This window comes from Scyliorhinus torazame, chromosome 1 (assembly GCF_047496885.1).
Source record: "Scyliorhinus torazame isolate Kashiwa2021f chromosome 1, sScyTor2.1, whole genome shotgun sequence".
NCBI classification, from domain to species: domain Eukaryota; kingdom Metazoa; phylum Chordata; class Chondrichthyes; order Carcharhiniformes; family Scyliorhinidae; genus Scyliorhinus; species Scyliorhinus torazame.
Genome location: NC_092707.1, coordinates 285,836,824 through 285,908,912, shown reverse-complemented (window position 1 = coordinate 285,908,912; position 72,089 = coordinate 285,836,824).

Genomic DNA, 72,089 nt, shown 5'->3' with positions numbered 1-72,089 from the left:
CCCGTCCCCATATCCCCCCTCCCCTATATCCCCCTCTCCCGTATCACCTGATCACTGCCTGATGTCTAACCATGCATGCTTCATTGTGTATCGCAGGACCAAACGTCCAGGCACCCATCCCCGCAGATGCAGACCGCCCGCAGGATGCCCCTCGGAGACCACGGGAGACGGAGAGACCCGAACCCTCCAGCATGCGACGCCCGCAGGATGCCCCTCGGAGACCACGGGAGACGGAGAGACCCGAACCCTCCAGCATGCGACGCCCGCAGGATGCCCCTCGGAGACCACGGGAGACGGAGAGACCCGAACCCTCCAGCATGCGACGCCCGCAGGATGCCCCTCGGAGACCACGGGAGACGGAGAGACCCGAACCCTCCAGCATGCGACGCCCGCAGGATGCCCCTCGGAGACCACGGGAGACGGAGAGACGTGGAGCAACAGGGAGACGACACCCCCGTCACGTGCGGGAGCGACCACCCAGCGATGAGGGGGGCAGCCACAGGCCCCCGTCACATCCGAGCCAGGACACCACTACCCAGGACACCACTATCCAGGACACCCCTACCCGGGACACCACTACCCAGGACACCCCTACCCGGGACACCACTACCCGGGACAGCAGTACCCAGGACAGCACTACCCGGGACAGCACTACCCGGGACAGCACTACCCGGGACAGCACTACCCAGGACACCCCTACCCGGGAAGACGAAATACCGGACAGTGACTCAGAGTGGATGGGTGGAGACGACCCCTCACCCCAAAGTGCCATGGACTCAGAGTGGGACGAAGAGCACGACACAACGCCACTGCTGTCACCAACACCCTCCACCATCGCAGAAACACTCACCACGGTTGGGCACTTTAGTGATGAGGCGTCTGGTACACTCACTGGTGCGCACAACACAGCCGTCCCGGTACAGCAGGTGGAGGTAGGAGCAGCAGAGGGACCGGGCGGTCGGAGGGCAGCCCAGGCCAAGCGAACATCTGCCGCCCAGATGGATCCCGGGTTCCTGCAGTTACCACACCCACACATAGATCCGATGCAACCACCGACACGGAGACGAGCGAATAGGGTGACGGGTGGCTTGCGGCGGCTGCGGTCGCAGGTGGAGGAGTCCACCCGCGTCCAGGAGCTGGGAGTGGTCCCGGTCATGCATGCCACCCAGGCTGACACCGCACGGGTGGCGTCCGCGGTGGAGGCAATGGGTGCGACTGTGTCAGACATGGGGAACGGTTTGCGAGGCCTGGGGCCTTCCGTGCAGGCGGCGTCTGTGGCCCAGGAAATGGCTGCCCTCTCACAGGAGGCCATGAGCCAGTGCCAGCGCCAGATGGCAGAGGCGCTCAACGCCATAGCCCAGTCTCAGCAGGCCATGGCCCAGTCTCAGCAGGCCATAGCCCAGTCTCTGCAGGCCATGGCCCAGTCTCTGCAGGCCATGGCCCAGTCTCAGCAGGCCATCGCTGAGGGCATCGGCGCCAGTGGCCATGTGCGAGCTGGCGTCGCACTGTCGCAGACAGGGTTCGACAACCCCCTGGGCTCCATGGCTGCAAACCTGCAGACCCCTGTCGATACCAGCACGGGCCTCCAGGACTGGCAGCGCCAGATGTCGGGGGCGCGTCGGATGGCCAGTCCGTTCGCATCCCCCACCCATGTAGAGGCCTGGGGGCCATCGGGCACCCCGAGGGAGGAGGAGGTGGTGTGGTCCGTCCCGGCTCCCTCTGTAGGGGAGGTCCCGGTACACCGCGACACCTCGGACTCCCCCCCTTCCGTCCCAGGTGCATCGGGTGGGCAACGGGCAGGACAGGCTGGCAGCTCGCCATCCCAGTCGCCCGGGCCGCAGCCTGGCCCATCTAGGCCAGGACGCCCCAGGAAACGGCCGCCAAAGGGATCCAGTGTCAGAGGGCAGGAATCACAGGAGTCCACCTCCAGTTCTGCTGTACCGTCTGGGGAACCACGTAGACGTAGTCAAAGGGCCCGTAAGGCCAAACAATTAGACACTGAGTAAGTTGGCACGGGTGCAGGGCACAGATGAGTTTTAGGCGCTAGGGCACGTGCATGAACTCCTTTGGTTATTAAAGTCAATGTTACACCTACCGAAGCTGCCTTTGTGCTCTGTCCAAAGTGTGCGGGGGTGTCATGTACGTTGAGCGCAAGTGTGTGTGTGAGGGGTGGTCTTACCTCAGCCCCAGGTGAGTCTGCCCCCTTCCCCCTGGGCCGCCATCAACATCCCGCGGGCAGAGGACAGGACCGTGCGCTGCAGTGTCACAGCCGCATGCAGGGATGGTCCGGGTGGATGGTGGTACTGTGGCCATGGGTCAGACATAGTCCAACGATGTAGAGCCAGGAGCTCATCGGAGGCGGGTTGTCATCATTCTCCATGGCCTGCGATAGACACGCGTCCACCCGCAACTGGGTGAGCCCGGCCCGTTGTGCCGCCGGTGGATCGGCAATTGGGAGTGGGGGGGTGGTGTGCATGCGGGTGGGGTGTGTGGGGTTGGGGAGGGGGGTGAGGGTGCTGGGTGGGTGGATGGGTGGGGGGTGTGGGTGGTCGGCTGTTGTCATGGTGTGCGGTCTGTGGCCATACTACCTGATTCCCACGCCCATCTAGTCAGTGAAGCGGGCGTCTATCAGTCTGTCCCGTGCCCGCTGGGCCAGCCGGTAACGGTGGACAGCCACCCGTCTGTGTCTACCCCGTCTGCCCTGACCATTGCCCCCATCCCCCTCATCTGGGGAGGACTGGGCCTCTTCCTGCTGCTCCTCCACTCCGCCCTCCTCTGCCTGCGGCACATCGCCCCTCTGCTGGGCTATGTTGTGCAGGACGCAGCACACCACAATGATGCGGCCGACCCTATCTGACCGATACTGGAGGGCGCCCCCAGAGAGGTCCAGGCACCTGAAACGCATCTTCAGCACGCCAAAGCACCTCTCGATCACTCCCCTTGTCGCTACATGGGCATCATTGTAGCGGTTCTCCGCCTCATTGCGTGGCCTCCGTATAGGCGTCATCAGCCACGATCGCAATGGGTAGCCCCTGTCGCCCAGCAACCAGCCCCTCAGCCGGTGATGGCGTCCCTCGTACATGCCGGGGATGGATGACCGCGACAACACGAATGAGTCGTGTACACTGCCTGGGTGACGGGCGCAGACGTGCAGGATCATCATGCGGTGGTCGCAGACCACCTGTACGTTCATCGAATAGGTCCCCTTCCTATTAGTGAACACGGCCCTGTTATCTGCAGGTGGCCGCACGGCGACGTGCATCCCATCGATCGCGCCCTGGACCATGGGGAACCCGGCAATGGCAGAGAAGCCCACGGCCCGGGCATCTTGGCTGGCCCGGTCCACGGGGAAGCGGATGTAGCGGTGCGCCATGGCATAAAGGGCATCTGTCACTGCCCGGATGCACCGATGCACCGATGTCTGCGATATGCCGGACATGTCCCCACTCGGTGCCTGGAATGACCCCGTTGCATAAAAGTTCAGGGCCACCGTAACCTTGACGGACACGGGGAGAGGGTGTCCCCCGCCAGTGCCACGCGGTGACAGGTGTGCCAGCAGGTGGCAGATGTGTGCCACGGTTTCCCGGCTCATCCGGAGTCTCCTCCTGCATTCCCGGTCCGTGAGGTCCTGGTATGACTGCCGGGGCCGGTACACACGGGGCGCCCTCGGGTGCCTCCGTTGCCGTGGGGCCGCGACGTCCTCCTCCCCCTCCTCGTCCTGTCGGTCATGTGTCCCTCCAGCCTGGGCGGCTGCCGCCTGCCCCTCTGCGGCAGCCTGCGCCGCCTCTCTGGCACGCTCCTCCTCCTCCTCATCCAGGGCAACATAGACATGAGCGGCTGCCACCACGGCGGCCAACATCGCTGGATGGTCTGAAAACATGACGGCCTGGTGGGGGGGAGGGGAACGACGACATGTCATCATTGCCCATATCCCCTCCTCCCCCCAGCCAGGTGGCATGGACCGCATGGGTCCAACTGTTGGAGGCTGGCACCTGGCCAGTTGGACCAACTCATTTGCCCTCCCATCACCCACCCCGGCACGGACCCCCCCCCAACCTCCACCCCGGCACGGCCCCCCTCCCCAACCTCCACCCCGGCACAGACCCCCTCCCCAACCCCCAACCTCCACCCCAGCACGGACCCCCCCCCAACCTCCACCCCAGCACGGACCCCCTCCCCAACCTCCACCCCGGCACGGACCCCCCCCCAACCTCCACCCCGGCACGGACCCCCTCCCCAAACTCCACCCCGGCACGGACCCCCTCCCCAACCTCCACCCCAGCACGGACCCCCTCCCCAACCTCCACCTCGGCACGGACCCCCTCCCCAACCCCCAACCTCCACCCCGGCACGGACCCCCCCCCAACCTCCACCCCAGCACGGACCCCCCCCCAACCTCCACCCCGGCATGGACCCCCTCCCCAACCTCCACCCCGGCACGGACCCCCTCCCCAACCTCCACCCCGGCACGGACCCCCTCCCCAACCCCCAACCTCCACCCCGGCACGGACCCCCTCCCCAACCCCCAACCTCCACCCCAGCACGGACCCCCTCCCCAACCTCCACCCCGGCACGGACCCCCTCCCCAACCTCCACCCCGGCACGGACCCCCTCCCCAACCTCCACCCCGGCACGGACCCCCTCCCCAACCCCCAACCTCCACCCCGGCACGGACCCCCCCCTAACCTCAACCCCAGCACGGACCCCCCCCAACCTCCACCCCGGCACGGACCCCCTCCCCAACCTCCACCCCGGCACGGACCCCCTCCCCAACCTCCACCCCGGCACGGACCCCCTCCCCAACCCCCAACCTCCACCCCGGCACGGACCCCCTCCCCAACCCCCAACCTCCACCCCAGCACGGACCCCCTCCCCAACCTCCACCCCGGCACGGACCCCCCCCCAACCTCCACCCCGGCACGGACCCCCTCCCCAAACTCCACCCCGGCACGCACCCCCTCCCCAACCTCCACCCCGGCACGGACCCCCTCCCCAACCTCCACCCCGGCATGGACTCCCTCCCCAACCCCCAACCTCCACCCCGGCACGGACCCCCCCCCAACCTCCACCCCAGCACGGACCCCCCCCCAACCTCCACCCCGGCACGGACCCCCTCCCCAACCCCCAACCTCCACCCCGGCACGGACCCCCTCCCCAACCCCCAACCTCCACCCCAGCACGGACCCCCCCCAACCTCCACCCCAGCACGGACCCCCTCCCCAACCTCCACCCCGGCACGGACCCCCTCCCCAACCTCCACCCCGGCACGGACCCCCCCCCAACCTCCACCCCGGCACGGACCCCCTCCCCAAACTCCACCCCGGCACGGACCCCCTCCCCAACCTCCACCCCGGCACGGACCCCCTCCCCAACCTCCACCCCGGCACGGACCCCCTCCCCAACCCCCAACCTCCACCCCGGCACGGACCCCCCCCCCAACCTCCACCCCAGCACGGACCCCCCCCCCAACCTCCACCCCGGCACGGACCCCCTCCCCAACCTCCACCCCGGCACGGACCCCCTCCCCAACCTCCACCCCGGCACGGACCCCCTCCCCAACCCCCAACCTCCACCCCGGCACGGACCCCCTCCCCAACCCCCAACCTCCACCCCAGCACGGACCCCCTCCCCAACCTCCACCCCGGCACGGACCCCCCCCAACCTCCACCCCGGCACGGACCCCCTCCCCAAACTCCACCCCGGCACGGACCCCCTCCCCAACCTCCACCCCGGCACGGACCCCCTCCCCAACCTCCACCCCGGCACGGACCCCCTCCCCAACCCCCAACCTCCACCCCAGCACGGACCCCCCCCCCAACCTCCACCCCGGCACGGACCCCCTCCCGGCACTCCCCCGGAGCCCAGCCTACTCTAACCACCCCCCCCCCCCCCCCGCCGCACACACACACAAGCCGAGACACACCTCTCCTCAGGCAATCAGTCTGCGGCCACGCCATTTCCTGCCCAGAGCCAACCCCCCAGGCCGTCACTCACCTCCTCGCTGGTCGGCGTGAGCCTGGAGCACCTGGTCACGCCGATGAAAAGGAGGTTTGATTCACGTCGACGTGAACGGTCATCACGTCGACGGGACTTCGGCCCATCCGGAAGGGAGAATATCGGCAGGCCGAAAATTGGCTGCCTTGCGCAGACCCGTGACATTCTCCGCGGCAGCGGCGCCATTAACGCCCCGCCGACTTTTCTCCCTTCGGAGACTTCGGCGGGGACGGGGGCGGGATTCACGGCGGCCAACGGCCATTCTCCGACCCGGCGGGGGGTCGGAGAATGACGCCCATGATTTCGGCGTCGGGGAGCGGAGAATCCAGCCCACTGTGTTTAAAAGTGAATTGGGATTTGAGATGGTTTTGTTGTTTGAGTGGGAATAAAGATAGCAGTTAAGGGTTATTATGCCACTGTATTGATTAACATTGTTTAAGAGATAATTTTAAACTATTTTATTGTGTGATATTAAATATAGAGATATTTTTTAAAATTTAGAATACCCAATTTTTTTTTCCAATTAAGGGGCAATTTAGCGTGGCCAAATCACCTACCCTGCACATCTTTTTGGGTTGGGAGGGTGAGACACATGCAGATACTGGGAGTATGTGCAAACCCCACATGGACAGTGACCTGGGGCTGGGATCGAACCCGGGACCCTGGCGCCGTGAGGCAGCAGTGCTAACTTCTGCACCACCGTGCCACCCATATTAAATATATTTTAATACTGAGTTAGTAATAAAGTTTGTTTTAATATACCATATCCCTATTTTATGTGCAATCACCTAGAGCGAGGTATCCTTTCCTCACAAAATTACAAAATTAAAATAAAATATTGGGTTATCTGTTAAGTATCCTAGCCAATGTTGGGGTCTGGTCCGGAATCGCAATAATAGCCTTCCCATATGTTTGAGGTAACCTACAAACTGGAACTGCCTAATGATATCCACAAAAATGCATTGAGATAACTTATCGATATAGTTAAATATGCATGGAGATGCCTCTAAAAAGTTTTAAACATGCATTGACATAGCTAATCCTTCGCACATGTTGTTATGATCAGTAGCTTTCTGTGAAGATGTATTTACAATAGACAATAGGATTCTTAAAGACCTGTTTGAAAGAGCCTCCAGACATCATTCAGTGTATGATCAAAACAACTTATAGGATATCTTTGAATATATGTTTCATTATCTATAGATATTCTTAATGATGCATTACGAATCAGTCAGTGAGAGACAAAACGCCCTCAAGGTGAAATATCATCTTGTATGTTCTGTAAGGTTAAAGATCGGTTCTAGCTAGTTTCAGGGATAGTTAGCCTGCAAAGTGAGATTAACCCATTAACAGTGACACACTATTATTTTCTATGTTACGAGGAGCAACATAAAATAGACTGAATTCAGTTCAGTCATGCATTTCATGTAGAATAAACCAATCTTCAGATTTATATTTGGCACTCATCTCAGAGTTCTCATCAATTGGCCCTTCCAGAATACATGTGGTCCATGTGTATGATAACCGTTTTCACTGCACCCAACAATGAGGAATCATATTATTATGATTCCTGAATCATGCCATCTTTTGATTAGATTGTAGCTATTGGCTGTCCCTCAATTCAAGGATGATATCTACTCAGGGTTGTGAGTTTGTGCCATGGGTCTTCATGTCACTGAACAGGCTGATTCTCAACCCACGGATCTATTGGCACCATGGGGCAGGACATCCTACAAGGTAATGGCATCGGGAGTGGAGGATTCACTTCCTTTTCTTTCCTTCCTTGCCACCGCTCTGTGTCATCATTAAGACTTTGGGATTCAAAGTGTGTTACAGCTTGATGGACAAGTTGGCCCCATTATGAACAATTGGTAGTAACCTCCTTCCAGTCATTAATGTCAATGCTGCTGTGTCTCAAGGGGAAACTTAGAGCGTTGTTGAAGTGTTTTCTTTGTCCTTCCATGGAACATTGGCCATTTGAGAGTGAGAAAACAGGACCTGGTAGGGGTCACTTTTTGGTCATCCTGACAAAGTGTCCAGTCCATTGAAGTTAATTTTGTAGGAGTTTTTCCTGAATGCTTGTAGAGATGGCGTCAAGAAGGACACTAGTCCTTCCATTGAATCTGGTGGAGGTAGCGGAGGCATTGCTGATGGAATTTCTCTGTTGCTCTTGTGTGTCGCTGATATAGAGGCAGGTCTCACTGCAGTATTGGAATGCAGTGAGGACAACTGTTCTGTACACTTGGACTTTTATTGACTTGTGGAGGTTTTTGTTGTCAAACACTCGTTGCCATAGTTTGCAGACGGCTGAATTAGTGCAGCCGACCTGGTGTTGGATCTCCATATCAATGGTGGCCTTATGAGAGAGGTTGCTGCCAAAGTATGAGAAGCACTCAACATATTCCAGAGTCTTTCTTTCAGTATATATGGGAGTTGGAATATTTGATTCAAACAATTAAATAATCTAGGAGGTACCAGTGCTTTGATCTAGGATTCCTTCACTTGGTTTTGCATTTGTCCTTCTGGCAGTAGAGGGTGTTATAATCAGGCTGTGCTAAAGACACTTTATTAGCAGGAGCACACCATTTGTATTGACTTTTTCCAGTCCTTTTTTCCCGATGGTTCTGCTCCAGACATCAGAGTCACAGTCAAATCTGACATCAAAGTCCACCTGAACGGTGATCTCTTCGTCTTTTGGAATAGCATTGAGTACTTCATCAAGGTTAGAATAGAACTTTTCCTTAAAACCTTTATTGGAGACAAGAGTCAGGACATGAACGCGGATGAGTGCGGCATATTTACTACAGCTAAGCTGGTAGGTAAAATGACATATGTTTTTCATTTAAACAATTGGCGAGTTCTTGCAGTTCATCCAAGGTTTTATTCTGGATGGCAAAACCAACTCCCTGGACACGAAGTTCGCTGTCAGCCTTTCATTTCCACTGGAAGGTGTATCCCCTGACTGTTCCTTCAACTGCCTCTCCCCAGGACGGTGGGTCTTGCTGAGGGTAGTGATGTCAAATTGGAGTCTTGATAGTTCACTGGTTATAATTGCAGTTCTTCTTTCCGGACAATCACACTTGAGATTTTCCATGAGTGTTCTAACATTGCAAGTTGCAAAATCTAATGGGCGGGATTCGGCTAAATCATAATCGTCGATCGGGTGGAGAACCGGGGTGAAATTCTCCGGGATCGGCGCGATGTCCGCCGACCGGCGCCCAAAACGGCGCAAATCAGTCGGGCATCGCGCCGCCCCAAAGGTGCGGAATCCTCTGCATCTTGGGGGGCCGAGCCCCACCCAACCTTAAGGGGCTAGGCCCGCGCCGGACTAATTTCCGCCCCACCAGCTGGCGGAAAAGGCCTTTGGTGCCCCGCCAGGCTGGCGCGGAAATGACATCTCCGGGCGGCGCATGCGCGGGAGCGTTAGCGGCCGCTCACGGCATCCCCGCGCATGCGCAGTGGAGGGAGTCTTTTCCGCCTCCGCCATGGTGGAGACCGTGGCGAAGGCGGAAGGAAAAGAGTGCCCCCACGGCACAGCCCCGCCCGCAGCCGGTGAGCCCCGATCGTGGGCCAGGCCACTGTGGGGGCACCCCCCGGGGCCAGATCGGCCCGCGCCCCCCCCCAGGACCCCGGAGACCGCCCGCGCCGCCTTGTCCCGCCTGTAAGGTAGGTGGTTTAATCTACGCCGGCGGGACAGGCATTCTAGCAGCGGGACTTCGGCCCATCCGGGCCGGAGAATCGCGGGGTGGGGGCCCGCCAACCGGCGCGGCGCGATTCCCACCCCCGCCAAATATCCGGTGCCGGAGAATTCGGCAACCGGCGGGGGCGGGATTCACGGCAGCCCCCGGCGATTCTCCGACCCGGCGGGGGCGGGATTCACGGCAGCCCCCGGCGATTCTCCGACCCGGCGGGGGGTCGGAGAATCTCGCCCCCGATTCCGATGTTAGAGTCGGGACCGGCGCTGGTCTGACGCCGGTTTGCGATTCAGTGCCCCCTCCAAACCGGCATCATCGTGATGCGCGGCACGCGCAGTCGCAATGCCATTGGTGCCTCATCAGCTGGCCCCCCAATGGCCAAGTTCCCGACGGCGCGGGACATGTGTGGTCTGAGTTGGTGTGCCAGCTGCGGACTGTGTCCAGCGCCACCACACTCGGCCAGGATCCAGGCCACTGGCTGGGGGGGGGGCACCCTCTGCCAGGACTGGTGGGGGATGGCCGGGGGTGGCCTGTGGATGGGCTGTGGGGTCGCGGATGGCGAGTTAGGTTGCGCGCACGGCCGGTGCCATGTTGTACGGCGCGACTGGTGCAGGTCGTCAGCCGTGTACATGGGCGGCCCGGGACCCGGGCATTCTCTTTTTTAAAAAAAATATATTTTATTCAAGATTTTTTGGCCAAACATAACAGTACATAGTTTTTCTTTTACACAACAATAAAGGAATATAAATAACAGTGGCCAGTTTTAAACAAATAAATAAATAATATATAAACAGAAACAAAAACAAAACTGAGTGGCAACTGCCTTGTCAAAAATAGTTACTCTCCAAAGATACAATCCAACAGTCCAATATACATTATCTATAACAAATGTCTATACATATACAATGACATCCCTAATAGCCCGCCCGGACCCTCCCCCCCCCCCCCCCCCCCCCCCGGGTTGCTGCTGTTGTCTTTCTTTCTTTTTCATTCCCTCTATCGTTCTGTGAGGTAGTGGACGAACGGTTGCCACCGCCTGGTGAACCTTTGAGCCGAACCCCTTAATACGAACTTGATCCGTTCTAACTTTATAAACCCTGCCATGTCGTTTATCCAGGTCTCCACACCCGGGGGTTTGGCTTCCTTCCACATAAGCAATATCCTGCGCCGGGCTACTAGGGACGCAAAGGCCAAAACATCAGCCTCTCTCGTCTCCTGCACTCCCGGCTCTTCTGCAACCCCGAATATAGCCAACCCCCAGCTTGGCTCGACCCGGACCCCCACCACCTTCGAAAGCACCTTCGCCACCCCCACCCAGAACCCCTGTAATGCCGGACATGACCAGAACATGTGGGTGTGATTCGCTGGGCTTCTCGAGCATCTCCCACACCTATCCTCTACCCCGAAAAATTTACTGAGCCGTGCTCCAGTCATATGCGCCCTGTGTAGAACCTTGAATTGTATCAGGCTTAGCCTGGCACACGAGGACGACGAGTTTACCCTACGTAGGGCATCAGCCCACAGCCCCTCCTCAATCTCCTCCCCCAGCTCTTCTTCCCATTTCCCTTTCAGCTCATCTACCATGATCTCCCCCTCGTCCCTCATTTCCCTGTATATATCCGACACCCTACCATCCCCCACCCATGTCCCCGAGATCACTCTATCCTGCACCTCCTGCGTCGGGAGCTGCCGGAATTCCCTCACCTGTTGCCTCGCAAAAGCCCTCAGTTGCATGTACCGAAATGCATTCCCTTGGGGCAACCCATATTTTTCCGTCAGCGCTCCCAGACTCGCAAACTTCCCATCTACGAACAGATCTCTCAATTGTACTACCCCAGCTCTTTGCCATGCTCCAAATCCCCCATCCATTCTCCCCGGAACAAACCTATGGTTATTTCTTATCGGGGATCGCACCGAGGATCCCGTCCTTCCCCCATGCCGTCTCCACTGCCCCCAAGTTTTTAATGTTGCCACCACCACCGGGCTTGTAGTGTATTTCTTCGGTGAGAACGGCGACGGTGCCGTCACCATTGCTTGTAAGCTGGTCCCCTTGCAGGACGCCCTCTCCAATCTCTTCCACGCCGCTCCCTCCCCTTCTCCCATCCACTTACACACCATTGAAATATTGGCGGCCCAGTAATAATCATTTAGGCTCGGTAGTGCCAACCCCCCCCATCCCTACTACGCTGCAAGAACCCCCTCCTCACTCTCGGGGTCTTCCCGGCCCACACAAAACTCATAATGCTTTTCTCAATTCTCTTAAAAAAAGCCTTCGTGACCATCACCAGGAGGCACTGAAACATAAAGAGGAATCTCGGGAGAACCACCATTTTAACCGCCTGCACCCTACCCGCCAGTGACAGGGACACCATGTCCCATCTCTTGAAGTCCTCCTCCATCTGTTCCACCAATCGTGTTAAATTAAGCCGGTGCAAGGTTCCCCAATTCTTGGCTATCTGAATCCCCAAGTATCAGAAGTCTCTTGTTACCTTCCTCAGCGGTAAATCCTCTATTTCCCTGCTCTGCTCCCCCGGATGCACCACAAACAACTCACCCCCATGTTCAATTTATACCCCGAAAAATCCCCAAACTCCCCAAGTATCCGCATTATCTCTGGCATCCCCTCCACCGGGTCCGCCACATACAACAACAAATCATCCGCATACAGAGATACCCGGTGTTCTTCTCCTCCCCTAGACACTCCCCTCCACTTCCTGGAACCCCTCAGTGCCATGGCCAGGGGCTCAATCTCCAGTGCAAACAATAACGGAGACAGGGGACACCCCTGCCTCGTCCCTCTGTAAAGCCGGAAATAATCAGACCCCCGTCCATTCGTAACCACACTTGCCATCGGTGCCCTATACAGCAACTGTACCCATCCGATATATCCATCTCCGAAGCCAAATCTCCTCAGCACCTCCCACAGATAATCCCACTCCACTCTATCAAATGCTTTCTCGGCATCCATCGCCACCACTATCTCCGCTTCCCCCTCTGGCGGGGGCATCATCATTACCCCTAGCAACCTCCATATGTTCGTGTTCAGCTGTCTCCCCTTCACAAACCCAGTTTGGTCCTCATGTACCACCCCCGGGACACAGTCCTCTATCCTCGTCGCCATTACCTTGGCCAGAATCTTAGCATCCACATTTAAAAGAGAAATGGGCCTATAGGACCCGCATTGCAGCGGGTGTTTTTCCTTCTTTAGGAGGAGCGATATCTTTGCCTCTGACATAGTCGGGGGCAACTGCCCCCTTTCCCTAGCCTCATTAAAGGTTCTCGTCAGAAGCGGGGCCAGCAAGTCCATATACTTCCTATAAAATTCCACCGGGAATCCGTCTGGTCCCGGGGCCTTCCCCGCCTGCATGCTCCCAATCCCTTTCACTACCTCCTCCATCTCAATCTGTGCTCCCAGTCCCTCCCTCTCCTGCTCCTCCACCTTAGGGAATTCCGCTGATCCAGAAAGCACATCATTCTCTCCTTCCCTTCCGGGGGCTGAGCTTTATATAATCTTTCGTAGAATACCTTGAACACCCCATTCACTCTCTTCGCTCCCCGCTCTATCTCTCCCTCCTCGTCTCTCACCCCCACTATCTCCCTCGCTGCTCCCCTCTTCCTCAGTTGGTGGGCCAGCAACCGGCTCGCCTTCTCCACATATTCATACTGTACACCCTGTGCCTTCCTCCATTGTGCCTCTGCATTACCCGTAGTCAACAAGTCAAATTCTACATGGAGCCTTTGCCTTTCCCTGTATAGTCCCTCCTCCGGTGCCTCCGCATATTGTCTGTCCACCCTCAAAGGTTCTTTCAGCAACTGCTCCCTTTCCCTACCCTCCTGCTTTCCCTTATGTGCCCTAATAGATATCAGCTCTCCTCTAACCACTGCCTTCAACGCCTCCCAGACCACTCCCACCTGAACCTCCCCATTGTCATTAAGTTCCAAGTACCTTTCAATACACCCCCTCACCCTTAAACACACCCCCTCATCTGCCAATAGTCCCATGTCCATTCTCCAGGGCGGGTGCTGTTCTTTTTCCTCCCCTATCTCCAGGTCCACCCAATGTGGAGCGTGGTCCGAGATAGCTATAGCCGTGTACTCCGTCCCTGTCACCTTCAGGATCAGCGCCCTTCCCAAAACAAAAAAGTCTATCCGTGAATATACTTTATGGACATAGGAGAAAAACGAGAACTCCTTACTCCTAGGCCTGCTAAATCTCCAGGGGTCTACTCCTCCCATCTGCTCCATAAAGTCCTTGAGCACCCTAGCTGCAGCCGGCCTCCTCCCGGTCCTGGACCTCGATCTGTCCAGCCCTGGGTCCAGCACCGTATTAAAGTCTCCCCCCATTACCAACTTTCCCGCCTCTAGGTCCGGGATACGTCCCAACATTCGCCTCATAAAATTGGCATCATCCCAGTTCGGGGTATATACGTTCACTAGAACCACCGCCTCCCCTTGCAATCTGCCACTCACCATCACGTATCTACCCCCGCTATCCGCCACTATGGTCTTTGCCTCAAACAGTACCCGTTTCCCCACTAATATAGCCACCCCCCTGTTCTTTGCGTCTAACCCCGAATGAAACACCTGCCCCACCCATCCTTTGCGTAGTCTGACCTGGTCTATCAGTTTCAGGTGCGTCTCCTGCAACATAACCACATCTGCCTTTAATTTCTTTAGGTGTGCGAGTACCCGTGCCCTTTTTATCGGCCCGTTCAGCCCTCTCACGTTCCACGTGATCAGCCGGGTTGGGGGGCTCTTTACCCCCTCCCCCTTGTCGACTAGCCATCCCCTTTTTTAATCCAGCTCCTCACCCGGTCGTATCTCCCCCTGACGGCGCCCTCCCGCTTCAACCACCCCACCCCGTACCAGCTCCCCCTTCTCCCCAGCAGCAGCAACCCAATTAATCCCCCCCCCTCGCTAGATCCTCTTCTAGCGTAATTGCACCCCCCATGTTGCTCCCAGAAGTCAGCAAACTCTGGCTGACCTCGGCTTCCCCCCGTGACCTCGGCCCCCACTGTGCGAGGCCCCCTCCTTCCTGCTTCCCTGTTCCCGCCATGATTACCATAGCGCGGGAACAAAGACCGCATTTCCCACTTGGCCCCACCCCTAATGGCCGGCGCCCACAATTCCTCATCCTTCCCCCCCCCCACCCCCACGACATGGGGAAGAGAGAAAAGTTACAGGGTCGCAAGATTAACAACTTGAGAGATCACCCTTTCCCCCTTTTTCCCCCCCTTCACCCCACGTAATCACACCATCACTTTGTCCCAAACGTTCTTTTTCTGGCCCGCCTATTCCAGCTGCTCCTCCACAATAAATGTCCACGCCTCTTCTGCCGTCTCAAAGTAGTGGTGCTTCCCTTGGTGTGTGACCCACAGTCTTGCCGGTTGCAGCATTCCAAATTTGACCTTCCTTTTGTGAAGCACCGCCTTGGCCCGATTAAAACTCGCCCTCCTTCTCGCCACCTCCTCACTCCAATCTTGATATACGCGGATCACCGCGTTCTCCCACCTACTGTTCCGAGTTTTTTTCGCCCATCTGAGGACCATCTCTCTGTCATTATATCGGAGAAATCTCACCACTATGGCTCGAGGTATTTCTCCAGCCCTCGGTCTTCGCGTCATAACTCGATAAGCTCCCTCCACCTCCAATGGGCCCGTCGGGGCCTCCGATCCCATTAACGAGTGAAGCATCGTGCTCACATATGCCCCGACGTCCGCCCCCTCCGCACCTTCGGGAAGACCAAGAATCCTTAAATTCTTCCTCCTCGCATTATTCTCCAACACCTCCAGCCTTTCCACACACCTTTTGTGTTGTGCCTCATGCATCTCTGTCTTCACCACCAGGCCCTGTATTTCGTCTTCATTTTCAGCAGCCTTTGCCATCACGACCCGAAGCTCCTGCTCTTGGGTCTTTTGTTCCTCCTTTAGCCCTTCAATCGCCTGTAATATTGGGGCCAGCAGCTCCTTCTTCATCTCCTTTTTAAGTTCTTCCACACAGCGCTGCAGGAACTCTTGTTGGTCAGGGCCCCATATTAGACGGCCACCTTCCGACACCATCTTGCTTTGTGCTTGCTTTCCTTGCCGCTGCTCTAGAGGATCCTCCGCAATCCGGCCACTTTCCTCTCCTTTTTCCATCTGTGTCCAGGGGGAATTCCCTTCTGGTTTACCGCACAGTGTTTTTAGCCGTTAAAATTGCCGTTGGGGCTCCTATTAAGAGCCCAAATGTCCGTTCCACCGGGAGCTGCAGAAAAGTGCGACTTAGCTGGTCATCGCCGCACCCGGAGGTCCGACCCGGGCATTCTCAACGCGACCCACGCGGCACCAGTGCTCGCCCCTCACTGGTACCAGAATCGGTGAGGGGTTTGCGCCGATCTCTTTGAAGTGAACCTCCCGTGGACTCTCCATTTGAGCCAGCATTTAGCAGCAGGAACGGAGAATCCTGCCCAATGTTTTCTCCTTGACCACAAAGATGGTGATCTCAAGAGCTGTGGTTCTTCAGCCAGATGAAAGCAGGATGACCTATTTTGAGGCACTTGGTAGAAGCTGCCTGAGACTTTTACTCAGGTGAGGACCTTGGGGTGCTGTCATTGTCCTTACCATTTTAATTGGTTGGTGATCAGATTTTGGTGACGTGTCGAATCACAATGACCAGGATCATCTTGCCGCTGCAGTCTTCTCCGGCCACTGCAGTCCTCTTTTGCCTGTTTTGCCATCAGGGAATTTTTGCGCCGCACCTTATCTGGTGCCTCCCCCACCTCCATTGCCTCCATGGGTGGCCCAGCAGGAATAAATTCGCTCAGGGCATCATCAGAGCGCACACGCCTCTCCACCACATCAAGGTGGTGATCCTCAGAGAAGACTGACTAGATATTGAGCAGTGGAGGTATGTTCCAGGGCAGAGGACATGGGGCCATCATACAGGAATCATTTTTAACTCTGAATAACCGTGTTTAGTTATCCTTCAACCTAAACTTGTTTCCAGTCAAACATCCTTGACATGTGCTCAAGACAGTCAATAGGCTTCCTTAAATATTTTTGATCTTTCCTATCAGAAACCTGAAACATATATTGACACAATAGCTTGCATTTATGTAGCACGTTTGATATAGTAAATGCTCCCTGCTCCCCCACTCTCTAATATGCTGCACCAGGGCATTATCAAAACAATTTGATATCAAACCAAAAAAAGTGACATTAGGATAGGGTGATCAAAAGCTTGGTCAAAGAAAGAGGTTTTAAGGAGCTTCCTAAAGGAGGAGAGAGATGGAGCGGTTGAGGAAATTCCACAGTTCAGGGCCCAGGCAGCTGAAGGCACGGGAGCTAATGATTACATTCATGGAGGCCAGAAATGGAGAAGTGCAGAGATTTATAGGCATATGTGTTTGAGACAGATAATGGGCATTGTTAAATATGTTTGTGTTCGTCAAAAAAAGGCCCTTAAAAATGTTTTGAGACAGACAATGGAAATCCTGAAGTATATGGTGAAACAGCCTTCAACCTGCAATTGTTAAGTGGCCGTAGAGACAGTCTGTGGCCATCCTTGCGTGAGACAGATAATAAATATTGTTAAATATGCTTTGAGGTGCCTGCAAATATCTTAAATTACGCAATGAGACAGCCTAGGGAAATTCTTCTTACGTGCTTGACACAATCAATATACATATTTAAATATACTTTGAGACAACTTCTAGATGTCCTGATATATGGCTCCAAAATTCCTTGGGATATGACCAGTTATGATGAGATTGTAACCACCAGTGTCCTCCAGCGCTGACCCTGGCAGAGTTTAATGTGTAGTGGGAGGCCAAGAGACAAGCAGATTCGACTGTCATTAAATGTACATCTCTGGCACCCACTTGCCCCAATGTGACTGGAATATTTCAGCAAAAACTAGGGTTCTGCTCCCTGGAATTTCAAAGGTTTAGGGGTGATTTGATCAAAATTTTCAAGATATTAAGGGGAAGAGATTGGGTGGATAGAGAGAAACTGTTTCCACTTGTTGAGTGGACAGTTCAGTTGGCTGGGCGGCTGGTTTGTGATGCCGAGTGAGGTCAACAATGTGGGGTCAATTCCCGTATCGGCTGAGGTCATGCATAAAGGCCTTGTCAACCTTGCCCCTTGCCTAAGGTGTGGTGATCCTCAGGTTGAATCACCATCAGTCAGCTCTTCACTTTTAATACACACAATAGACATTCCTCTTTCTTTTAGGAAAATAATTTTATTGGAATGTTTAACATTTAACAGCAAGATTTATACACAAGAGACAGAGCCACTGGCAAAAACACAACAGAAGAAACCAAGCAACAGAAACATCATAAACATATGTACAACAGGTTGTCACTTTTCCTGTGACCCAGGGTCCTGTGCTCGCATTGTCTTATTTACATTTGTATTTACAATCAATACAAGAACCCCTTTTGACAGGAGTGGGGGGTGGGGGTATCTTGTTCCCCCATTGAGTTTTCAAGGGAGGTTAGGATGGTCCGCCCTCTCGGTTTTCCATGTGTGGGAGGGGTCTGTGCCCCCCCCCTCCCCCCGGCGAATGGCCTTCCTTCCCATCTCTCATCTGCTGTACGTGAGTTCCCTTTTGTCCCAGAGCTCCCTTTTGTCCCAGCGGTACTCCCTGCCCCCCGGCCTCCCCATGCCCTCCCTCCCCTTTCCTCCCTATCCGTCCCTCCCTTCCTCGTTGATCCCCATCTCCGCCCACCTCCCCCCCCCCCCCCCCCGCCCCCCACCCTGCCCCATCTATTAGCTCCTCAAAGAGGTTGGTGAACATCTGCCATGTGCCATGGAATCTCTCCTTGGACTCTCTGATCAAGAATTTTATCTTCTCTAGTCTCAGGAATTCGGCCAGGTCTGAGGGTCACAATAGACATTCTTAAATGTAGTTGAGACGACCAAGGACCATCATTAAATAATAGTCTCAGATTCGTCAAAGACTGCATTAACTATATATTCAGTACAACTTATGTTCATCTTAAATACATCATTTGGACTGACTATTGATGTTTTTAATAAATGATTGAGATAGGCCCTCAATAGTCTTGATGATGTGTTTGTGACTTTATTCTTAAATATGTGTCGCCATTGCTTGTAAGCATCCTAAACTTTGCATTGAGACTGACATTGTGGTTCACTACACATAACATGAAGAAGAAATTGAGTGTATTATACAGAGTGATGGTCAGGGTCCCTGATAACATCCCAGCTATAGTGCTAAGGAGCTGTGAATCAGAGCTGTGCCCCACCATAAAGTTGTTCCAATGTAGCCCTGATACTGAAATCGACTTGGCAATGTGCAAAATTGCCCAACTCTGTCCTCTCCATAAACAGGAGCACAAATCTACCTCAGCCAGTCGGAGTCTTACCAGATTCCCACTAATCATCAGCAAAGGACAGCACAGTAGCACAGTGGTTAGCACTGTTTATTCACTGCTCCAGGGTCCCAGGTTTGATTCCCGGCTTGGGTCACTGTCGGTGCGGAGTCTGCACGTTCTCCCCGTGTCTGCGTGGGTTTCCTCCGGTTGCTCCGGTTTCCTCCCACAAGTCCCGAAAGACGTGCTGTGAGATGAATTCGACATTCTGAATTCTCCTCCGTGTACCCGAACAGGCGCCACAATGTGGCGACTAGGGGCATTTCACAGTAACTTCATTGCAGTGTTAATGTAAGCCTACTTGGGACAATAAAGATTATTATTATTAAAAAAGTGATGGATGAAGAAAATTCTTCTTTTGGAGAGCAGTAAACTGTTGAATTCTTTCCCACAGAGGATTGTAGAGGCTGAGATAGACAGATTTTTAGTCATTAAGTGAAAAGGTGGGAAAGTGGAGTTGAGGCCATGATCTTCTTGAATGGTGGAGCAGACTCAATGGGCTGAGTGGCCTACATCTGCTCATACATCTTATGGTCTTACGGAGTCATCAACAGCACCATAAATGTAGGTCAGGATTCTCCGACCCCGCACCGGGTCGGAGAATCCCTGGGGGGGCGCGAGAATCGCACCGCGCCGTCCCGATGGCGGCTCGTCGATTCTCCGGCGGCGATTTTTTGGCGCCTGTGGGATCGCCGCCATGACGGTCGGGGGCCGTTGAAAGCGCCCCCCCCCCCCCCAGCGATTCTCCGGGTCTGGGCGGGCCAAGTGTCCGCCGAGTTTGGCCGAGTCCAACCGGCGTGGGTTACTCAGGTCCCACACGGCAGGAACTGGAAGGTGTGTCGGCGGGGGCCGTCCTGGAAGGGGCGGGGGGGGGGGGGGGCAGGGGATCTGACCCCAGGGGGGGCCTCCACGGTGGCCTGGCCCAGGATCGGGGCCTATCAATCGGCGGGTGGGCTGGTTCCGTGGGGGCCTATGTTCCTCCGCGCCGGGCCCCTGTAGGGCTCCGCCATATTGCCTGGGGGCCGGCGTGGAGACGGGAACACGTGCAAATGCATGAAATCACGCTGGCCATAGCGCGCATGTGCGGAATCACGCCAGCCGTAGCGCGCATGGGAGAACTCGTGCTGGCCGTGCCGCATCGGCTGGAGCTGCGGGGACCAATCCGGCGATGACCTAGCCCCCTAGGAAGGGGAGCATTCCTGATTATCGAGGACCATTGATGCTGGAGTGGTTGGCGCCGCTTTCACGCCGGCGTCAGAACTTGGCCGCGGGATTGGAGAATCCCGGCCGTAATCTCGTCACAAGCCACCTGCTGACAGATAACCTGCTGACCAATAAATGGCTCATCTCCCTTCATAGCCTATTCATCAATAACCTACTCATTAGCATCTTAGCCATGAGTAACTCGACTGGTGGATTCTCAGTTTCGGGTCCAGCAGACAATCGCACTCCCAAACTCCCTGAACCCTAACCCTTGTTCTAACCATGGATGTAAGTATTACCTGCTGGGGCAAAGTTACTTTCCTCAACATTAACCCAACATGCAGTTGATTGAGGCACCAAAGACCCTTAGAAAAATCAACATCAATAGAATCCAGATAAAATCCTAATTCTATGGTGTCATGGCTGGCAAACAGGAAGATGGTTGTGGTGGTAAGAGCTGTGACACTGCAGGAGTTTTTCAGGGCAGTTTCCTGGTCGTACCTTCCATCTGTCATGAGGTCATGAATAAAGTTGTTCACTGATAATCCCACAGCCTTCAAATTCATTCTGATACAGTTCATGCATCATACAGCAGGAAGTGGAGTGAATGCAGGTGTGAGCTGGAAGATGACAGGCATTGGTCCTTCACATACTCCTCACCATGTAATTATGACCGGTTACATACAACCTTAAATAAATGATTTGAGACTGTCTACACAGTGTCTACACAGATTCATAAATATCTGTTTGACATAACATACATTATACCCTTAATGAGTGTTGGGACTGCTTATAGACATTCTTAACAGTGTGCCAGTGAGCCTATTGTTTATATTTTGTCAAATGTTTCATTGGGTCGAAAAGCATTGTTGGCAAAAAATGTTTGTAGTAATAACAGTGCTAGCCTCATTTCATCTTGGTATATTTGCTGTACAGCAGTGTGTTGCATTAACTATACTAAATATGGTAGATCAGTTATCATTGGTAATTCATGTAGTTGATAGAATGTTAATATAGCGGCTGCGAGTATAACATTTCCATGTAAGGAGACGGGTGTATTTCCATCAGTTTGATTGTTTATAGATTAGCTCATTCTTGCCTACTTAATGTTTGATTTGGTCTTTGAAACGATTCATCGAAAGGCTTGCAACAGTTTGTAATTTCAGGTTTCTTTTAATATCTGCTCTTACCGCAAAATCCCAATTAAAGCTCAAGCTTTTCTCCAAGGTCCTATTATAAGATGAGGTTCCAATATTTTACAGCGTGAGTTTCTCTGTTGAGTCCCAAGCCGCTCACAGATGCTAGGCGAAACTCTAAAGCACAGTCTTGCAGTTAAGCTTGCATAATTGTGTCAGAGCTGAAAAATACTGAAATTAGGATTGAAAAATATACCCCAGGGTTTCTGAAATATTTGGGGGAGTTGTCCCAGGCCTGTGGGTAAGGGTTCGGGGATATTGGGGACAGGAAAAATCTGAAAAAGTGTCATAGGAGAGGAATGTTGATGTGTTCTTGTCTCCTCCCACTTTTGCACAGAGGTGGTTTGGTTTGTGCTACCGGCATTGCTGCCTGGTGATGATGAGAAGGCGATTTGAATTGTTAATGATTTAAGTATCAGCCATTTTGCCAAGACAGTAGAATCATGCTTGTGTTGCATGGGACTCCCACAACTTGTCTACTCACAGGAGGTGTGTGGAAAGCGGCAAATCAGAGAGGCAGGAATGTGACATGCAATGTCTGGACACTAAAGGAGGAAAATCACAAGCCTATGGTCATCTTCTGGCAGAGGCTCATCATTGCAGGGCAACGTCCTGGATACTGTTGCCATTGGTAGTACTGGGTGGGGGTGAAGAAATTACTGCTGCTCCCATCAGCCTTATCCTGCACCCTCTTTCCTCCACTGGCTTGTGTTCCATTCACCTCAGCAATGCCTCAACAGCACCTTCCAAACTCAAGATCTCTACCACCAGAAGAACAAGGGCACTAGCTGGAAGGAAACACCACCACCTGGAAATACCCCTCCAAGACATTCACCATCCTGACTTGGAAGTGTATCACATCCTTCACTGTCGCTGGGTCAAAATCCTGGAACTCCCTCCCTAACAGCCCCGTGGGTGTACCCACACCACAAAGACTGCAGCGGTTCAAGAAGACAGCGCACCACCACCTCCTTAAGGGCAATTAGGGATCGGCAATAAATGTTGGCTTAGCCAGCAATGCCCACATCCATGAGCGGATAAATGAGAAGCTTTCTCAGTGCAGGTACAGTGAAGGATGCTGGGTGCCCCTTTTAATAGCGCGTGCTGAATTGACCTCTGACCTCCTCAGCCTGCCCACCATCCCTAATTGACCTCCGACCTCCTCGGCCTGCCCACCATCCCTAATTGTACAGTGATTCCAGAGGCAGGTTCTTAATTGGACACATTACGGAAGATCAAAGCAGAAGGTACAGCAGCTCAACTCTGGGTACCTGGACCAAGGAATAAAACTGCCTCACGTTTAATAATTTCAGCACGTCACTGCAAGGTTAATCAACTAGCATTTGTTCTGTTTATGCGCTGTGTGCTTTTAGAGTGATGCACTGACTATTTGGCTTTCCATAAATAGTTAACACTGTACTTGTCAATTTCTTATGCATGTGTAACTGAGAGCATAGCTGCAGGTGATAAATGCTTGCAGTGTTGCTTTTTAAGATGACTGACAACGTGTAGATAATGCAGTTGTTGGTGTAATTTAGAATTCCTTTCTTTCTCGAGACAATTGATGTTTTTGTTTATGTTTTTCGTCTGTTGTTTCTTTTGTAAATCAAAGGGAGATCAGAGCAACCAGTAAAAACAATGCTTTCAATAATTTACGGAGATGGTCAAAGGGAAATGTAGCAAGTGTGAGAACATGGAATAGAGAAAGTAAAAAAAAAGGGTGAAAAGAAGACAACGGGAAAGTAACACATTTTAATGGGCTGTGTGGACATGGTGGCATAGTGGCAATGTCTTTAAACCAGTAATCCAGAGGCCCAGGCTTTAGGAACGTACGTTGAAATCTCACTACGGCTGCTGGTGGTGTTCACGGTTTAACCCATTTGATCCGGTCAATCAAATGATTAAAAATGTAACTCAGTTAAAAGCACAGCTCAACATAAGACAATAAGACATAGGAGCAAATTTGGCCATTGGCCCATCTGCTCCGACATTCAATCATGGCTGATATTTTTCTCATCCCCATTCTTCTGCCTTCTCCCCATAACCCCTGATCCCTTATTAATCAATGTCTTTTGTAAAATGCACAGAGAAAGACAACATTCATTTCATTCTCACACATGCAGACAAAGAAGTGATGATGCTGCAGCTGTGTATCAGAAAACATGTCTTTTTTATTGTTTGTTGCTCCTCAAGAAATACTCAGACAAAAGGGTGTAACAGTAAGGGAGACCACAGATTATTCTACTGGCAACAATTTTTCTTTAAATTAGAAATATTGGTAAATAAATCCGTCAGCATTGCACAGCCATTAGAGAGTCGAGTCTAATGTGGTTTTCTCTCAAACTGAGGCCGGCAACAGAAACTGCACTTTATACTTTTGATTGTGAGTATAAAAATAAGTTGTTATTAGTTTGAATATGCTACAAGCCTTTCCTTTTTAAAAATAAATTTAGAATACCCAATTCTTTTTTTTCCAAATAAAGGGGCAATTTAGTGTGGCCAATCCATCTACCCTGCATATCTTTTTGGGTGGTGGGGGTGAGACCCACGCAGACTCGGGGAGAATGTGCAAACTCCACATGGACAGTGACCCAGGGCTGGCATTGAACCCAGGTCCACGTTGCCGTGAGGCAGCAGTTCTAACCTACAAGTATTTTCAAGTGGATTTGAATCTTTGATTTATGTTTTAGTAAAATTGCACTTCGTACATGTACATAGATTAGTTTATTGTGCACTTTCACGCTGTAATATTCAAAACATTATTAGTGGGTCATCTAAGATTTAAACCCATGATAAAGTATTATTAAGTAACAACTATAAAAAGTTTTTTTGACTCACCCTGTAAACCTCATGAACCTTAACTCTTCTAAGATTCTCTAGCAGTGAATTTTAAGTTTTGGGACATTTCTTTAGGAGAGACATTTCTGTCACAATGTGCCTGCAAAGTGTATGATTTATTCTGACATACCTTCGCATTCGGCCGGAGAATCCCCGTTTTCGACCAAAACGGGCACGGCGCCACTTTTGCGATGCTCCGCCCCCACCAAACCGTATCAACGGCCTCAGGACATTGCCTGAGGCCCGCTCCCCGATGCTCCGCCCCTGACTGGCCGAGTTCCCGATGGCGTCGGCCGCGTGTGGCCTCATCCATCGGGAACTCGGCGTGGCGGCTCCGGACTCAGTCCAGCGCCACCACAATCAGTGGAGGGCCGATCTGCGGGCCGGGGGGGACTTTATTAGGGGCTGGTGGCACTGTGGGGTGGTGGTGCGAGGCGTGTGAGCCGGCCATAGGTGGGGCACTATTTTGTGGGCTGGGTCCGCGAGCGGCCTCCGTCATGTTGCATGGTGCGGCCGCTGCAGGCCGCCACGTGCGCATGCGCAGCCACGGACCCAGCAATTCTCCGGGCTGTATCGGCAGCTAGAGCCAGATGCTCTACACTGCCGGCATGCTAGCCCCAGCAAAACTGGGAATCAGTGGCTGTTTTATGCCATTTTTCCTGGCGTAAAACACCACCATTCGCACGTTGGCGTGGGACATAGCCCCAGAATCGGAGAATCCAGCCCCTTAGGTCAGTCTAAATCCTCCTGGGAGAGAGGAAGTTAAGACCAAGTCAATAGCTAGCATAGCTGAATTAAGCTCGTATGATGATTTAGACTCTCTTTTCGTTGAGGATTAAAACTGGCAATGGGCGAGATTCTCCGTTCCGCCGCACTAGTTTTCTGGTGCAGTGCGCCCTCGCCGGCAGTGGAATTCTTCGCCCCGCCTGCCGCCCGATGGGATTTCCCATTGTGGGAAGCCCCACTCCGTCGGGAAATCCCCGGGCATGGGTGCGCTGCCGGCGAAACGGAGAATCCTAACAGCGGAGAATCCAGCCCAATAATTTGACTGAATTGATTTACTCTGCTGGGGGATAAAGATAGCAAAAACCTTAACAGGGGTTTTTAAATTCAGTTCATAAAATTTGGAACATAAAGCTAGCCTCAGTAATGGTGACCATGAAACTATCATTGACTGTTGTTAAAACCCATCTCGTGCACTCATGTCCTTTGGGGAAGGAAATCTGCCATCCTTACCCGGTCTGGCCTACATGTGACTCCAGACCCACAGCAATGTGGTTGACTTTTAAGCCACTCAGTTCAAGGGCAATTATGAATAGGCAACAAATGCCCATATCCCATGAAAGCATATGAATATATTTTTAAATATCGAGGAACATATATAACGAATAAGATTGTGTAAATAAAATGAGATGTTTTATATGCAGCATCCAGACATGCTACTATTCCATGGTCATTTCTGAATACACTTAGTCATTGTATATTTTTTCTTCTTTTGCCAAGTAAAACAGCATTGTACATTGGCGTCAATCATTGCTACTGATTTCATTTGGCTGAAAGAATATGGAGATTTTATTCGATGAATCTAAGTCCGTTAATTTTTAAAGATATTTCCTCTCCTGCTGCAGGATGGAAGCCAGGAGTCAAAAGAAACTTCTGAACTTTTAGATTTTACCTGGGCACCAGCATTTTGCACCCACTCTCAGAAACACCCTCACTACCTGTGAATTAGAGTTGCCGTTAGAAGTCCCACTATCTGACAATGTAACAGCAATGCAAAAGCAAAATGCTGGTGATCCTGCGAATCTGAAATAAAAACAGTCAGTGCTGAAAATGCTCAGCAGGTCAGGCAGCATCTGTGGAGGCGAAGAGAGAGTTAACCTTTCGGATCAAGGATGACCCTTCATCCGAACACATCATTGACCTGAAAAGTTAACTCTGTTTCACTCCACCACAACTGCTGCGTTGATCTGCTGAGGGCAGGATTTTCCAGTCCTCCACTTCTAAACCCTGGGATCCCTCCCAGCAACCAACCTCCTCCAACACCACCACAATGAACGAGGCATGCCAGGCAACAATTTGAGGAGCCAAAAGGACGGCAGAATCAGCAAAAGCCTGGAGAGGAAGATCGAGGCGACGACGACACGCGGGGTGACGAGGAATCGGCCATAGCTGAACAGGGTTGGCCGCCAGGACATAGGCCGGGCTACCCCTCGATGACGGAATGGATGGACCTCCTAACACAGGAACTCCAATTGCACAGAGGCACCATCAAATTAGAAATGATGGCGACGGTGAAGGCGGCGGCAGCGGAGGAACTGGTCCACTTTCAAGCGCCGCTGGAAAAGGCGGAGCGGAGACTTGAGACATAAGAGGCGACAATCACGGAGCTGGAGAAGGCTGCGACCGACCAGAGCGGCTAGATCGCCTCACGGTAGACGGAAATGGCAAGGTTGGTGGAGACACTAGGGACGCTGAGGGGGAAGGTTGAGGACCAAGAGAATTGGTCGCGCCATCAAAACCTCTGCATTGTGGGCCTACAAGAGTGTACTGAGGGCAGGAACTCTACGGAATACGTGAGCCAGATGCTGGGCAAGCTTATTGGAGGAGATAGCTTCCCCAAGCCCCCAGAAGTGGCCAGAGCTCACAGGTCACTCCGGCCAAAGCCCAAAGGCGGGGAGCAGCCGCGGACCATCATCGCGGCATTGTACCCGTACCAAGCCTGGGAAAAGATCCTGAATTGGGAAAGGCACACAGTCCTGTAAATGGGAGAGATACTCAATCCGTGTGTATCAGGACATTGGAGCAGACCTCGCCAAGCCCCAGGCGGAATTCACACATCCAAGGCGGACCTATAGAAAAGCCAGGTGCGGATTGGGATGCCCTAACCCTAACCCTAATTTGCTGCACCTCACCAAACTCTGGGTGACTTTCCAGGGTAGATCATAGATCATAGAGTTTACAGTGCAGAAGATGGCTATTCGCCCCATCGAGTCTGCACCTGCCCATGGAAAGAGCACCCTACTTAAGCCCACACCTCCACCCTATCCCCATAACCCAGTAACCCCACCTAACCTTTTTGGACACTAAGAGCAATTTGGCATGGCCAATCCACCTAACATGCAAATATTTTGGACTGTGGGAGGGAACCGGAGAACCCAGAGGAAACCCACGTAGACATAGGGAGAACGTGCAGACTCCACACAGACAGTCACCCAAGCCGGGAATTGAACCTGCGACCCTGGAGCTGTGAAGCAACAGAGCTACTGTGCCGTAGGGAGCACTACTTCACCATACCAGCAGAAGCAGACAAATCTTTGCACAAGCACAGGCTGGGAAAGCGGTGGCAGCAGCAGCAGTGAACTCAAACACTTGCGTCATCTGTTTGAAAAGAAGAGACTAATTGCGTGGGATAGACTCGCTCATCTTCGATGTGACTATGAGTCTCAGGAAGGAGGGAGTGAGAGTGGTAGATGCAGAAAAGGGTGAGGAGGAGGAAAGAGGGGGGAGTGAAACACAATGGATAGGGGAAGGTACAGATCGCTCCCAGGGCGGGAGACCACACTAACAGGTGAGCTAGCACCGGGAAGTACAGGAGAGGGGAGGGGGGTTGCGGCACAACTCCCGATGGGGAGAGAGTGCTGGCAGCAGGGGCAGGAGAAAACTTGATGCGACCGTCAATTCACTGAGAGACACGTTGAGAAGTAAACCGTGGTTTTAATCAGCTTACAACAGAGCCTGCCTGTGACCGGTACAACAATGAATAGTAGTTATCTAGCGACTCCCCGGGGCGCTGGCGGCGAGTGGTGAAGATGTGTCGCGTGTAGCCCTCGTTCATGGGCCATACATATATGCGTTCGAGTAGTGCGAGGGCCTCTGTATAGGACGCGGCGCCGTCGAGCTGGACAGAAATACGATGACTCACCCGTGCGTGGAGAAGACTCAGTTTCTGTTCATCCGTGACGGATGGCGTAGACGACGCGGCGAGGTAGGCCTTGAAGCATCTAAGCCAGTGTGAAAAATTTCTCTCGCCTCCGCGGCCTGTGGATCAAGTTCCAGTCTGTCAGGTTTGAGGGCTGATTCCATAGTAGTATTTTAGCTGATTAAATTGATGCGACCATCAATTCACTGAGAGACACGTTGAGAAGTAAACCGTGGTTTTAATCAGCTTACAACTGAGCCTGCCTGTGACCGGTACAACAATGAATGCGGCCCCGCAGGTCAGCTGCCTTTATACTTCCTGAAAGGGGTGGAGCCATGGGCGAGCCCGTACATGCCCCGACATATCCCCCTGTGGGTGAAGCCGTACAATGGCCCATAGGTGGAGCCCACAGAGTTAAACACATAACGTAACACGATACAGCAGTAACATGATATCACAGTGCACTGGTGAATTAACAGTAGTTCCATTCACCACATTCACCCCCTGTTTGAAAAATGAAGTCTGGCGGGGGTGACGGGTTTACAGATTCAGTCAGTCTGGTGCCTGGATCGTACGTTGCGACCGCCGAAGCACTGGTGTTGCAGCCGTTTCGGGTGGCTGTGGAGCTGGGCCCGGAGCAGGCACAGGCGTGGACTCCTGTAGCAGCTCTTCCGGAGCTTCATTCCTGTGGACCGGTGCGGCGGGTGGGAGGGAGCGTGAGAATCATATCGGGGTAGAGGCGCTGAACATGGGAGGTTGGATAGGGGTAGGGGCGCTGACATGGGAGGTTGGACGGGACCTAGTGTTGGGGATGCAGTAGTGGCCATGATGTCGGAGCCTGTGGGCGCCAGGTCCCGGAGGGAGACGGTATCCTGCCGGCCATCGGGGTGTCTGATATATGCATAGTGTGGGTTGGAGTGCAGGAGCTGGACCCTCTCTACCAGGGGGTCGGTCTTATGGCTCCGAACATGTTTTCGGAGGAGGACTGGACCCGGTGTCATCAGCCAGGGCGGAAGCGAGGCCACTGAGGTAGCTCCCCTCGGGAAAACAGAGAAGCGGTCATGAGGGGTCTGGTTTGTGGCCGTGCAAAGGAGGGACCTAATAGAGTGGAGCACATCGGGGAGGACCTCCTGCCACTGAGAAACCGGGAGATTCCTGGATCGTAAGGTCAGTAGGATGGTCTTCCAGGCCGCCGCGTTCTCCCTCTCCACCTGCCCGTTTCCCCTGGGGTTATAAGTGGTAGTCCTGCTCGAGGCGATGCCCTTACTGAGCAGGTACTGACGCAGTTCGTCGCTCATGAACGACGAGCCCCTGTCGCAGTGGACATAACTGGGGAAACCAAACAGGGTGAAAACACTGCGCAGGGCTTTGATGTCTGTGGGAGTAGTCATATCGGGGCAGGGAATGGCGAACGGAGAACTCGTATATGATGTTCAGGAAGTACCTGTTGCGATTATTGGAGGGGAGGGACCCTTTGAAATCGATACTAAGGCATTCAAAGGGCCGGGAAGCCTTTACCAGGTGGGCCTTATCTGGTCGATAGAAGTGCGGTTTACACTCCGCACAGATTTGGCAGTCTCTGGTTACAGCTTTGACCTCCTCGATGGAGTTGGGCAGGTTGCGGGCCTTGATGTAGTGGGCGAGCCAGGTGACCCCCGGGTGGCAGAGGTCATCGTGGATAGCACATAATCGGTCACCTTGCGCGCTGGCGCATGTGCTTCTAGGGCTTCTAGGGGCTTCTAGGGGCTCGTTGAGCTTCCCAGGACGATATACTATATCGTAGTTATAGGTGGAGAGTTCGATCCTCCACCTCAAGATCTTGTCATTCTTGATCTTGCCCCGCTACGTATTGTCAAACATAAAGGCAACCGATCGTTGGTCATTGATGAGGGTAAACCTTCTACCAGCGAGGTAGTGCCTTCAGTGCCGTACGGCTTCCACGATGGCTTGGGCTTCTTTTTCAACCGAGGAGTGTCGAATTTCAGAGGTGGTGAGGGTGCGGGAAAAGAACGCTACCGGTCTGCCTGCTTGGTTGAGAGCGGCGGCGAGAGCGACCTCTGAAGCATCGCTCTCCACCTGGAAGGGGGCGGACTCGTCCACCGCGCGCATCGCAGCTTTGGTGATGTCCGCCTTGATGCAAAAGACGCTGGACCTCGGACCTAATGAACATCCTGTCCTGCATACTATACCGCCTGCTTCTGGTGGCTATTGGCTTACAATCGGCGGTGAGGTTCGCAAAGGTGGGGGAGGGTCGATTTTTAGGTTCGCGAGGCTGCATATGGTGAGCGGGGGCAGGGACCCCCGAATTTAAGAGTTAGGCTCCTGAGGTTGCACTGAAAATCGAGTCCTAAGAGGAGAGGAGCGCAGAGGTCTGGGAGCACATATAGTTTAAAATTAGTGTACTCAGCGCCCTGGATCGCTCGGGTTGCAGTAGTGCACCCTTGGATTGGCACTGAGTGCGACCCAGAGGCGGGGGAGATAGTTTGTCGCGTCGGGAATATTGGGAGCGAACAACGTCTTACCATGTCCGGGTGAATGAAGCTCTCTGTGCTCCCGGAGTCGAAAAGGCAAGGTGTCTCGTACCCGTTTACCCGGACGGCCATCATGGAGCTCCGGAGGTGCGTCGGTCGCGACTGGTCCAGGGTGACCGCGCTGAGCTGGGGGTAGCCGGCGGTGTGATCGGTGGTGCTGGGGCGGCCCCGCGATGGCTGCTGTCCATGTCGTTCGTACATCTCGGGCGGTGTAGCAGATGGCGGCCAAGATGGCACCCCCGTTGGTCAAGCGTGGCGGGCGGTGAGGACAAAGGTGTCCAAGATGGCGGCCCCCATGGATCGCACGTGGCCGGCTGTGTGGGGGAGGATGGCCAAGATGGCGGCCCCCATGAGTCGCACGTGTTGTGCGGAGGCGGAGGCGGCAGACATGCTGCCACTTTGGGGGTCTACGGGCCTGTGGATCGGGTCTGTGAGTTCGAGTTTTTAGACCTGGCCAGGCAGACCTTGGCGAAGTGTCCTTTTCGCCCGCAGTTACTACAATTCGCGTTGGGGGCCGGACAGTGCTGTCGGGGGTGTTGGGACTGGCCGCAAAAATAGCAGGGCAGCCCCCCATGATGGGCGGGCGGCCGCGCGGCACAAGCCTGGGGTAGTCTCTGGTCGGGGGCCCATGGGGGGGTTGCGAGGTCGGCGGGGAACGCAGTAAGGCTCTGAAACGCGGCCTCCAGAGAGGTAGCTAGTGTTACCATGTCCTCCAGGCCCCTTTTTCGAGCAGGCGCTGTCTTACATAGTTCGATTGGACCCCCGTCATGTAAACATCTCGGATAGCGAGCTCCATATGTTGAGGGGCCGTAACGGCCTGGTAGTTACAGTTGCACGTGAGGGCTTTGAGGTCACGTAGGTAGTCATCTAGCGACTCCCCGGGGCGCTGGCGGCGAGTGGTGAAGATGTGTCGCGTGTAGCCCTCATTCACGGGCCATACATATATGCGTTCGAATAGTGCGAGGGCCTCTGTATAGGACGCGGCGCCGTCGAGCTGGACAGAAATACGATGACTCACCCATGCGTGGAGAAGACTCAGTTTCTGTTCATCCGTGATGGATGGCCTACACGACGCGGCGAGATAGGCCTTGAAGCATCAAAGCCAGTGTGAAAAAATTTCTCTTGCCTCCGCGGCCTGTGGATCGAGTTCCAGTCTGTCAGGTTTGAGGGCTGATTCCATAGTAGTATTTTAAGCTGATTAAATTGATGCGACCATCAATTCACTGAGAGACACGTTGAGAAGTAAACCGTGGTTTTAATCAGCTTACAACTGAGCCTGCCTGTGACCGGTACAACAATGAATGCGGACCCACAGGTCAGCTGCCTTTATACTTCCTGTAAGGGGTGGAGCCATGGGTGAGCCCGTACATGCCCCGACATATCCCCCTGTGGGTGAAGCCGTACAATGGCCCATAGGTGGAGCCCACAGGGTTAAACACATAACGTAACACGATACAGCAGTATCATGATATCATAGTGCACTGGTGAATTAACAGTAGTTCCATTCACCACAAAACTCTAGATGGGGGGAAAGTAGGGGGGAAAACAGGGAGGGAGCCCACAGGGGTGTTGGGGGGGCAGACAGGCCCAAAGGGAAAGTTGAAGGGTGGGGGAAGGTTAGAACACTGGCTGCGACAGGTCACACATAGTGACAATGAAAACAACGGCATCGTAAACAGCCAACTTCCCAAACAAAGGGAAACCCCGGAGTGCATGGGCTCATCCACAGGGGTACACAATGATGGTGGCCATCTTGGCAGGCCTCTGGACAAAATAAAGCTCTGGAGTGCAGGAGCGCATCCACAAGGTAAGTATGGTTGATCCCGAGAGAGGGTGGGGCGGGGGGGGGGGGGGGGGGGGACAGAACCCCCCCATCCACATCTGGAATGTCAGGGGACTTAACGACCCAGTGAAAAGATCTAGAGTCTTCGCCCATCTGAAAAGTCTGAAAGCCAATGTAGCCTTCCTCCAAGAGACACACCTGAGGGAAAATGACCGACTGTGGGTAAAAATGAGCTGGGTGGGACAGACTTACCAATCATGTTACGGAACCAGGGCTAAGGGGATGGCCACACTGCTCATTCACAGCGACGAGGATGGTCACGGACCAAGGGGGGGGGGCGGTACGTCATGGTGAGTTGTGTCTTGGAAGGAGCACTAATGGTCCTTGCAAACGTGTACACTCCCAACTGAGACAATGCGAAATTCATGAAGAAAATCACGGCAGGCATCCACCACATAGACACACACCAACTCAATTTGCGGGGCGGGGTGGGGGGGGGGGGGCGGTGGGTGGGTGGGTTGGAAGTGCGTACAGGACACACGGCAGACAGATCAAACTCCAAGTTAGGGAAAGGATCAAACATGGCAAAGGAATTTAACACTTTCATGGAACAGATAGGGGCAGTGGACCCATGGAGATTCACACACCCAGAGGAGAAGACATTCGCCTTCTTCTCCCAGGTGCACAGGGTATATACCAGGATCAACTTCTTAGTAGGCCAGAGACTACCCCAGGCTTAGTAGGAGGAGCGCAGTACTCTGCAATCGTAATCTCCGACCACGTTCCACACTACGTGGATGTAAGGCTGGTGACAGTTTGCGCGTTGTGGAGGCCGAGCACAGCCCTCCTGGCCGATAAGGAATTCTGCGAACGGATATCACAAGCCATAGATTGGTACGTTATCAACAACCAGAATGGGGAAGTCTCACCCTCCACTAGGAGGGACTGAAAGCAGTGATAAAGGGAGAAATTATTGCATTCAAGGCGCTCAAAGATAGGAAGTGGAGGGCAGCTAGGCAACAGCTGGTCGACTCCATCCTGGAGGTAGACCGGTGATACTCTTCGAGCCCGACTGTGCTACTGGCGGAGAGGAAAAAGCTACAAATGGCCTTTGATCTGTTCACCACAAGGAAAGCAGTGCACCAGTTCCACCAGGCACAGGGGACCTTTTACGAACACGGAGAAAAAGCCAACCGGCTGCTGGCTCACCAGCTGAGAAAGCAGGCAACCACGAGGGAAATAGGTCAGGTTAAAGAAAGAAGCGGCAGGCTAGTCGCTGCACCAGAAAAGATCAACAAAACCTTTGCAACCTTCCACTGAGGGCTGTTCACCTCCGAGCCCCCGGAGGGGGACTCGAAGATGAAGCAGTTCCTCGGCGGGTTGGACATGCCAGTCATGGGAAAAGATAAGAGATGGGGCCTGGAAGCATCATTTGAACGGGAGGAAGCCATGGAGAGTATCAACTTCATGCAGGTGAGGAGAGCGCCTGGGCCACATGGATTCCCGACGGACCTTTGTAAAGGATTTCTGCCAGCATTGGCCCTGCACTTGCGGGAGATGTTCGCAGACTTGCTAGTAAGGGGCACCCTGCCACCAACACTGGCACTCGACTCAATATTGCTGATGCACAAAAAGAACAAAGACCCTACTGAATGTGGGTCCTACAGACCCATCTCACTGCTCAACGTAGGCGCAAAGACCCTGGCGAAGGCCCTGGTGAGGCAGCAGGAGAGCTGCATGCCAGAGGTAGTCACAGAGGACCAGACGGGCTTTGTCAAGGGCGGGCAGCTGACACCGAACATCAGGCGCCTGGTGAACGTGATAATGACCCCACCCGGGGAGAGAACACCAGAAGTAATTATCTCCTTGGACACAGAAGAGGCCTTCAACAGAGTCAAGTGGAAATACCTGGAACAGTTTGGGTTTGGGCAGGAATTAGCTGCTGGGCGAAACTGCTGTACAGCTCTCCCATGGCGAGCGTACGGATAAACACCACCAGCTCCAAATACTTCCATCAGCACCAAGGCATGAGGCAGGGATACCCATTGTCCCCACCGCTGTTTGTTCTGGCAATTGGGCCATTGACGATCACACTCAGAGCAGCGAAGGGGTGGAGAGGTATCCAAAGGGGAGGTAGAGAGCATAGAGTTTCATTCTACGCTCTCTACTCAAATCCTCAGAGCAGAATAGAAGGGATCATGAAACTCCCAAAGGAATTTGGAGCCTTCTCAGCTTACAAACTTAACTTGGGCAAGAGTGAGATCTTCCCTGTAAACCCACAAGGGGGAGGGATAGAGCTGGAGAGACTGCCGTTACACTGGCCCAGACCAAATTCCGCTACCTGGGAATCCAAATAGCCCATTACTGGACATTCATCCACAAATGGAACCTGACAATTCTGGTGGAGGAATTTAAAAAGGACCTGCAGAGGTGGGGCCCACTCCCACTCTTCCCTCTCAGGGAGTATACAGATGATCAAAATGAATGTGCTGCCCAGGTTCCTCTTCCTGTTCAGATCACTCTCGATTGACATCAACAAGGCTTTTTCAACACAATCGACAAACTAAACTTGGTAACTGTGTGGGAGGTAGAGCCCAAGGATCCAAAAGAAGGTCGTACAAAGGAAAAAAACGTGGGAGGCCTGGCCCTCCCGAACCTATAGTTCTACTACTGGGCGGCCACTGCAGAAAGAGTGAGGGGATGGGTTTAGGAACCGGGAGCAGAGTGGGTGAAGATGGCGGACAGTTCCTGTATAGGGGTGTCCCTCCGAGCCCGAATCACAACCGCTCTCCCATCCCCTTTGAGCAAATACTCGAGAAGCCCAGTGGTGGCTGCTATGCTCCGGACGTTGTATCAAATGAGGCAACAAACTTTGGACGAACTGAAATGCCCACCATGGCCCCCATCTGCAGCAACCACAGGTTCACTCCTGTAATAATGGATGCCACCTTCAAAAGGTGGAAACAGGATGAGGGGACTCTGATGGTTGGGGACATGTACAAGGACAGTAGAGAAGCAATCCTGAGGGAACTCACGGAGAGGTTCCATTTGCCAAGAGGAAATGACCTGAGATACATTCAGGTCAAAAACTTCCTCCGCAAGGAAACAACCATATACCCCAGATGCCAGGACACTTGTTAGTAGAAGAAGTACTGGACACAAGCGACCTAGGGACGGGAGCTGTGCAGACTTGTACAGGCGACTGTTAGGGGAGATACGCTCCCCCGGATGAGACAAAGACAAAATGGGAGGAGGAACTAGGCAGAGAGATAAGGGAAGGACTCTGGATCGAAGCACTACACAGGTGAACTTCACCTCCACAAGCGCAGGGCTGAGCCTATTGCAGCTAACGGTGGTGCACAGAGCGCATCTATGCAGAACCCGGATGAGCGGGTTGTTTCCGGAAGTGGAGTACAAATGTCAATGGTGCCAGGGAGGACTGGCCACCCACACCCACCCAGTCCTGTCAGGTACTGGCCGACCCTTTTGAGGGCATGTCCAGGGTTGTAGGAGTGAGGATGGAGCTATGCCCAAAGTGGCAGTCGTCGGGGTATCAGATCAGCCCGAGCTCTTCATGGGGAGGGGGGAAGGGAGGGGTGTGCAACACCCTAGCCTTTGTCTCCCTGACCACCCGCCGGAGAATCCTGCTTGGTGGGCGATCGGCAGCACCATCCAAAGTTGCAGACTGGCTTTCCGACCTGGCGGAATTTCTCAGGCTGGAGAGAATAAAAATTGCCGTCCGGGGGTTGGGAGAAGGCTTCCATGGAACGTGGAAACCATTCGCCAACTTGTCCAAGACCAGCACCAAGTAGAGTAAGGGGGGGGGGGTGGAGGGGAGACACAGATTAGCCATGGGACAAAGAGGGAAAGGAATGAATGGGGGGAGAGGGAGGGGGGCGAAGGCACACGAAGAGAACACGAGGGACAAGGGACAAACCAACAGGGGACTGGCCTGAGGGCAAGTTAAAACCCAAACCAAACTGTAAATAGACACTTGTAAATACATGCTCTGGCCATGTTGGGGACTGTAACAGATGAATGCCGACTAAATGGGGGCCACGGCCACAGTTGGAGGGCAGACATTTGCTATGTGGTTTCTGTTTCTCTTTTGCATTTTCTTTCTTCCTTTTTGGCGCGGTTTTGTAATTTGTAACTTATGAATTTTTGAATATAAAATATGAAAATCCACTAAATACATTTTCAAAAAAGATGGAATGTGTAGGACAAACTTACTTAAAAGTAACAGAAAAAACATACTGACAAAATAGCAGCTATTTTAATAGAATTTGTAACAAATGCCTGCTTCCTGAGTACAAAATAACAAACATATATTTTTGCCAGCTCTAATAATATTACTAAATTTTAACACATGTTTATACTGTCACTTTTAGAGAATTAATGATGGCCCGTGAATCTCAATTAAAATCTTCACCGTATCCACTGTAATAATAATAATGACACAAGCATGGGAACTGAAATAGGTGGTTCATGATATCTCTTTGCCTTGCCATCGAGGTGTTAATGAAATATCTTACCAGTTAAGCCAGGGTATTTGAATAGAAAGGAAATCAAATATGTATCTTTCACAATTGCAAAGGCAATCAATCTTGCACAGTCATTACGACACAAAAGGAATGCTTCCTGTTTGGGGTTATGTCTTGTATTTCCTTTGAAAATAAAACCTGGGGGATAGGAAGAAAATCTTTCCGGTTTCAGCCTTGGTTCAGTGGTAGCATTCTTGCTTTTGAACTATTGGGTCATTGGTTTTAGTGACACTACATTCCTGAGTGTATAATCTAGGCTGGCACTGCAGCCATATACTGAGAGAGTGCACTTTCAGGAGAGATTTTAAATCAAGATCTCATCTGCCCTCTAAATGGATATTTCTACATTCTCACAGAGGATGTGTGCAACACTGGCTAGGCCTGCACTTACTGCCTATTTCCCTTGGGAAGGTGATGGGGAGCTGCCTTCTCGGACCGCTGCAGTCCATCTGATGTAGGTGCACCCTGTTAAGGAGGGTGTCCAGGATTTTGAGCCGACAGTGAAGGAGCGGCGATATGTTTCCAAATAAGAATGGTTTGTGGCTTGATGGGGAACTTGCAGGTGGTGGTGTCCCTATACACCCGCTGTCCTTGTCTTTCTAGCTGGTAGACGTCACAGGTTTGGAAGGTGCTGTCATTGAAGCCTTGATGAGTTGCTGCAGTGCATCTTGTAGATAGTACACACTTCTGCCACAATGCATCAGTGATGGAGGAATTGAATGTTTAAGGTGGTGGATAGGGTGCTACCAAGCAAACTGCTTTGCCTTGGGTGGTGTCAACCTTCTTGAGTCTTGTTGGAGCTGCACTCATCTAAGCAAAGGAAGAGTAGTCCATCACATTTCTGACTTGTGCCTTGGAGACAGGCTGGACAGGCTCTGGGGAGTAAAGAGGTGGGTTACCCTGCACAGAGTTCCCAACCTCTGACCTGCTCTTATAGCCACAGTATTTATATGGCTAGTCCAGTTCAGATTCTGGTCAACGGCAACTCCCAGGATGTTGGTAGTGGGAGATTCAGTGATGGCAATGTCATTTAATGTCATGGATGATGGTTTCATTCTCTCTTGTTGGAGATGGTCATTTACTGACACCTATGTGGCCCAAGTTTGAATATTGTCCAGGTCATGAACTACTTCAGCATCTGAGAAGTCACAATTCACGGAAATATGCAAAGACCAGCAGGAGAGTTGTCCCCAGCATCCTGGCCAATTTCCATCCTTCAACCAACACATGAAAAAAGTTGATCTAGTAATTTATTTCGCTGCTGTATGTGGGACCTTGCAGTGTACAAATTTGCTGCCACTTTTCCTGCATTAATTACATCTCTGACTGCACTTTCAAAGCATTGCATCAATTGTGAAGTATATTGGGAATCACGGTTACAAATAAATTACATTTTTTCTTGATGTGAGACACCAAACTATTGTTATCAAATGGTAGATGATCATTTTGGCATCAGAATCTGAAAATGTTGGAAATGGTCTCACTGTGAGAAGCAGTCATTTCCTTTAGTTTGCCAGAAATGTAACGGGGCGGGTGGTGCAGGATCACAGGACTGACGTAACGGGAGGCCTACTGGTATACTCAGACATTTGAGGATTTTTTTTCTTACAGTGGGTTCATTGTGGGATATTATGATAGCAATCACAGCCACACAACCAACGTAATGGGACATGTCTGATTTAATAGAGAAAACAGCGCGTAGGAATTGTCATAATATGCACCAGTATATCATGGTGCAGACACACATACACACTGATGGACACACAGTGGGACCAATCAACACACACAATACCGCAGCCAATCACCAGTGAGAGCACACGCACTATAAAGACAGGGGACAGGAGAGTTCCCGCTCATTCGAGTAGCAGCCAGCAAGAAGCACAAAGCTCGCAGCCTGCAACACAGACATTCACCATGTGCTGAGTGCATCACCTGGTTAGGACGAGGCAAAGGTCTATAGTTAAAGCTGGTGTCGTATTTACCCACAGTTCAAGAATGTTTAAATAGTTAACCTTGTAATAAAATAAAGTTGCACCACTTCAAGTGTTGGTGACCTGTTTATGATCCAGAACACCCAACACATCATGATACCACGAGTGGTTGCATACTAGCACTTCATATACCTACCTGCAAGTGATCTGCCTTCCGCCAGCATTCCGTCATCCTGCAACATGGACAACATCAGCCCGCCGCCGCTGCTCCGCATCGCCGGCAACTTGGGGCCAACTGGAAGATTTTCAAACACCGCTTACAGCTCTTCCTCGAAGCCACGGACAGGGAGGGCGCCTCGGACACCAGAAAGATTGCTCTGCTCCTCTCCACGGCCGGGAACCATGCCATCCACATCTTCAACTCTCTCACCTTTGCAGATGACGAAGACAAGACAAAGTTTAAGACGGTTCTCCTCAAATTTGACACTCACTTCAGTGTGGAGGTGAATGAAAGTTTTGAACGCTACGTGTTCCAGCAGCGTTTGCAGGGTAAGGACGAGCCTTTCCAATCCTTTTTAATGCACCTCCGCATCCTTGCACAATCTTGCAGCTACGGACCCACCTCCGACTCCATGATACGCGACCAGATCGCTTTCGGTGTTCAGTCGGACCCCCTACATCAGCAGCTCCTCAAAGTTAAGCAACTCACCCTAGCGACCGCCATCGAGACCTGTGTCCTGCATGAAAATGCCACCAGTCGGTACTCCCATATACAAGCGGCTGAAACGGCATGGCAAGGTCCCCACGAGGCGGAACGGGTCCAAGTAATTGAACACCTCCAGGGCCTCAGTCTGGATGAAGGCGGCCATTTTGCGCGCTTTTCATGGACTCCCGCGCTTGTACGCACCAAACGAGGGGACGGCGATGTGGAGGAACGTAATGCGCAGGAGCGCACCACGCAGGACCGCACTGCGCATGCGCGGTGGTGCAGCGAATGTGCTGACATCACGATGTGCGGCAACTGTGGCTCCGTCCATTTAAAGCGGCAATGCCCCGCAAAATCTCGACAATGCCTACGATGTGGCAGACTTGGCTACTATGCTGCCTGCTGTCGAGCAGCTCAACCTTCCAATTCACATCGCTTCAGCCAGCCTGGCAGGAATGTTCGGGCAATTCAACCCACGGTCACCGAGTCCGATGTTGACCTCCCACTCAGCAGTGACACTAAGGACCTGAAGTCGCCTTTTCGAGTAGGTGTCGTAACGAAAAACAGGCTGTCCCCGAATCAAAGATACCAGCCGCTGTCGGTGTACAGCATTGATCCAGACGATGAGTGGTGTGCCACCCTGACGGTCAACCGATCCCAAATACGATTCCGCCTGGACACTGGTGCCTCCGCCAATCTCATGGCTTGGTCTGCTTTCCAAAGCCTTTGGGTTAAACCAACCATTCTCCCATCGGCCTGCCAGCTAGTGGACTACAATGGCAACATAATTCCTGCTACCGGCTCTTGCCAACTCTAAGTGACGCACAACTCACGAAAAGCCATCCTTCCTTTCGAGATCGTGGGCTCCTCGAAGGACTCTCTGCTTGGCGCACAGGCGTGCAAACACCTAAACCTCGTTCAAAGAGTACACTCTCTCTCTCCCAATGACAACGTCCGCATCCATCTTCCGGATGGTGGCTGGTCTGCAACTGGTGTGATTCTTCATCCTGGTTCATCTACCGGATGGTTCCATTCTGCGCCGTAATCGACGTGCCCTTCATCTTGTTCCGCACTCACTACGTGATCCTCCGCCAGTGCCACGTCCTCCAGTTGTCCCTGACCTGGACTATGCAGAGATTCCGGTTACTCTGCAGTCCAGCCCGCTCCTCAGCCGGTGGCTCCACCCTTGAGGCGGTCAACCAGAATTTGTCGCCCACCTCAGAGACTTAATTTGTGAACTTTGCACTCATGGACTCTCTGGTTCTGTTCTTCTGTTTAATCGTTCAAGTGGTTTGTATATAGTGTTCATCTCGTTATTGGTGGACACACTGCTTTTCTGCACCAGGCACTTTCCCATGTAACTAGCTTAGTTTTATGTACATAGTCCTGTAAATAATTCGCACACACGGAGTCAGGAACATTCACCACACACTATTTATTGTCACGCAGGCACACTTTTTGATATAAAAGGGGGGATGTCATAATATACACCAGTATATCATGGTGCAGACACACACTGATGGAGACACAGTGGGACCAATCAACACACACAACACCGCAGCCAATCACCAGTGAGAGCACACGCACTATAAAAAACAGGGGACATCAGAGTTCCCGTTCATTCGAGTAGCAGCCAGCAAGGAGCACAAAGCTCGCAGCCTGCAACACAGACATTCACCATGTGCTGAGTGCATCTCCTGGTTAGGACGAGGCAAAGGTCTATAGTTAAAGCTGGTGTCGTATTTACCCACAGTTCAAGAATGTTTAAATAGTTAACCTTGTAATAAAATAGAGTTGCACCACTTCAAGTGTTGGTGACCTGTTTGTGATCCAGAACACCCAACACATCAGGAGTGACATGTTTACCAAGGCACTGCAATATTGTAATGCACCAAGTCCAGATAGAATGCGTTCAGTCAGGCAGGTGAAGGATGGATAGGAAGCCAGCAGCAGGGGGTGCTGTGGCAAACATTTTGCAAAGCTCATGGAACTGGTAGGACAAGAAGATGCCAATAAAGTGGCTTCAAACACTAAAAGAAGATCAGAAATCAGAAGATCATAGTCCTAGGAATTTAATAGGCCTGTTATCCTGTCATCTACAGTGAGAAAGATATTGGGGTCTATTGTGAAGTGAGCAAAGCAAGGGGTGGGATTCTCCGACCCCCCGCTGGGTGGGAGAATTGTCTGGGGTCGGTGTGAATCCCGCCCCCGCCGTCCTCCTAATTCTCCCACCCCCCAAAAACTGGCCCGGCGTGAGTCGCGCCGCCCGCCTCGGAGAATGGCGGGGACCGGCGCGACTCAATGGGCGCCGGGGCTGCCCAAAATCTACGGACCGCGATGGGCCGAAGTCCCGCTCATCTGTTGTCGGTCCCCCCAGTGTAAATTGGAGCAGGTCCCTTACCGGCGGGACCTGGCGGCACGGGCGGGCTCCTGGGTTCTTGGTGGGGTGTGAGGGGGATCTGGCCCTGGGAGGTGCCCCCACGGTGGCCTGGCCCGCGATCAGGGCCCACTGGTGCGCGGGCGGGCCTGTGCTGTGGGGGCACTCTATTGTTCCGGACCGGAGGCTGTGGTCCTCTGCCATTCCTGGTGCGGAAGCGAATCCCTCGGCGCATGCGCGGGGATGATGCCAGCATGCGCTGGCACTCCCATGCATGCACCGACTTGCGCCGGCCGGCGTAGGCCCTTTGGCACTGGTTGGCGTGGCACCAAGCCCCTGTCCCGCCACACTCCAGGGTGGGCCTAGCCCCTGAAGGTGCGGAGGATTCCGCACCTTTGGGGCGGCCCGACGCTGGAATGGTTTACGCCACTCCGTCCCGACGGGACCCCCTGCCGGGTAGGGGTGAATCCCGCCCAAGATCTCCATTGAGGGGAAAGCCAGTAGACCTATGCCAAGTTTAGAGACTGCAGTTAGATCTATTGGAACTCTTTGAGGCAGGTTGATGAGTGTGAATGTGGAGGTATGCGGCGGCACAGTAGCATAGTGGTTTGCACTGTTGCTTCACAGTGCCAGGGTCCTTCATTCGATTCCCAGCTTGGGTCACTGTCTGTGCGGAGTCTGCACGTTCTCCCCGTGTCTGCATGGTTTCCTCCGGGTGGTCTGGTTTCATCCCACAAGTCCTGAAAGATGTGCTTGTTAGATGAATTGGACATTCTGAATTCTCTCTCTGTGTACCTGAACAGGTGCTGGAGTCTGGCGACCAGGGGATTTTCACAGTAACTTCATTGCAATGTTAATGTAAGCCTACTTGTGACAATAATAGAGATTATTATTATTAAGTATGGAAAAGATCTTTTACATTTCCAGAGGATCAACTGATGCATGGAGAACATTATATCCCGACATTCTCTTTTAGAAAAGACAGTTGCGCTCCACTGTGAAGCAGGTTATGAATGATAAATTTAAGAATTTGTGGCTAAATTTGACATGGCACAAAGTTTAAGCCCCTGGAACTTAATACTGCAAAAAGGTGTTAACGGTGGATTGGTAAATATTGCGGTAGCATTTCATCTGGTGCCACAATGTTTCAATAAACCTTTTTTGAAAACAATACTTATGCCATGTTTTGACCATTCAATTTAGTGTTTTTCTGGTGATCTATCAGGAACTTACTTTGTCTGATTCCAACTATTGTACATTTTTGTATCGTTCAGTCCTGTCATCTTACCCCCCAATTCTGAGTATTTTTTTAAAAAATTGCGACGTTGATTTTAATTTAAAATGGTTGTGCTGTTGTGTGCTTTTTTAAACTTATTCAGTGCTCTCTATATTGTGGACTGCTTTTAGACATAGCACAGAAACTGGGTAAGATTAATGAGCCACTATGAAATTCTAATATTATCCAAGCGTATTTCTGACTATAAATATCTATTCATTTCATTTTTCCAAGTATCGTTGAAATTTAAATAGGTTTTCTGATGCCTGCTGCACTGAAACCTCTGATTAGATAGATATTTTACATGGTATCATACAGAATTTACAGCTTTGTAATAGCAATTTGTTCAACTGGTCCACGCTAGTGTTTATCCTCCCACATTACTTCATCTCAGCCCATCAACATATCCTTCTATTCCTTTCTCCCTCATCATCTACCGCCTCCACCCCGCCCCCCCCCCCCCCCCCGCCCCCCCCAGAATATATCTGTGCTATTCATCTCAACCATTCCCTGAATAAAGAAGTCTCTCCTAACTTGGCTATTCCAATACTCCTTTCTGACCTTTCACCCTTCATAAACACGTGCTCACCAAAAACTCTGTTGCCCGTGTTCGTACTGTGCTCTTACTCATTACATTACCCTGGGTCTCTGGATTATTAGTTGAATGGCATTGTCACTGGTACCAGCAATCCTGAGACCCAGGATAATGATCTGGGGGCCTGAGTTCACGTCGCCCCCATGGCAGGTGGTGCAATCCAAATTTAATAAGTATCCGGAATTCAAATGATGACCATTGTCAATTGTCCTGAAAACCCATCTGGTTCACTAATATCCTTTAGTGAAGGAAATCTTGTCGTCCTTACCTGGACTGGCCTACATGCAATTCCAGATCCAGGTCCACTGCAATGTTCCTCACTCTTGCTAGTGCAGACACGATAGGCCAAAAGGCCTCCTTCTTTGCTGTAATAATTGTGTGCAAATCTCATTACCACAACGACCTCCCACTTTGCTCGCTGACCTCCGCTGGCTCCAGCTCAAGCAATGCTTCGACAGATTGGTGAAGCGGTCATTGTGCTGCTTTGATCAGAGAAGGTTAGGGAGAGGTTTACTGGGATGTTTAAAAACATGAAGGATTTTGATAGAGTAAATCAGACGAAAGTGTCTCCAGTGGCAGAGGCAACCTATTTAAGACAAAAGTACCTGTGACAAGGTGAATAAAAATGTTCTTATGCAACAAATGCTCAGGATTGGGAACGCATTGCCTGCTAAATTGGTAGATATAGATTCAATGATAGCCTTCTGAAAATGATTTGGATAAACATGCAAAATTATAAAAGAGATTTCAGGGATATAGGGAAAGGGCAGAGTGGAACTAACTGGATTGCTCTTTGAAAGAGCTAGCACAAACCTGATAGACCGAATGGCCTCTTTCAGTGCTGCACTGCTCTGTGGTTCAATGTCTGAAGTCTACAGAGTTAGTTCACTAAATCTTGGCCTTGTGCGCACTCCTTATCGGGTGAACAGAAACTCCAGGTTGGTTCTTCAGTAGTTTGCTGAAGACAGTTGAGTGTGAAGCCAGGTTTGTGCTGCATGAATGTCAAGAATTCAGTTGATCACAAACAATGTTCTGAAATCTGACACATTGCAGCCTTCTGCACGGATTAACTAATCCAATTTCTATTAACACAGGCGTTTATCTTGTTACAGTGTAGAACCCTGAGACAATGCTGTAATTAAGGGTCAGAAGAAGACTTATGGTTTTACAGATAAACAAAATGGTGTCTATGGTGCCTAACTGTGTAACCAGGGACCTGTTCCTATTACATTTAATATGATTTCCGTACTGGTTCCTTTCATTGATTTTGTACGAGGCCGGGGTTGTGGCATTTTAAAAATAGAAACTGCTTCTTTATTAACTTGTCTTTTTACCCTTGAGGCCCTGTAGGGAAAGCAAAAAATACACCTCTACCTAGTACTGTCACACTTCATGACAACAACAACTTGTATTTATATAGGGCAGGATTCTGTGATCCTGAGGCTAAGTGTTGACGCCGTCGGAAATGCCGTCGCATTTCTCGACGGCGTCAACACGGCCTCAGGATCAGCAATTCTGGCCCCTACAGGGGGCCAGCACGGCACTGGAGCGGTTCATGCCGCTCCAGCTGCTGATCCTGTCGTGAACTGGGCGCCGCGGGATCCGCGCGTGCGCAGTGTCACCGGCACCAATGCGCGCCTGCGCAGTGGCTCCCTTCAACGCGCCGGCCCCAACGCAATATGGCGCAGGACTACAGGGGCTGGCGCAGAAGAAAAGAGGCGCCCAGCCAGAGAGGCCAGCCCGCCGATTGGTGGGTCCCGATCGTGGGCCAGACCACATCGGAGGATCCCCCCGGGGTCGGACCCCTCTTCCCCCCCACAGGCCACCCCCCGACCCTTCCACACCAAGTTCCCGCTGGTTGAGAGCAGGTAGTGGATGGCGCCAGCGGGACTCGGGTTTCTTATGACGGTTGCTTGGCCCATCTTGGGCCGAGAATCGGCGGGGGGGTGGGGGGGGGGTGGGGGGGGGGGGAGGGCGCGTAGAGTGGCCCCCGATGGCACCGTGCCAACCACATCGGCGCCAATGGCGCTGATTCTCTGCTCTGCGAAGAATCACATGCCGCCGTCGGGGCGGCGTGGCGCGATTCGCACCGGTCGCGGGGATTCCTCAGCCCTGCCCTGGGCTGAGAGAATCCCGTCCATAACATCCTCAAGGTAGTCAAATGTCCCAAGGTGCTTCACAGGAGAATTTATCAAACACAACGTCACACCGAGCCTCATGAACAGATAAAGGAGCATTTTGAAGATCAAAGGAGCATCTTGCAAAAGGCAAGAGAGGTAGAGAAGCAGAGAGGATTAGGGAGGGAATTCCAGAGCTTAGGGCCCAGGCAGCTGAAGGCACGGCTGCCAATGGCGGGATGCTCATGGTGCCAGAATTAGAGGAGTGCACAGGGCTGTAGGGTTGGAGGAAGCACAAATTGATTTCCTGTCTGGCAGAGGCAACAGGAAACCACGGCAATTTAAACCGTTGCATCTCATTTAAACTTCACTGGTTTAATTGGCAGTCACCAATTGGCTTGGCCACTTTGAAAGTGGTGGGTAGAGATTTTCAGGAAAGTCTTGTTGGAGGGATAGGGGCATCGGCCACGGGGCTGTCCAGGACAAGGGAAGTGTGTGGCTTTGTGAGCCCTCCTGCTCCATCTAACCATACAAAGGAATGTGTTTAAATCTCAGAAAGGACCTCTTCTGGCTTCTGAGCTGCTCATGCCTCGCGAGGGAGCCGCCATGGGGAGCATACAAGGTTAATACTCAAGAACACAAGAAATAGGAACAGGAGAAGGCCACCAGGCCCTCCAAGCCTGCCCCGCCATTCAATATGATCATGGCTGATCAATGTCGCCTCATCTCCTTTTCTGTGCCATTTCCCCATAGCCCTCTATTCCTCGATTTATCAAAAGAGTGGGGCTTCTAGAATTTGTCAGGAATTGACAGATTAGATACAAACATTTTCCCTTGGTGGAATGTCCAGCACCAGGAACATAACTCTTCAACCAGTGCTAGGTCATTCAGGAGAGAAATTAGGAAACATTTCTTTGCATGAAAGGTGAAGCTCTCTCCCATAAAATCTTTAGATTTTGGCTCAATTAATAATTTTATAACTGGGATCAACAGATTTGTGCCAGACAGGAACATTAAAGGGATTTGGAGCCATGGCAGCTAAACGGAGGTGTTGGACAGATCAGTCTTGACCACACTGAATGATGGAGCAGGCTCAAGGGGCTAAATGATTTCCTCCGGCTTTTCTGCTGTCTGGTCAGATCCTGGTCCAAACTGCTTTGGGGGTCCTACTGATGGAACAGGACTTCAATTTACTCTTGTTGTACAGGCGATTGGGAGCCACTGTCACCACCAAATACCCTCCTGAACTCCTTGGCTCTAAAACTGACTTTTATGTAGTGCCGTGAAGCAGACGTTAGTGTGTCCGAATGAACATTGTGTGAATTGTAATTTTAACACTTTGCAGCTTTCTCAATGTCCAGGACAGATTAAATGCCCATGGAACCCAGAAATAGATCCACATTACATCGAACTGAAAATTACTGTTTTAAAATGCAGAACATAATCTTCACTGTTTAGCATGTTTGAAGGTTAATACTTGGAATGACATTGTCCTATGATGTTAATTAGAATGCATAGAAATGATCAACCTTCAGTAATGTAATCTGTTGTTAGACGTTACACAACATTTAACATTAATGTACTGTATGCACCTAATACAATCTTATCTAAATATATTCAATCCTTTAGATCCCAGTAATTAAAAAAAGTCAGCAGTCTTCGGATATTAGAGAGCCTAGTGAATTCTCTTGGTTCCTACCTGTCATTTGGAGAAATTCCAATTATCCAGACGTAAAATTTATTGGAGTCTGAGAAACTGAGGAGCTTGTATGAGATTGTGGTCTGAAAATTACAAGGAGTTCATAGGCTCCCCAAAGCCCTGTTTGCTCTCGACCTGCAAATTAGCGTTTATTGCAAATTTGCAGCAAGTTTGTATCACGGAGAACAATCCACAGGATAAACCATGCAGAGTTATTCATCCTGATGAGGGCTTGGCTTAAACAAAGAACAAAGAAAAGTACAGCACAGGAACAGGCCCTTCGGCCCTCCAAGCCGACAGGGACCATGCTGCCCGTCTAAAATCTTCTACACTTCCTGGGTCCGTATCCCTCTATTCCCATCCTATTCATGTATTTGTCAAGATGCCCCTTAAATGTCACTATTGTCCCTGCTTCCACCAGCTTCTTCCGGCAGCGAGTTCCGGGCACCCACTCCCCTCTGTGTAAAAGACTTGCCTTGTACATCTACTCTAAACCTTGCCCCCCGCACCTTAAAGCTATGCCACCTAGTAATTGACCCCGCTAACCTGGGAAAAAGTCTCTTACTATCCACCCTGTCTATGCCCCTCATAATTTTGTAGACCTCTATCAGGTCACCCCTCAACCTCCGTCATTCCAGTGAGAACAAACCGAGTTTATTCAACCGCTCCTCATAGCTAATGCCCTCCATACCAGGCAGCATCCTGGTAAATCTCTTCTGCACCCTCTCTAAAGCCGCCACATCCTTCTGGTAGTGTGGCGACCAGAATTGAACACTATACTCCAAGTGTGACCTAACTAAGGTTCTATACAGCTGCAACATGACTTGCCAATTTTTATACTCAGTGCCCCGGCCAATGAAGGCAAGCATGCCGTATGTCTTCTTGACTACCTTCTCCACCTGTGTTGCCCCTTTCAGCGACCTGTGGACCTGTACACCTCGGTCTCTCTGACAGTCAATACTCTTGAGGGTCCTACCATTCACTGTATATTCTCTACCTGCATTAGACCTTCCAAAATACATTACCTCACATTTGTCCGGATTAAACTCCTCTGCCAACTCTCCGCCCAAGTCTCCAAACGAACTAAATCCTGCTGTATCCTCTGACAGTCCTAATCGCTATCCGCAATTCCACCAACCTTTGTGTCGTCTGCAAACTTGCTAATCAGACCAGTTACATTTTACTCCAAATCATTTATATATACTATGAACAGCAAAGGTCCCAGCACTGATCCCTGCGGAACACCACTAGTCACAGCCCTCCAATCAAAAGCACCCATTGCTACTCTCTGCATTCTATGACCTAGCCAGTTCTGTATCCATCTTGCCAGCTCACCCCTGATCCCGTGTGACTTCACCTTTTGTACCAGTCTGCCTTGAGGGACCTTGTCAAAGGCCTTACTGAAGTCCATATAGACAACGTCTATTGCCCTACCTGCATCAATCATCTTTGTGACCTCCTCGAAAAACTCTATCAAATTAGTGAGACACGACCTCCCCTTCACAAAACCATGCTGCCTTTCGCTAATACTTCCATTTGCTTCCAAATGGGAGTAGATCCTGTCTCGAAGAATTCTCTCCAGTAATTTCCCTACCATTGACGTAAGGCTCACCATCATGTAGTTCCCTGGAATATCCTTGCTACCCTTCTTAACAAAGGAACAACATTGGCTATTCTCCAGTCCTCCGGGACATCACCTGAAGACAGTGAGGATCCAAAGATTTCTGTCAAGGCCTCAGCAATTTCCTCTCTAGCCTCCTTCAGTATTCTGTGGTAGATCCCATCAGGCCCTGGAGACTTATCCACCTTAATATTTTTCAAGACGCCCAACACATCATCTTTTTGGATCTCAATGTGACCCAGGCTATCTACACACCCTTCTCCAAACTCAACATCCACCAATTCCTTCTCTTTGGTGACTACTGATGCAAAGTATTCATTTAGTACCTCGCCCATTTCCTCTGGCTCCACACATAGACTCCCACACCTGTCCTTCAGTGGGCCAACCCTGTCCCTGGCTACCTTCTTACTTTTTATGTACGTGCAAAAAGCCTTGGGATGTTCCTTAACCCTGTTTGCCAATAACTTTTCGTGACCCCTTTTAGCCCTCCTGACTCCTTGCTTAAGTTCCTTCCTACTTTCCATATAATTCCACACAGGCTTCGGCTGTTCCCAGCTTTCTAGCCCTGACAAATGCCTCCTTTTTCTTTTTGACGAGGCCTACAATATCTCTTGTTATCCAAGGTTCCCGAAATTTGCCGTATTTATCCTTTTTCCACACCGGAACATGCCGGTCCTGAATTCCTTTCAACTGACATTTAAAAGCCTCCCACATGTCAGATGTTGATTTACCCTCAAACATCCACCCCCAATCAAGGTTCTTCAGTTCCTGCCTAATATTGTTATAATTAGCCTTCCCCCAATTTGGCACATTCACCCTAGGACCACTCTTATCTTTGTCCACCAGCACTTTGAAACGGACTGAATTGTGGTCACTGTTCCTGAAATGCTCCCCAACTGAAACTTCTACCACCAGACCGGGCTCATTCCCCAATACCAGGTCCAGTATAGCCCCTTCCCTAGTTGGACCATCTACATATTGTTTTAAGAAGCTCCTTACAAACTGCCCCGTCCAAGCCCCTAGCACTAAGTGAGTCCCAGTCAATATTGGGGAAGTTACAGTCTCCCATCACAACAATCCTGTTGCTTTTACTCGTTTCCGAAATCTGTCTACCTATCTGCTCCTCTATCTCCCGCTGGCTGTTGGGTTGCCTGTAGTAAACCCCCAACATTGTGACTGCACCCTTCTTGTTCCTGATCTCTACCCATTTTGCCTCGCTGGCCTCTGAGGTGTCCTCCCACAGTACAGCTGTGATATTCTCCCTAACCAGTAGCGCAACTCCTCCACCCCTTTTACATCCCCCTCCATCCCACCTGAAACATCTAAGTACTGGAACGTTTAGCTGCCAACCCTGTCCTTCCCTCAATCAGGTCTCTGTAATGGCAACAACATCATAGTTCCAAGTACTAATCCAAGCTCTATATTCATCTGCCTTACCCGTAATACTTCTTGCATTAAAACAGATGTACTTCAGGCCACCAGCCCTGCTGTTTTCAGCAACATCTCCCTGTCTGCTCTTCCTCAGAGCCATACTGGCCCTATTCCCTAGTTCTCCCTCAATCTTTTCACCTTCTGACCTATTGCTCCGGTACCCACCTCCCCTGCCATACTAGTTTAAACCCTTCCGTGTGACACTAGCAAACCTCGCGGCCAGGATATTTATGCTTCTCCAGTTTAGATGCAACCCGTCCTTCTTATACAGGTCACACCTGCTTTGGAAGAGCTCCCGGTGGTCCAGATAACGGAAACCCTCCCTCCTACACCAACTGTTTAGCCACGTGTTTAGCTGCTCTTTCTTCCTATTTCTAGCCTCACTGGCACGTGGCATTGGGAGTAATCCTGAGATTACAACCCTCGAGGTCATGTCTTTTAACTTTCAGCCTAGCTCCCTGAACTCCTGCTGCAGGACCTCATGCCCCTTCCTGCCTATGTCGTTAGTACCAATATGTACAACGACCTCTGCCTGTTTGCCCTCCCCCTTCAGGATGCCTGCTAGCCGGTCGGAGAAATCCTGGACCCTGGCACCAGGGAGGCAACATACCATCCTGGAGTCTCTTTCACGTCCATAGAAGCGCCTATCTGTGCCCCTGACTATAGAGTCCCCTATGACTATTGCTCTTCTGCGCTTTGACCCTCCCTGCTGAACATCAGAGCCAGCCGTGGTGCCACTGCTCTGGCTGCTGCTGTTTTCCCCTGATAGGCTATTCCCCCCAACAGTATCCAAAGCGGCATACCTGTTTGAGAGGGGGACAACCACAGTGGATTCCTACACTCACTGCCTGCCCCTTCTGGTGGTCACCCATCTCTCTGCCTGCACCTTGGGAGTGACCACATCTCTATAATTCCTATCTATGACGCTTTCCGCCACCTGCATGCCCCTAAGTGTATCCAATTGCGGCTCCACCCGAACCACGTGGTCTGTGATTAGCTGCCATTGGTTACACTAGCTGCAGATGTAGTCGACCGGAATGCTGGAAGCGTCACAGATCTGCCACATCTCACAGTTGGAGCACTGCACCCCGCTGAGTAACATTTAAGCACTAATTAATTTAAAATAAAAACTTGAATTATTGTTAGATTCAGTTACAATTAACTATATGGCTCTGAAGCTAGATGCTTTTTACTGTAAAATTAAATGCTAAATACCAATCTCTGCCCTCAGGTTTAGTTACTCCACTATCTAGTTAATCAATTTTATTTTTTTGCAATATTCTTTTTTTTTCAAATTTAACAGATTCCCAACCAGCCAACCACAGCTTTACTGTGATGTAATTTAGTTTCCCCCCCCCCCCCCACACACAATTTGAAAAGGTAATAAAATCACTTACCTTCCCAGGATGCTCTCTGGTTCTCTCCCTGCAGATTAACAGTTACAGGCCAGAAGAAAGAGAACAAAACTATAGGGAAAAATCACCGTCTCCCACTCTGCACCGAATTACCAAGTTCCAATTCCCACTCTGGATGTGTCTCACTCACTCAGGACGTGTCTCCTTCATCTGTGTAAAGCTCCCACCAGGCTTGTAATTTCCACACAGCAAAACATACCAAAGGGATTCGTCACAGGCTGGAAAGGCTGACTGAAAATCCACCTGCTATTGTTTCAAAAGGGAACATATGTGCATAACATGACATTAACATGACACAACATAACATGCCGTTTCATATCATCTTTACTACCAACTGAATTGTGGTTTAAATGCAGTGAGAAAGAGTAAACTCTTCCCCTCCAAAATATATCTAAATGAGAGGCCCTGTGGCAGTGAGTGAATCAAACCAGGATGAATATTGGGGGCTTTGTTTCGAAACAGCCAATTCGATTATTTCAAAATCAACATTATAAAAGGAGGCCAGAATGTGCTGTAACAGGACAGTTAATGGCATCTGCTGTGAGTTACAATTTCCCCTGCACCCTCCTGCTCGAATCATTTTTCCTCCCTGGATGAGTAGAGTTGCGAGGTATCACCGCAAGGTAAAGCGGGAAGTAACCATGGAAATAACCAATGAGATTCAAAGATTGGGAAATTACCTGCATGAAGACTGTGAAGGAATTGTGAATTTGAGTGCAGGAATGTAATGTCAAATAAGGTAGAGAAAGAGAAATAAAGAGAGAGGAAGTAGGACTGGATTAGGAGAGATAGAACAAAAGAGGCAAAAAAGAAAGATAAATTAAATTAAATTTAAAATGTGACATTTTAGATCGCCATCAACAATTAAAAATAGAAGAAATGAGACTCCACATTTATAATAGTTAATTTTCAGAGCCATGGTGGCTGTTTGGCAGTAACTTAGTATATTATTAAATGTAGTTAGACCAAAATGACTTAATTTATCTTTTGGCACTAGTTTAGTTTGTATCTATAACAAAAGTACAGCAATGTAACACTGTTCAATGCATCACAGTGATGAGACAGACAGAGTGAGATAGCATTTTCACAAAACTGATGGTCTAGCAGCACAGTTGAGACACTAACCTTAGGATTTCCATGCTTAAAAAAATTGTAAGAAAGAAAGACTTGCATTAATATAGCCCCATACATGCCTCAGGACCTCCTGAAGCTCTTTGCAGACAATTAAGTACTTTTTTTGAAGTTGTAATGTAGAAAACACAGCAGCCAATTTTCACATTGCAAACTCCTGCACACACAAATGTGATGATGCCCAAATAATTGTTTTTTGTAGTGATGTTGTAGGAGGGATCAATATTGGCCTGAACACAAGAGATAAGTACTCTGCTTTCCCTCAAAATAGTTTCATGTGATCTCCTCCCCCCCTCGGAGAGGACAGACAGGATCGCAGTTTAAATACCACATCTGAAGATTAACCCTGTATCTGTCCCTCACCTGAACTGGCTGCACTAATTATGCATGCAAAACAGTGTGATCACTATTAGCCCCACCATTATTTTAACAGAAAGGTCTGACACAAGGTGGAAGCAGCAATGGTAAGCGGACTGCTGGGTCCTGGAGCGTGAACCCCCCCACAGGAACTATTATGCATCTAACCATGTTTGTGGTCCCTGGTACAGCAACTAGCCATGACCAAGAGGAACTGCCTCTGCAGCTCAACGTAGAACTAGCTGAAGTTCTGTGCCGTCAGTTGCAAGTGCTCCCGAATTCAATCTTTGGGACAGCAATTCACCATTTTTGTCTATTTCCATTCGAAGGATACCACAAAGGAAGAAGTATTTGCATTTACATAGCACCTTTCACTCCTTGAAAAGCTCCCAAAATGCTTCACAACCAATGAAGTACTTTTGAAATGTAGCCACTGTAGGATGTCTATACTGTAAGATAGGATACGCTGCAACCAATTTGGGCCAGCTCCTTGAGTCTGTTTTGCCATTCATTAGGACCATGGCCAACCTATGGCCCAACTCCATGTACCTTTGTCTCATATCCCTCAAAACCTTTGGATAACCAAAATCTACCAATCTCAGATTGATCGAACATTAATTGTCATTTATGGAAGAGAATTCCAAACTCCTACCATCCGTTTGAGTGTAGGAGTGTTACCTAATTTCACTCCTGAAAGGTCTGGCTCTAATTTTTAGACCATACCCTCCAGTTGTAAACTCCCCAATAAATGGAAATAATTTCTCCCAATCTATCCTATCTTTTCCCTTTAATATCTTGAAAACTATGTTTAAATCACTCTTCAACTTTCTAAAATCAACCTTGGTTTGTTTAATTTCTCTTTGTAGCTTAAAGCTTGGAGTCTTGAGAGCAACACTCCCTCCAAGGCCGATGCTAAGTGTGATGCCCAGAACTGCTCACAGTAACTCCAGGTGTGGTCTAACCAGGACTTTGTCCAGCTGAGAGAGGACCTCTGCCCCCTTGGATTCTAATCTTCTGGATGAGACAAAGACAGCACATGGAGTTCAGTCACAGATCAGCCAGCCTCTAGATATAACAGCGCCAGGGTCCCAGGTTCGATTCCCTGCTGGGTCACTTGTCTGTGCGGAGTCTGCACGTTCTCCCCGTGTGTGCGTGGGCTTCCTCCGGGTGCTCCGGTTTCCTCCCACAGTCCAAAGACGTGCAGGTTAGGTGGATTGACCATGCTAAATTGCTCTTAGTGACTAAAAAAGGTTAGGAGGGGTTATTGGGTTCCAGGGATAGGGTGGAAGTATGGGCTTAAGTGGGTCAGTGCAGACTCGATGGGCCGAATGGCCTCCTTCTGCACTGTATGTTCTATATAAAGGCCAGCATTCCATTAGCTTTCAGTACCTGCTTGGGATATTTTAATAATCTGTGCATCTGTGGGGAGGTAAAAATATTTCAGGAGCCTGGGGTAGCTGAAGGCAGGGCCACCAATAGTGGAGTAATTAAAACCCAGGGGGGCCGGGGGGGCAAGTGGTCAGAATTGGAGAAGTGCAGTGATTCCAGAGGGTTGTGGGTGGGGGTCTGTTGGACGAGATTAAAGAGACAGGGATGGGCAAGGAGGCCCTGAGAGGGTTTGAAATCAAGGATGCAACTTTTAAAATCCAGGAGTTGCCAGACCGAGAGCCAGTGTGGGTCAGTGAGCACGAGGGTAAGGAGTTAAAGGGATCGGGGTGAGTTAGGACATGGGCAGGAGAGTTTTAGATGAGCTGAAATTTATGGATTACAACAACAGCCAATAGGCCTACTGTTTCCTCAGTATAGGGAACTGGGGAATGCTCTCCGAGCCGAGGGAATCAGCATTGAACAGTGGTCTCTGCGCTTGTAGGTGAGAGAGGTAAGGTCATTAAAATTATTTTGTACCATGTTAAATTAAAGAATACTGTAGATGTATTTTTTTTTTTGTTATATCTTTGAAAATGTCCCATTAATGTTGACAGAAGCTTTGCTTTATGTCAAAGTAATTTTGTGCAGTATGGAGTGTTTCCTTAATTCTTGACAAATATACTGTTTGCAAGTAAATTGGTTAAACATTGACGGGGGGAATACCAGTTAGTATTATGATCTAGAATAGAAGAGAATCGTCTCACTGCTGTTGTTCACGGCAAGAACCTAGTGAAATTTCTAATTACCTTATCATTGAAGTAAATGTTTGGAAGGAGTAAGTACTCCTTGACCCCAACATGGCAGGGAACATGGTCCATTAGTTAGAATTGATAACATGAATTTTCTACCAACCTAATTACAGGTTATTACAATAGGCTGTAATTTGATTGGAGCAAAATTGAAGTGCCTCCTGCTTTTTACCTCATGGGTCATTTTGTCCCTCTCAAGCCCAAATTCTTAGCTTGATTAAAAATTGATCCTAAGCTTGAAATGAATGCACAATTACTGCAATTTATCATGACAGATGGGGAGCTCATAAAAACAGCGGTGTGCTTTCACGTTTAAATTCAGATACTGCACTCAAAGTGGAAGTTTCTGTAAAACATCAGAACACTGGAACAGATCATTTGACGTTCAATTAGAAAAACTGGTTGAAGTAAGAAGTGCTGCTTGCTGCATAATAGTTTCTAGACAGAAAATAAACCGGGTACCTGTTCTCGTGGAACATTCCGTGATAAGGCTGTGTAATGACCTCAGTCATAATACCATGACTAAAAAAAAATGAGGGAGAAATCAGAGTTTGAGGGAATGCTCGCAAAAACTAAAAACATACAGTCAGAGTTTCTACAGGTATATATAAAGGAAAAGTAGCCAAGTCAGCAGAGGTCCCTTAGAGAGAGCGACTGGGGAATTAATAATGCGAAACAGGAAACGGTGGAAGCGTTGAACAAGTATTGTGTACCAGTCTTCAGTTTAGAAGACACAAAAGGTATCCCAAGAACAATTGGAAACCAAGAGGGAAAAGAGAGCGTGGATCTTAAAATATTCATGATGGCAAACTGATGGTCTACATCCCAGTGTCTTAAGGACGTGGCTGCAGAGATAGTGGATGGATTGGATGTAATCTTCCAAAATTCCCAGTCAATTGTAAAACAGCAAATGTAACTCCTCTATTCAAGTTTTGTCTGAGAACTTGCTTAGACAGACAAAATAAGGGTTGAAAGCCCTTGAAAGGTTATAGTGTGTTGGACTACAGCGGTCTTGTTTGTTAACAAAGGATTCCATTTTGCAGGTCCTGGGAGCTTTTAGCAGCCAGAAGATAAAATTGACAGAGGCATGTGTCTGGGTTAATGCATTGTGGTTTGACTGGGGACAGTCACTAGGGAGTTAATGTGCTTTCAGTGCGTGGAAAGTTGATTTGTATTTCAGCTTGGAGAGATGATGTCAGTGTTGGGTGGAGCTAAGAGTGAGAGAGAGATTTTTTGAAAAAGCTATTGAAGAGGTCTGATCTGGCTACCACAAGTAAAGGCAGTTTTCTTCCCCAGTAGGATAGTTTTAAAAAAGAGTAATAATATTTTAAAGCAGAGCAGTCTTGTCTGAAGACAAGGAAGTGACTGAAACAACCCAGTTGAAGCAGCTGTTTGAAAATATTCAGCCAGAGTCTGAAGGGTTTCTAACTGGGGCTCAAATCTGTTCTGCAAATAAAGTATGAGTCTATACCCTGCTGATTTTTAAGCTGGATTGGGAGCTGTTTCTTTTCTTGTTGTTTAGTGGGAAATTGAGTAGTTATGTTAAGGGGTAATTGTAAGCTGTTCTTTTTAAGTGTGAAGTTGAAGAGCTATATATTTTATTCATAATAAACAATCATGATCCATTGTCCTCTGAAACACTCATGTCAGACCAGTTATTAGCCAATTATGTAGTCTGATGGTCTCTTTTGTTTATCCTTCTTCCTGTTGCAAAGTTGATCACTACTGTTTCCAACTTAGTTACATATTGACAGCATAGTCTTTTGTCCTTTAGTGTTAACATGATAAGTACTGTAATTGGGTGACCATAAAGTTCCGTGATACTGAGTTTCCGTGCTGACTTGAATGCTCTGGCAGATAGCCAAAATTGATTCGGGCCACAACCTTATTTGATAGTTACTCCTTTCAGCCTACATGTCTTATTCCCTCTGTCAGCCTGTCCCCAGTACCATACTGGGGAAAAGCATTAATTCTTTATTAAGGAGGTAATAGCAGGACATTTGGAAAATCATGATGCAATCAGGCATAGTCAACATGGTCTTGTGAAAGGAAAATCAGGTTTGACAAAATTTATTAGAGTTCTTTGAGCAAGTAACAAGCAAGGTGGATAAAGGGGAATCAGAGGATGTGGTGTATTTGGATTACCAAAAGGCATTGGGTGCAATTCAGCAGACTCAGCTTGGTGTCGGGAGGAGGCCTTTGAAAATTGTGAGAGGTCTCTTGCAAGATTTGAGACAGTTGAAACATCTCGCGAAATCCAACAGGATCTCGCAAGACATGGTGATCTGGATCTCATCCTCATTGGGCGTGACTGATAGCAGCATATTTAAATGAGCCATACGGCTCATTTAAATATGTGTTTGCTGGATTGTCCTGGTGCCCGGTACTCAATGGCTGCGCCTGGCAACCTCACCAGGGCGACGTTTAGTACTGGTCCACACAAACGGCACCTCAGGAGGGCTTCCAGGCTATTGGAGTCCATGGGTGGTCGGGGCAGGGCAGGGTGGTACCCTGGCTCTACTTATGGCACCAGGGCACCTTGGTATGCCAAGGTGCCTGGGTGATACTACTATGAAATGAAATGAAAATCGCTTATTGTCACAAGTAGGCTTCAAATGAAGTTACTGTGAAAAGCCCCTAGTCTCCACATTCCGGCGCCTGTTCGGGGAGGCTGGTACGGGAATTGAACCGTGCTGCTGGCCTGCCTTGGTCTGCTTTAAAAGCCAGCTCTTTAGCCCTGTGCTAAACCAGCCCCACTAGGTTAGCAGGGACACTGTCAGGGTGTCAGGCTGGCAGTGCCAAGGTACCCGGGTGCCATGTTGGCACTGTCAGGGATCAGACCCAGGGGCCTTACCAGGTAGTGGGTGAGAGGGGGTTCCGGAGCCTCCTCAAGGTTGGGGGTTGAGGGGAGGTTCAAAAATGAGGTAGGTTGTGAAAAGGGGGAGATCGGGGCATCCTTCCAAAATGGCGATCCGATTTGTGAGGAAACTTTCCAGCTGAAAATCACTCGAAGCGCAGCCACGATAAAGAGAATCTCCCCGAGGCAAAACAACCCAGCAAAGTGCCGTTGAATAGCGAGATATTTCTCGGTGCTGCAGCTGGTGAGAAACACCCTGCTAAATCTTCCCTAAACCATCGGGTGAATCACGGCCATTCAATTAGATTGCCACATCAAAGATTGCTACACAAGATTAGAGCTCATGGTGTCAAGCATAACATTTTATAGTTCATACGTTCATAAGATATAGGTGGAGAATTCGGCCATTCGGCCCATCGAGTCTGCTTCGAATTCTATCATGGCTGATATGTTCGTCATCTGTTAACTACAATGCTACAGACCAAGAGTTGGATTGTGAAATCAGCCAGAGCATCTCTTCCCTTGAACACATGATCTAGGAGCAGGTATAGGCAATTTAGCCTCCGAAGCCTAACACCCTCAATGTGATCATGGCTGATCCCATCCTGGCCTCAACTCCACTGTCCTGCCTGTTCTCCATAAAGCTTCAATTCATTACCAATTAAAAATCTGTCCAACTACTCCTTAAATTTACTCACTGTCCCAGCATCCACCACACTCTGGGGTAGTGAATTCCACAGATTCACGACCCTTTGGGAGAAGTCATTTCTCTTCAAATCTGTTTTAAATTTGCTCTACCTTATTCTAAGATCATGACCTCTCATTTTAGAATGCCCCACAAGAGGAAACATCAGCTCCGCATCTACCTTATCCATACCTCTTAGCATCTTGTGTACCTCAATTTGATGTCCCCCCATTCTTCTAAACTCTAGAGTATAAGCCTAAACTGTTCAATCTCTCCTCATACGACAAGCCCCTCATCTCTGGAATCAATCCAGTGAACCTCCTCTGAACTGCCTCCAATGCCACTACATCTTTCCTCAAATAAGGGGACCAAAACTGTGCACAATACTCCAGGGTGCGGCCTCACCAAGGCCTTGTATAGTTGCAACAACACTTCCTTACCTTTCTGTTCAATTCCTTTTGCTGTAAATGCCAACATTCCATTTGCTTTTGTTATTATCTGCTGCAGCTGTGTGCTCGTTTTCTGTGACTCATACACGAGGACACCCAGATCCCTCTGCATTGGAGCGCCTCAGAGTCTCTCCCCATTTACAGAATAAGTTGCCTTTCCATTTTTTACGACAAAAATGCATGACGTCACACTTATCCACCTTAAACACCATCTGCCACATTTTGGCCCACCCTCCTAACCTATCTATATCCATTCGTAAGGTTCTTATTTCCTCATTGCAACTTACTGTCTCACCTACTTTGTGTTATCTGCAAATCTGGCTATAGAACCTTCTATCCTGTATCCAAGTCGTTAATATAGATTGTTAAATAGCTGGGGCCCAAGGACCGAACCCTGTGGCACCCCACTAGTTGCATCTTGCATCCCTTTGCATACTCCTAAAGTGAGTGGACAAACAAATTGGCCGATGGAGTATAATGTAGGAAAATGTGAACTTGTCTATTTTGGCAAGCAGAATAGAAAAGCAGCAAATTATTTAAATGGGGCGAGATTGCAGAACTCTAAAGTACAGTGGGAACTGGGTGTTCTGGTAGATGAATCACAAAAAGTTAGTATGCAGGTACAGCAAGCGATTGGGAAGCCAAATGGATGCTGGTGTTTATTGAAGGGTGACTCCCACTCTCCTCGGATCTCTGTCTATCACCAGGTGACATTCTGTCTTCTCCTGTAAGGAGACAGTGCTTGCGATGGTTTGTGCGAAGAGCAAGGATGGAGACCATTGTTGACGGTGACTATGAGACACAGGCGTGAGGGAGCAATAGGCTGAGGGCGAGTGTGAGTTTTGGCTGCTCAGATGGGGACGTGAGGTGCCTGCAGAGAGAGGACTGCATTGCCAGGTGTCTTGTCCTGAGGAATGTTGTACAGGACAACGCTGGACAAGTCAGTGTGGCACTCGGTATCTGACAGAGTTAAACCATTCAGCTTTCCCATCCTCCTGAGCTCCTGCACCCTCGGTGCATTGCCTCCTGATTGAAGGGTGCACACTCCTGCTGCTGACTTCCTTGGCCGCTTGCCGCCATACTTGTTTGTTTGGAGAGGCAATCTATTTCCTCTTATCTCTCTGCAGCTCCTCAAGTCCCACAGCAGCCTTCCCAGGACCCTTCTCTATTCTTGTGCTTGCTGAACCCTCAAAGGTCCACATGCTAGTGAGACATTGCAACACATGCATAGTCTTTTTGATTAGAAATCCTCCTTTAACAAAATGTATGCTTCATCGCACTCCCCTTTCCTCCTGGAGCGGGGAGCCCAGAGCGGTGGGGGGGGGGGGACGATATCTAGAGTGGTCTTGGATAAAGCAAAAACTGGCTGTGCTTTCGGAAAATCAGGTTCCCAACCCAAAATAGTCCCTCCTCGATCTCCATCCGGAATAAGGCGAGAAGAATCCAGCCATGAGGAATAGGTGGAGCATCTAAAAAGAGGAGTGTGAGGTACATAGCAAAGAGGTTCTGAGGGGAATTTCTAGAGTTTAGGACCCAGAACTCAAATAGATTAGGAGCCACCTGAACCTTTTGTCGATACTCAATATATTCAGTAAAGTACCCCTGAGCCATTCGAAGATGCTCAATTATTGAAAGCTTGATCCATCTTTATCTTTCGTTGAGGATGAGGTTATTTCAGTAATTATTCAGATTTGAAATATCATCCTCTGTACTGTAAAATGACGAAGGTACAGTGAAGTGTGTTTAATCCGAAACTTTATGCTTTTCAGCAATTTTGTCACTGAGTTACGCTTTGAAATGCACTGGACTGGATTCTCCATTATTGAGACTGTCCCCACGCCGGCGTCAAAACGGTAGAGTTTTACTCCTAAAATTCCTGGACAAAAGTGAAACGGATTCTTACCTCTGCAGGGTGCCTAACAGGGACCCGGAGTGAACCCCGCAGCTTTTGCTGCAGATACAGGCCCCCGCACTTCCGGGTCAGGGGCCACGGATGTGCACGGCGGCGGCCTCCAGCGGCCACGCCGTGCTCCATGGCGGACTCGGACCGCGGAGCCAGGCCCAAGAAAGAGACCACCGGTCGGCCGCGCACCTGACCCTCAAACCCCTCACATTTAATCCACGGCCGCCTATAAGGCCCCCCCCTGGTCTCCGATCTGCCCGCCGCCGACCAGGGTGACCACGGACTGAGTCCGCAGCTGCCAAGCGAGCATCCCGACCGGCAATAGCAGGTTAGTTCCACGCCGTCGGGAGCTCGGCCGGTCGGGGTGGAGGATTGCTGAGCGGGCCTCTGCCAATAGTCCCCTGGCGGAACAGCGTACTCCCCGGTGACACCGATTTTTGGTGCCCGGAGAATCATCGAACCGGCGGCAGGCCCGATTACGGCCTCAAACTGAATTCCACACCCCAGCGCCGGCCGCAATTTTGCTGTCAGGGAGTGGAGAATCCAGTCTTTTGTTTGTTAAACTTGGCTGACACATATTGTAAACATTGATTTTGCATATCAGAAACAAAAAAATCTGGAACGATCAGAGTTAAAAGAACAGAGTTAATAGAATTGATAATGAGTTAATGGCATCCAATGTTTCTTCTAATTAGCCTTGACTGCACACATCCTATTTATTGCACTGGCAGTGTGACCCAGATTTCTGCACGCCAGCACACAGCTAATCAGAACATTGACGTTATGAAATGAAAAATGAAAATTGCTTATTGTCACAAGTAGGCTTCAGATGAAGTTACTGTGAAAAGCCCCTAGTCGCCACATTCCGGCACCTGTTCGGGGAGGCTGGTACGGGAATTGAACCGTACTGCTGGCCTGCCTTGGTCTGCTTTGAAAGCCAGCGATTTAGCCCAGTGTGCTAAACCATTAGAACTCTAGTACCCAAATTAGATGACAGATGGCAACAGGAGTAGGAGCATTTTTTCCCTCAGCAATTTTCTCCCGTGACCTCCCCTTCTGAATTGTTAATTTGTTTCTGAGGTCCCACTTCTGATGACAGGTCATTTTGACCAGAAGCGTTGGGTGGACATTTCTATTCTGAAGTCTACATTAGGTGGGGGGCGTGGAGTGATCTCTTCTACAAGGGGCGGGACGGCTGACCACATTGTGCTTTTCAGCTTATTACCTCTGCATCTGTGTAGAGCAAGGATAATCTCATGGTGGGACAGGCAAGAAGTCACATGCAGGCTCCGGAACTGCTCATTCAACCATTGGGGTAACAAGTAATCCTCTGTATTTTTGCAAGACAAAAACACCCACAATAAAAAAGCTGACCATTTAAGGATCAAGAACGAGAGGGCGCAGATTTAAAGTGATTTGTAAAACAAGCAAATGTGTGAGAAAGACTTGTTCACACGAGTGGTTGGGGTCTGGAATGCACTGCCTGGAAGTGTGGTGGAGGCATATTCAAACAAGGCATTCAGGAAGTTTTACTCCTGAAATTCCTGGAAAAAAGTGAAACGGATTCTTACCCCTGCAGGGTGCCGAGCAGGGACCCGGAGTGAACCCCGCAGCTTTGCTGCAGATCTGGGCCCCCGCACTTCTGGGTCAGGGGCCGCGGATGTGCACGGCGGCGGCCTCCAGCGGCCGCGCCGTGCTCCATGGCGGACTCGGACCGCGGAGCCAGACCCAAGAAAGAGACCACCGATCGGCCGCGCGCCTGACCCTCAAACCCCGCACATTTAATCCCCGGCCGCCTATATGGCCCCCCCTGGTCTCCGATCTGCCCGCCGCCGACCAGGGTGACCACGGACTGAGTCCGCAGCCGCCACGCGAGCATCCCGACCGGCAATGGCACAGGTATTAGACGATTATTTGAACAGAAACATTGGGCTGGATTCTCCGTACTTCGGCATGGGGGCGGAGAATCAACTTTCCCGATGGAATCAGGCCCGGTGCTGCTCCGGCCATTCTCGGGGCCCCGAATATCCGCCCGTCCGCGAATTACGGCGCGTGGCTGGGGGGCCATTGCCAGAGGCCCGTCCAGCGATACTCTGCTCCCGACCGGCCGAGGTCTCGATGGCGTCGAACTAACATGGTATGGCTGGTCGGGACTCTCACGTGGCGGTGCGGACTCAGGCTGCGGTGGGGGCGGGGGGATCGGGCACCGAGGGAAGGGGGCCTTTTGGGCGGCTGGGGCATAGATCAGGCCGGTCCGATGCAGGGCCCGCGGCCGATCGAGGGGACCTACATTATGGAGCTGCCTCCGCGGTCCGTGTCCGCCATGGCGCTCGGCGTGGCCGCTGGAGGCCGCCGCCGTGAGCATGTGCGGACCCGGAACCGGAAGGGCGGGGGCCCATATCCGCAGCCAAAGCTGCGAGAAGCACTCTGGGTCCCTGCTAGCCCCCTGTAGGTAAGTGAATCGAGTTGTTTTTTTCCTAGGAAACTCAGGCGTGCAATGCCTGCGTTTTTACGCCAGCGTGGGGGCATAGCCCCAATTTGGGAGAATCCAGCCCAATGTGCGGGGGAAAATGTAGGGTCTGGCACTGAGTCTTAATGCTTATTTCGAGAGTCAGTACAGACATAGAATAGAATCATTGAAAAGTTACAGCACAGAAGAAGGCCATTCAGCCCATCTTATCTAATCCAGTAGGGGGACACCCAGTTGCCCTTTCTAATCCCGCCTTCCTGCACCCAGCCCATAGCCCGGGATCTTACAGCAGAGATCCAGTTACTTGTTAAAAGACTTTAGGGTCTCTGCCTCCACCACCAACGCGGACAGCAAATTCCAGGCTCCCACTACCCTCTGCGTAAACATATTTGACCTCGTGTCCCCTCCACATCTTCTGCCACTTATCTTGAATCTATGTCCAAGGAAAATCATTTTATCCTGTCCACTCTATATCTTCCCCTCAAAATTTTGTACACCACAAGGGGGCACAGTGGCACAGTGGTTAGCACTGCTGCCTCACGGCGCTGAGGACCCAGGTATGGAGTTTGCACATCATCCCCATGTCTGCGTGTGTTCCACCCCCACAAGCCAAAAAGATGTGTAGGGTAGGTGAATTGGCCACGCTAAATTGCCTCTTAATTGGAAAAAAAATAATGAGGTACTCTAAATTTATATTAAAATACTCCAAATTTTGTACACCTAAATTAAGTACCCCACAGCCTTCTTTGTTCCAAGGAAAATAAGCCGTACCTATCCAATCTCTCCTCTTGGCTACACTTTTCTAGCCCTGGCAACATTCTTGTAAACCTCCTCTGCATTCTCTCCAGAGCAATAACATCCTTCCTGTAATGTGGTGACCAGAACTGCACACAATACTCCAGTTGTGGCCTCACCAGTGTTGTATACAATTCCAACATAATATTCTTACTTTTATATTCTATATGTATCGGACCGAAAGACCTTCATCTGCACCATAACAATTCTGTGATTCAGTGATAAGTGGAAGTGGTACAGGACTGGAGGTAGAATTCTGAACATTAGAGTTCTTATAAAATAAATAAACAAATAACCTTCATTGTCACAAGTAGACTTACATTAACACTGCAATGAAGTTACTGTGAAAAGCCCCTCGTCGCCACATTCCGGCGCCTGTTCGGGTACACAGAGGGAGAATTCAGAATTCTCAGCTGGTACAGGAATTGAACCCGCGCTGCTGGCCTTGTTCTGCATCACATACCAGCTGTCTACCTGAACACGTATGCTCCTCACAGGAACAAGGCTCCTCACATAGGATAAACCATGGGCTGAGCTAAACCAGCCCATGGTTTATCCTGTGTGAGGAGCCAGCCGCCATGATCGCCGGGGAGAAGGACATCGCTGATGCAGATCCACAGTTGGCAGAGGCATTGACTGACAAGGTCTCTGCCATTCGGAGGACTGTTGGAGATCAGCCCTGTGCACAGCTCCAGTCAAACAAGAAGCCTCTGGATACAGCCATAAGAGACCTGATGGAGATTGAGAGACAGGCAGGGGAACGTCAGGCAGAGATGAGCGAGGCCAGGCATGACTGGACTGAAGGCCAGTGGAATCCGTCTGTGTTGCGTTTGATGTTGTGGGCCCAGCATGTGAGCACTTGGCTACCTCTCTGGAGAGGGAAACATCCGTCTTGGAGATCCAGGCCCAGCAGAATGCACGGTGGCTGCTGGATATGTGCTTGAACCTGCACTTAGTCACTGTAGCCATGGGTGCAGCAGGGACTAGGCGAGAAGGGTGTTTTGTTATGCTCTTGACGTAGCATAAGCTGCTTCCTTGATGTGCACTCTGACAAAGGAAGGTTCAGTCTTGGAGATAGCTTTAACACATTTATTAAACTATTAAGAATTCTCATACTTGGATTCGATGCTACTGTTAATCCTGCTATAGCTACTCAGACTGACGAATCAGTCTGCTACAATCCACGTGGTGGGAGTGATGTTAAATCAACCCTGTGTCTGTACTCACTGAGTGTCTCCACTGGAAAGAGACTGAGCATGTTTGATGTGTCCTTTTATATGGGTTGGTGTAATGCCCTCCTGTGGTCGTGTCACCTCTGTGTGTATCATGACTGCCCATTGGTCCTATCTTACTGACCTATTGGTTGACTGTCTGTGTGTCATGTCTCTGGTGTTCACTCTAGTGTCTAGCTAGGTGTAGTGTATGTACATTAACCCTTTGTGTACTTACAGTGATGTGTATCACCACAAGGGGAAGGGCTCTTTTCATTTGGTCTTTCTTCTCAAGGACTCAGGGAGGTGTCATCAGGCTCCCACAGGGAGCAGGAGCACCAGCCGCACACCCCAGGGGCTTCATCCCAGGTCACTCCCAGGGTGCCCTGTTGCTCCACCTCCTCTCTGCCAGTGACCCTATCACCTCAGCAGGTCAGGCTGGCAAGGTTGTACTCGCACTGGGCCACAAAACGATGCATGCCAAAGTCCTTAGAGCCATATAGAGTACAGCAGTCAAGCAGGCTACTTCCACCTCAGGTGTGAATGTTAGGGCTGTACCTGGAGGTAGTACTAGGAAAAAGATAAAGAAACATTAAGGGCACAAAGGCAATACAGGTGCATAATGACTGTAAATGTCAATCACTGTTGCGAGTATCTGTATAATTGCATCATGTTCATGCTTCTTGCATTCCTGTCATAGTGCTAGTTGCTGAAATGATTGTGTGCATTTAAGGACGTTACACTTCATTGCTGCGCACCCATATATAATGTGAGCCGATTCGAACACCATTTAATGTGTCATGCCGCCTCTTATGCAAGGTATAAGGATATTGAACTGCGAAAGAGGCATCCTTGGGCATCACTGTTAGAGTTCAGGCCTTGGTATGAATCTGGACACTCAGCAGGTGCTGGTGACCCCATTAGGATGTGTCGGAGACAGCTACTGGAGTAGCCTCTGCAGCCACTGGCTTGTGATGCTCTGGCTGTTGCTGTTCCTGACTGGGTCACCCTGCACCAGTTCCTCCTGCTAGAAAAACAGCAAAGCTGCTTTCAGTCATCATTGGGGATGCCTGAGGTGCTCGGTGAACACACAGCAACATATTGGCAGGAGTAGGCCATTCGGCCCATCGAGCCTGCTCCGCCATTCAACACCACTTTCCTCAAGGGACTTTCACAGTCCGCCTTTATATTTCTCGCTAGCTTGCATTCATATTCTCGTTTCCCTTTCTTTATTAGTTTCTTGGTCCTCCTTTGTTTGCTTCCCAATTCTCGGTCTCACCACTTTTTCTGGCAACATTGGAATCCACTTCCTTTTATCTAATGTGATCACTACATTGTTTGAAACTTTTCCTCCATTCCTGATCAATTCAACCAATGGGATGGTCTGTACTGAGCATCAGTCTACCCCTGGCACCTCCCCCCAACATCCCGTACACACGCCCCAGCATTGTGAAATTCATGCTGGAGGACCAGAGGTAAGGTGTTCCACTCATTGAGACATCCATATACATGTATACATGCTATCTGCACCAGGATCATGAAAGCTATGCCCGAAAACCCTCACTCAGACACTATTGAGCTGGCTTCCAAATCCTCAAGGCACATTCTGTGGACTCTATCCTTGCCATCATAGCTGTAACACCCACCACTTTATCTGCCATTATTCTGTGCTTGCATACCTCACGTTCCCAGCACATTGGGGCCTCCCCCACCCAGACCCCATGGATCTCCAGTTCCCTCTACTATTCCGACCACTCTTCTCGGTCAAGTGGAGATGACCATCAAGCTTCACTTCTGCTCCAGAGCTTGCTGGAGTAACATTGCAATAAGACCCATGGGTTATGAAGGAATGCTGCTCTGACTTGGGGCCTTGACCATGGAGATGAGAAGCCACCTGAGAGTAGTTCTCCATCCCGTTGACTACTGATGATTAGGGTGCCCCTTTAATTCATTCACTAAGCACATCAATAACTCCAGCCACCTCTGAAGACCCTCCCTCACACCATCCTGGTTCTCATTGTGGGACAACATTATGACATTACAAGATTTAATTTTTTTCAAATTTAGAGTGCCCAATTTCTTTTTCCAATTAAGGGGCAATTTAACTTGGCCAAATCATCTACCCTGCACATCCTTGGTTGTGGGGGGTGAGACCCACGCAGACGCGGGGAGAATGCGCAAACTCCACACGGACAGAGGGCCAGGATTGAACTCAGGTCCTTGGCGCTGTGAGGCAGCAGTGCTAATCACTGCCCCACTGTGCAGCCTGCATGTCATTACAAGATTACCAATTGTATGCATCTCTGATCAATGACGGTCCAGAACCTTCTACCTTCCCCTTGCCAATCATCTCATTGATTGGGCAGCACGGTAGCATAGTGGTTAGTACAATTGCTTCACAGCTCCAGGGTCCCAGATTCGATTCCCGGCTTGGGTACCTGTCTGTGCGGAGTCTGCACGTTCTCCCCGTGTGTGCGTGGGTTTCCTCCGGGTGCTCCGGTTTCCTCTCACAGTCCAAAGATGTGCAGGTTAGGTGGATTGGACATGCTAAAAAATTGCCCTTAGTGTCCAAAATTGCCCTTAGAGTTGGGTGGGGTTACTGGGTTATGGGGATAGGGTGGGTGTGTGGGCCTGGGTAGGGTGCTCTTTCCAAGAGCTGGTGCAGACTCGATGGGCCGAATGGCCTCCTTCTGCACTGTAAATTCTATGAAATTCTATGAAATCTAGTACCTCTTATCCTCCTTCCTCCATAATAATAATATAATAAGAATAATCAAAGCCACATTATCCTTCATCTCCCCTGATGCACTATCAATTACCACAAAGACGAGAGTAGTGGAACAATCGAGGCTTTATTGAGCAAAGATGTTGTGCCTCCTGTAGCTGGAACCAGAATGGCTGAAGCACCGGCGAGCACACACATTTATACTCCGCCTACTGGGCGGAGCCAGCAGGCAGGGATTTACCCATGTACCTCTCCTATACATGTCTTACCATAATACATATAATACTGCGAGTGGTGACTACCACATTCACCCCCTGTTAAAAAAGAGTCCGGCGGGGGTGGTGGAAAAAAAATTACAAGTTCAGTCTGTCGGGGGCCTTGACCGTCCTCTGCGATCGCCTCAGTCCTGGTGGTGATGTGGGCGCTGACTTGGTCACCTGCGACTCCGGGAGCGTGTGGTCCTCGTCTTCGTCACCCCCGAGTGGAACCAGTGGGAGGACGGAGCCTCCTGGGGCGGGGACAGTGGTGAGGTTCGCTGGGGGGTGGGTGAGTGGCGCAGGGGTGAATGAGGCAACCTGGGGGGGGGGGGGGGCGGGGTCAGGTTGGGGGCCGTGGGTGGGGATCCAGCGGGTGCCAGGTCCCGGAGGGAGACTGTGTCCTGGCACCCATCGGGGTGTGCCACTTAGGCGTATTGCGGGTTCGCGTGTAGGAGGTGGACTCTTTCGACCAAAGGGTCCGACTTATGGATCCGCACATGCTTGCGAAAGAGAACGGATCAGGGAACTGTCAGCCATGTTCGGAGCGAGACCCTGGAGGTGGACTTCCTGGGGAAGGCAAAGAGACATTTGTGAGGGGTCTCGTTAGTCGCGGTGCTGAGGAGCGATCGGATGGAGTGGAGCGTGTCGGGGAGGACCTCCTGCCAGCGGGAGACCGGGAGCTTTTTAGACCGCAGGGCCAGCAGGACAGCCTTCCAGACCGTCCCGTTCTCCCTCTCCACCTGCCCGTTTCCCCGGGGGTTGTAGCTGTTCGGCCTGTTTGAGGCAATGCCCTTGCTGAGCAGGAACTGACGCAGCTCATCACTCATAAAAGAAGATCCCCGATCGCTGTGGACGTAGGTGGGGAAACCGAACAGCATGAAGATGCTGTGGAGGGCTTTAATGACCATGGCAGAAGTCATATGGGGGCGTGGAATGGCGAAAGAGAACCGGGAGTACTCATCGACCATGTTCAGAAAGTACGTGTTGCAGTCGGTGGAGGGGAGGGGCTCTTTGAAGTCCTTGCTGAGGCGCTCAAAGGGGCGGGAGCCTTCACCAGGTGCGCTCGGTCTGGCCGGTGGAAGTGCGGTTTGCACTCTGCGCAGACTTGGCAGTCTCTGGTGACAGTCCTGACGTCCTCAATGGAGTAGGGCAGGTTGCGGGCCTTGATGAAATGGAAGAACCGGGTGACCCCCGGGTGGCAGAGGTCATAGTGGAGAGCCCGGAGTCGGTCCACTTGTGCGCTGGCACATGTACTGCGGGATAGGGCGTCAGGGGGCTCGTTGAGCTTCCCCGGGCGATACAAAATCTCGTAATTAAAGGTGGGGAGCTCGATCCTCCACCTCAAGATCTTGTCATTTTTGATCTTGCCCCGCTGTGTGTTATTGAACATGAAGGCAACCGACCGTTGATGCACTATCAATTACCACAAAGGCGAGAGTAGTGGAATAATCGAGGCTTTATTGAGCAATGATGTTGTGCTACCAGAATGGCTGCAGCACCGGCGAGCACACACATTTATACGCCGCCTACTGGGCGGAGCCAGCAGGCAGGGATTTACCCATGTACCTCTACTATACGTGTCTTACCGTAATACATATAATACTGCTAGTGGTGACTACCACACCCCCATTATTCACCTTGAACCACTCTATTATATTGGTCCAATAATACTTTACTCTGTACACTCCCCCCTGAACCATTAATCATCCAAATGCAAATGTCCATTCAGACCCTGACCTTCCCCACTGCCCCTGTCTTCAAGATCACCATTAACTTGACTTTTCACGATCTCTCCCATTGAATCCTACTGTCACTGACTATGGCCCTGTCAGTCCCACCCTGCCGGATCTACTGCCCTCCGGTCACGGTCACCATACCCGAGGCACCAGGTATCCTAACCTTCATGCTCAGGACCCAAATCTCAACATTCACCCTTTAGACACTTCCTTCTGTCACCATCACAACGCAGACAGCCCCTCCCCCAAACAAAAGCATGACCAACGTCTAGAACAAAAAACAATGCAGAACAGGAACAGGCCCTTCCGCCCTCCAAGCCTACGCCGATCACGTGTCCTATCTAGACCGCCTGTATTCTTCTATACCCCGTCTGTTCATGTGCCTATCCAGATAAGTCTTAAAGGTCGCTAACATATCTGCCTCAACCACCTCACTTGGCAGTGCATTCCAGGCCACCACACCCGCTGTGTAAAAACACTTCCCCCGCACATCTCCACTGAACCTTTCACCCCTCACCTTGAACTTGTGACCTCTTGAAATTGTCATTTCCCTCCTGGGAAAAAGCCTCCAACTGTTCACCCTATCTATACCCCTAATAATTTTATAAACTTCTATCAAGTCACCTCTCAGCCTCCGTCTCTCTAGGGAGAACAATCCCAGTTTATTCAATCTCGCCTCATAGCTAATATCCTCCATACCAGGCAACATCCTGGTAAACCTTTCCTGTACTCTCTCCAAAGCCGCCATGTCCTTCTGGTAGTACGGTGACCAGAATTGGACACAGAATTCCAAATGTGGCCGAACCAACGTTCTATATAATTGTAACAATTTTCAAGCTTTTTCCTCGATATGCGGCCCGATGAAGGCAAGCATGCCATATGCTATCTTTACCACAATTTCAACCTGTGCTGCCACTTTTAAGTATCTGTGGACTGTCATAATATGCACACAGGTATATGATGGTGCACAGACAGGCAGTGATTGACACACAGGATGACCAGTGAACACACAGAACACAGCAGCCAATCACCAGACAGGACACGACCATTATAGAGCCAGAGGGCACTAGTTTTCCCTCTCGCTTG